This window comes from Fringilla coelebs (genome assembly GCF_963513975.1).
Source record: "Fringilla coelebs genome assembly, chromosome: 7".
Classification (NCBI taxonomy): Eukaryota; Metazoa; Chordata; class Aves; order Passeriformes; family Fringillidae; genus Fringilla; species Fringilla coelebs.
This window is the reverse complement of record NC_140035.1, coordinates 35,798,554-35,854,100: the sequence shown is the minus strand read 5'-3', so window position 1 is coordinate 35,854,100 and position 55,547 is coordinate 35,798,554. Positions and strand designations below refer to the sequence as shown.

General features: G+C 49.0%; 2 protein-coding genes across 3 annotated transcripts; one reads left to right on the top strand and one right to left on the bottom strand.

The window, feature by feature from the left end:
* Window positions 1-8,966: 8,966 nt before the first annotated feature.
* Window positions 8,967-16,456, bottom strand: LOC311155855 (putative methyltransferase). Of its 2 annotated transcripts, none has more exons than XM_084209305.1 (7): window positions 16,388-16,456; window positions 15,265-15,392; window positions 14,850-15,010; window positions 12,528-12,741; window positions 11,083-11,183; window positions 10,821-10,958; window positions 8,967-9,379 (listed from the first exon to the last, which is right to left on the bottom strand). In XM_084209305.1, the coding sequence occupies exons 2-7, from the start codon at window positions 15,373-15,375 to the stop codon at window positions 9,289-9,291; spliced, it is 816 nt and encodes a 271-aa protein (XP_084065431.1). In that variant the 5' UTR covers window positions 15,376-15,392; window positions 16,388-16,456; the 3' UTR covers window positions 8,967-9,288. The 2 variants fall into 2 exon arrangements, with proteins under 2 accessions (XP_084065431.1, XP_084065432.1); XM_084209306.1 differs by lacking the exon at window positions 16,388-16,456 and adding an exon at window positions 15,880-15,962.
* A 4,100-nt stretch (window positions 16,457-20,556) lies between these two features.
* Window positions 20,557-35,543, top strand: MREG (melanoregulin; the record flags this gene model as incomplete). The annotated part of the gene is made up of 5 exons (XM_084209365.1): window positions 20,557-20,684; window positions 23,589-23,748; window positions 31,751-31,841; window positions 33,369-33,532; window positions 35,412-35,543. Exons 1-5 carry the CDS (start codon window positions 20,596-20,598, stop codon window positions 35,541-35,543), a joined length of 636 nt encoding a protein of 211 aa, XP_084065491.1. The 5' UTR covers window positions 20,557-20,595.
* Between the last annotated feature and the right edge of the window lie 20,004 nt (window positions 35,544-55,547).

Genomic DNA, 55,547 nt, shown 5'->3' with positions numbered 1-55,547 from the left:
TTCAGCCGCGATATAAATGAATGCTGAGTTTACGGCAAATAGGAAGACGCCAAGAGGGAGAAAAAGCAGTGATTGCCGGAGCGGAGCTTAGCCAGGCTGCAGCGTCTGCCTTGGTTAAGGCAAATCTACGATTAATTAAATCTACTAATCTACCTGAATTAATCTTCTATTTCTACATTCCAGTAGCAGAAGAGTGGAAGACTAGTGAATCAGATGGAATAGTCAATCAATATGTCAATAATATCAATATGCAACAGTCAATTGTGAGAAACATGACTCACTATTTAAATTTTTTATAAAAGTTTATTAAGGGATAAAAGGGATAAAATCCAGTGCTAGGGTGCTTGCCTATTTGCCAAAATAAAATAAAAAAAAATAAAAACTTCAACCATGTTCTCTATAAACTCTCACATTACAGGGGGTACATGCATATTCATAAGAGTTTATACATATTCAAACATTCCTTTGAGTTTAGATGTTCTTTTGCTTGGTTTTAACCTTTGACTTTTCTTCATCAAGATTGTAGATTAAGCTATCTTGTAGATTAAACTAATATAGTTTGTTTCTTCTTGTGGTTCCATCCTGTTGTATTTTCACTCCCTGATAATGAGGGTTAATAAATTCTTTTACTTCATGCTCCGGTTTCTGTTTCTGTTATCTTGTCTTTCAGATAAGATAGTCCTTAATGTGGGAAATCACTTAATTATTTTACACCATTTTCTGAGTTAGTTACATGGAAAAGCATTTTAACATTTCACAGTCTATTATGCTACAGTCTAAGATAGTATATATTACACTACTATTTATAAAGACTATACATAAACTGACAGATTATACTACATCAGAAGCAGTAATTACTAATTGTAGTAATTACAAAATTACAAATTACAAATTTTTGTGATCAATAATAACTTGCAAAAGCTAATACATAAATGCAAAGGCCAATAACTATATTTGTTATTTATAACATCAATCAAATAGAAATATCAATCATAGAGAAGCACAAGTCCACCAGAATCTGTGTAAAAAATGATCATAAGAGTGCATTTAGTAACAGAGAGTGAATACTTGGTATCAAAATTAGACTACCCCAAAACTTCAGACATTTTCACAGTTCTGTTAAAGCTGTAAAATAGGTGCATAAACTTAAGTTTTTCCACTAAATAAGGGAACCAAAACTTAGCCACGAAAGCAGCACCCAGGTCAGAAGGCAGAGCTGGAAACATGGGAATTTTGGCAGACAGCTAATGAAATAAATACTCACTGCATCCTAAACATTCACTGCAGTGAAACCACCGCCCCTTCCCCAAACCAAACGGCAACAGAGCTGACTGAAATCTGGTTAAACCAGCGCAGAACTGCTGCTCAGAGCCCTTGGGCTTTTCGTTTGGAGAACACAGCACAGCAGCTTTGGACAGAAACATCCTAGAGACATCCTCCTCCCACGGATGCTGGCTGTAGGTAGGGAATCCCAGAGAGGGATTTCTCGCAAGCCTTCAGAAGCCAGGGGTGACATCGGGAGCAGGACCAGGAGGTTGTGGCCACATTTCTCTTCACAGAGAAAAGCGAGACACAACTTGTGTGTGTGTGTGTGTGTCGGGACTGTCGGCTGAGTCCCGATATTCTGGGCAGTTGAGTGCTTGGCAGATTCAGTTTAGATGTAATGTAATACAGAATAACATAGTAAAATAAAGTAATTAATTACCCTTCTGATATCAGTGGAGTCCTCCTCATAATTTCTCCCCTCGTCGGGGGTTGCCCTACTGGTGGCATCTGCCTGCTGGGAGCCTGAGCTGTCAGAGCAGAGCATTCCTGCAGCCCGGCTTTGGGGAGAACGAGCTGCGCCCCGCCGCAGCCGTACCCCGCATTCCATGGGGAATTCCAGCCGCGCCTTCGGGGCTCTCCCCGCCTTGGAGGTGTTGGCCCAAGGGCGTTTCCCTCTGGATGTGTTTTCATTGCCCCGGGCGCTGCTCCTGGCATTAGGTGGCAGCACACGGGCAGCGCCTGGGGCGCGGCCGAGGGACAGTATCTGTGAAAGCTCCCCAGAACACCCAACATCCAGGCTTTTTTCCTCTCCCCGCCCCCAGATCAAACGCAACGAGATTCCTTTTGGGCAACGTCCTTGCATGGATGTGCGGGCGATACCTGTGTGCTGGGGTATCGCAGAAAAGCATACTAAAAATACGTGGTGGCAGCTAATCTGCTAATGGTAGTTTAGTTTAACTAATTCAGTTTTCATAATAAATAGCTCCTGAGAAAATAACTTATACACAGGCAAGTATGCAGAATATACTCTTTAATAAATAGCAGGTAAAAAAATAGATCTCCTTAAAAACATTTTAAGAACCAGAAAAAGGTACCTTATAAATACTCATATTCACGTTCTTTCGGGAAAGGCATTACTTTGCCTTATCCCGAGCCAATAATTTAAAAGACCGTAAAAAAAAAAAAAAAAAAAAGAAAAAGAAATGTTTCCTCAGCTCGCATAAGTGAGAAGAAGGGTTAAATAGATTAAATAGGAAGTAACAGCGCAGCGCAGTCGTTTTTCCCCGGTTCTCGGGGCGTCCCTGAGAGGCGGTGCCGCGGGCTGGGGTGCGAGGGCACTTCAGCACTCGGGCAGTTCCGCACTGCAGCACTTGTCCCGGAGGGCAGCGCAGCGCAGGTTGTCCAGCACCTGCAGGACGTGCCGGATGGTGGTGGCCCTGAGGCACGCCGTGCTCTCCTGCGGGGGAGATGGGCTGGGTCAGCTCTGCAGAGGCGGCTTTTGACGCCCCAAAAGCCCGCAGAACGCCGCCGGCCTGACTTACCGTCCGCATGGCCTTCTGCATCTTGTCCAGCCAGTGCCTCAGCCTGCCCGAGGGCTGGTGCGAAGGATCCACCTGCAACGAGAGCGGCCGGCTCAGCTGCGGCCCCGCAGCGCGGCGCGGAGCCGGCCCGGCACGGCTCGGGGGAGGCACTCACACAGCCTCGCACGGCCTCCCGGGCGGTCGTGAAGAAGTCCAGGGGTCCCCGGGACACCTCGGCAAAGCTGGGGGCAGCGGGCAGCCCCAGCATGGCAGTGGTGAGGTTCAGCTCGGCCGCCACCAGCAGCACTCGGTCGGACATCTGTGGGGAGAGTGTCCTGGTTAGGGACCCGGAGCGGGAGGGCTGGAGGATTGACCTGCCCGGGGGTGCGGGTGGGGGTGGAAGCGGCGGACGGGAGGGCTGTGCCCCCTTACAGCATCACCTCGCTCTTACCGGCAGGTTTACTGCGTTCCATTTCCGGTGGAAGAGCTTGGTGTTGCATTTGTGGGTGGTCTCCTGCAGGCATAAACCAAAAGAGAGACTGAAAAACTCTCATCGTGACTTCTGGCTATGTTGGACAACCCCGGCCAGCCTTAAGAGCTCTGAAACCAGGACAAAATTTGGCCGAGCATCTTTCATGTCCCCAAACACCCTTGGAAAACATCTTGCTCATCCCCAAACTGCTGCAGAAAACATGCACCTTGTCACTCAGGTCTTGAATTCAGCATCCCCTCTGCCTTGCCCCCTGCCAGCCCACAGCCCCCTGGTGCCAGCAGTACTCACAAACTCTTGTCTCATCCGGTCCACAGCCTTCTGCTGCTCGGGTTCAATGTCCCGGTACTGGGACAGCCTGCAGCCCTTCCCCAGGGTGTCATGGGGAAAGGCAGCCCCCAGGCTGACCCCCAGCACCAGCACGAGCAGCGAGGCGAGGCTGAGGCGCAACATTTTGGCAAGGAAAGCTTGACAGTCGGCGATGGAGTACGATGGGGTGAGGAGGCTGCGGTGCAGGATGCCAGAGAGGATGAACCGTAGGACTCCGGGCAGGATCCGCTGAATTCCAGATGCAGAGGTGCCTGACAGGTGCTACAGGTGGCTTGTTCAGACGTGGAGCTGCTGAGCTGTTGGCTGTCCCAGGGAGCTGCTTTGCCTTGCTCGCTGTGTCTGCCTTGCTGCTCCATCTCCAGCTTTTTATTCTGCCTGGTGCTTTCATCTTTTCAGGAAAGCCCAGGACTGGTGCAGTTGGAAAAAAGAAAATGAAAGTGGTGGAGGGAATCTCCTCTCCTCCCTGTTACCTGCCCTGCTGCCTCCAGCCCTGCTGCCTGCTCCACCTCAGCCTGGGATGCTGGGGGATGCTGGGGCTGGGGCTGGCAAGTGGGGGCACGCCAGCATGACCCAGCCCCACCCCGAGCTGAAAGCTGGGGGAGACACCTGGGGACAACAGGTTCAGGGGGACAGGAGGGTTTTGGTGCCTCCTGAGTGGCAGCAGGAGTTCAGGCCTCAGTTTCTCTGTGGGAATGGCCATGGTGGGTTGGGGCCGTAAGCAGCAGCCAGGAGTGGGCACTGCAGTGTCCAGGGTGCAGGCGTGAGATTTTATGGCTGTGTTATCTGAGGGACAAGGTTCACCACCTAAGCAGGGAAAAAGGTGAAAGCAGTAGCACTTCCACCTGAAGTTTTCTGGGTGGGACAGAGAGTTGTGGAGGGAGATGAAGATGAGCAGGGCTGCAACTGGAGCTAGCTGGGGTGTCCTCCCTGTTCAGCCTGGAGACAAAAATAGGGTGTATTGACATCCCTCTGCTGACAGCTGGAATCTACCTCTCAGCAAACTGTCCCTCCATCAAGGGAAACTCCTGTGGTCACTGCTGAGCTTTTAGTCTCATGCATTCATCAAGCATTAAATATAAAAAATTAGGGCAATGCCTGGATCTAAGAAGCAGGGACAGTAGAAAGTAAAAGGCATAAATGCACTTGGCAGGGCCTTGCACGATGACCACAGAACATTCCAGGAGGACCCGATTTTTAATGTTCGTATTTGGAACCAAAGTGCTGATTTCAAAGAATCCAAGGAAAGGAGAAAAGTTCTTGTGGAAGCATGTGGAAAGGTACACCTGTGGGTGAGCAGAGCAGCATGGATGTGCTCATGGAGGTGGGCTGGGACTTCTCAACATCATCCAGCCCAACCCTTGCTGTGGCAGGATCAGCTGGCACAGGCTGCCCAGGACAGTGGCCAAGGATGGAGCAGACACTTCACAGTCTCTGTTTTTCTTGTGTTCAAATGGACTTTCCCTGGTTCAGCTTGTGCTGTGCTCTCACACCACCATGAGCCCCTGAGCCTCCTCTTTCATCAGCCTTTTCTCATAGCAGAGATGTTCCTGTCCATCACCTTCATGACCTTGATTGGACACCTCCAGTCCCTGCCATGTCTCTTTCCCACTGAGGAGGAGCCCAAAACTGGACCCAGCACTTCAGGAGTGGCCTCACCAGTGCTGAGGAGAGGGGAGGAATCACCTTCCTCAGCCTTCTGGAAACACTCCTCCCAGTGCAGCCCTGGATACATTTGCCTTCTTTCCCACCAGGACGCTTTCCTGGCTTATGTTCAATTAGTGAAGAGGTCGAGCAGGACCAGCTATTGACTCACACCAGCCCTGCCTGAGCCCTTCCCCTGCTCCAGCAGCATCCCAGAGTGCTCAGATCTTTCCTGGAAAACCATGATGGAGATGAAGAATGGGAAGGGGCAGCATGGATTGGACAGTGGCTCGGATGCAGACACAGCTTGGAGAAGAGCCAGGACAGCAAAACATGGTGCTAAAGCCCCAGAGCGTGGTGGGCGCAGGTTTTCCAGTCATGGATGTGGCCACTGGACCAGGCTCTCTCACAGCAGCAGGTTAGTGGAGGTCAGGAATTAAAGCCTGAGTCCTGGTGTGGGCTGGTTTCCCTTGTCTGCCCTTCTGGTGAACAGAACAATGGCTGTCTTTCCTTTCTCTCCCATTAAAGAAACCCAGAGGAGATTAATTTTTATTCAACACAACAAAGTTCATGATCAGTGTAGTAGTGAAATACAAGTCCAAAACAGCATAAATAACACCACTTCTGTCATCCAAACAGGCACAGCTCAGCAGGAATAGAGGACACTTTGGCAGAAAATCCCAACAGATGTACGTAAAATAAATGTGGCCTCCAGTGAGAGAGGGGTGATCCACCACCAACCACGGTCCCACACCACCGATCTCTGCCGAGACACTTTCGGGTCATCCGTCAGGTCACAGAGCAGCATCACATCCTCGTGGGACAGCTTTGGCTCCTGTTTCCCATGGCTGTGGCTTTTCTCTCCCAGGTGTCATTTCTGTTTGGAGAAGTAAAGCGAAACCTCGTCTCTTCACACATGCTAAAGGAAATTCAGAGGCACCAAAGAGAAGCTAAAGCTGTGGGGTAAAGCCGGGCCATGAGCGCAGCCTCCGGCACCCGTGGTGGTGGGATGGAGGGATGAGGATCTCTCCTGGGCACCCTGCTCAGATATTTGTGCCACCCCAGCCACAGCTGAGCCCCCAGGGGCCTGGCTGAGCAGCACTGAGGCCTTTTTCTTCATGGGATGAAGCTCATCCTGGGCTTTGGTGCATGTCTTGCCCAGCAATGTCATGCTCCACCATAGCCCAGCCAAGCATGGCTGCATTCACCACAGCTCCTCCAAACCGTGCCAGGGCCAGCTCCTGCCCTGGAGTGGAGAGTTCCCCAAAGCCAGCACGGGCTGGGGACATCACACCATGCCCAACAGAGTCTGCAGGGCACTGGGGACCCTCCCCAGTCATTGTTTCAGTCCCAGTGATGCCCTGTGAAGGCTGACCTGGAACAGAGGCCAGACAGAGTTAAAGAATAAAGTAGGGATTTATTAAAAGGCCTCAATGGATCCACCTTGGGCAGCACAAGAGCTACACCCCAGATGAACCAAAATGATCACAAAATGGATGATGGGTCACAGAATCTCATACTTTTATAAGTTCTGGTCCATTTACATATCGGAATTTAATTGTCTAATTACAGCCTTAGCCCAAGAAGTCCCATCCTTCTTGTTTTTCTCTCTTCAGTCCACACTGTTCGTGCTCTTGGGCCTGAGATTTGGATCATTTGTCCTTGGTGCCCAGCTAGGGAAGGAATTGTTTTGTCTCCCTGCTCTGTGAAGAGAGCTCACCATGCCCTCATATGAAACTCAGAATGAAACACTGGAGCAGCACAGAATCTGAGAAATAGAAAAGCTAAACCTGAGGCACCACCAGCTGCCAGTGGTGCTGTTCCAGGAGAGCACCACAGATGGTGATGATGGAGCCCCTTCCCTTAGAGGCTGGAGCCACTCAAGCTTGCGTGGAGTGAGAAATCCCAGGTGTGGGATTTCCAGGTAGGAGAACAAAAGTGAAACCTGACTGGACTGGGCTGGCGTCAGCAGCGGGTGAGGCAATCGCTCCGTGGTGACTCACGGGTTCCTGCATGGCACCAGCCTGGGAAAGGTGCTCACCACAGGCCATGGCAGTGGTGTGGGTAAGGATGAGCCCAGATGGCTCCTGACCCCAGTGGGCCAGTCTGGGAGGAAGTGACTCCTGCTAAACTGAGTAGTCTGGGTAGAGAAGATAGAAAGAACAGAAAGTGTGCCCCAAACAAGCCAGGTTTAAAAATAACCCGTGGGTGAGGTGTGGGAGCCCTGCCCACGGCCCAACGGTGCCAGGACAGGGGCATCAGTGGGCTCTGCTCATCAGCCATCACCAGACCTGTGCCTGCCAGCCCAGGGTGGGATGCCACCAAAGTGCCTCCAGCCCCAGCACCCTTCAGCACCCCCCAGACGTGTGAGCTGCAGCAGCCCCTGCACTGGCTGGTGCTGCTCTGCTGATGCAATCCCTGCTATTACCTCATGGCTGGCACCCGCTGCACGATGATGCTGCTGCTGCAGGGAAGGAAGGGCTTTTAAATTAAATCACAGCTGTAATTAACAAGAAGACTTAAACTTGTTGTAAATTTAAAGTGAGGAAAAAACCCAAACACTTTTTCCCCAGAGCCTTTTTGCCAGCACTGTAGGGACACGGGATGTCACCTCCTGCGGGACCCCTCCCTGCCCTGGAATGTCTGCAGGGATGCAGCTCACAGGGACAAGCCCTGCCAGCAGAGCAGGCCCTGGGCATGGCAGCAGTGGTGCCAGCCAGTGCCAGCGTGGGCAGGAGAGACCCCTGGTGCTCACCCAGCAAGGGAGGCCTGAGAGCTGCTGCTGGCCCCAAGCCCAGCTGCACCTGGAGCAGCCCCTCAGGCAGTGACATCAGGGCCTGATCCAGTATTGCTGCTCCAGCACCTGGCTGTGCACACAGCCTCCCATCCATGACAGGCTTCCCACACCATAGCTATCCTCCCAAAACCCCATCCCCCTTCTATGGGACCAAGTGGGGTCAAAACCTTTGTCCCCCACCCTGGGCAAGCTGAGAGCAGCTCACTCAGAACCCTGGGAGTCCAGGACCTCAGCAGAAGCACCTCCAGCCCCTCTCAGCCCCCTCTAGGGCTGGGAGCAGAGGTGACACTTCACCTTTTTTAATAATGCACTGATGTAGAAGAGAGTGAGGGCACAGCCCTTCCCATGGTGTCAGGGAATCTTTCTTGCCAAGGGCAGCAGTTACAGGAAAGGGAAAGATCCCTGCAGAGGGTGGGTCTGGACTTGAAATATCCAGAAGGCAAACAGGAGGAGACCTGTGCCAGGATATGCCCAGCTTTGAGCCCTCATGTCTCTCCTTGCCCCTCCCGAAAAATGCAGCCTCTATTCTTCCCTTTGCAGCATGGGTGGGTGATAGGGCACAAACCTGCTCTGCTTCAGCAGTGATCCCATAAAGGCTCCTGAGCTGTTCTGAGGGGCCTCACTAGGGCCAAGGCACTCCTGGGGCTGGTAAGGTGCTGACACCTGCACCAGGGATAGGGGCACACTGTGGGTGAGAGCAGCCCCTTTCCAGGGCAGTCCCCAAACAGAGTGCACAGCTCCTAGCTCAGCCAAGGCAGGGAATGGCCCTTCCTTCCCAAAACCCACCCTCCCCACAGAGCAGAGGGGCACTGAGAGCACCAGAACACTCAGTGTCAATGTAGCACAGTTATTCCCACACCAGTGAGTGCTCCACAGCCTCTTTGTAAAACAGGAACCACAGGCAACATTTTCTCAGCTGGCTTTTTAATTAGTATCAATTGTGTAAGGAATGCTGTGAGTTTCTCAGCTGTTCCTGTCACTCTCTTCTCCGTGTGTTATTAAATTAGCAATCCACAATAGGACACTTCCAGTGCTGAGGGAGCAGCACTGGACAGGCAGCAGGACCAAGGTGGACAGGAAGCTGCAGGGCACAAACCCCATCTGCTTTCCACAGGAGACCAACATTTCAATCAGCAAAATCAGCAGTAATCCTCCCAAGGAGTAAGAGCAGTTACAAGCAGGGTTTTAGGAGACAATCCACCTTCCCCTTCCATTGTAGCAGCAGATCAGAAGGGTTTGCTCTCTCAGCACTCCTTGCACCCCAGCACGCAGACGTGCCTCACCAAGAACTCCAGCGGGGTCTCACGAGAGGAAACTCCCATTGTCTCCAGCATCCTGAAAGGACAAGCAGAGGAAGGGTCTCACCTGCCCAGACAGCTCCCACCTGATGTGGGGCAGCACCCACAGCCAGAGACAGACCCCTTCCACCCACAGCACACAGGGGGCATGGCAAACGCTTCCAGCTGTTGCACAAGGGTTGTTGTGGTCAGGGAATAAATGAGCAGGCACCCCTTGCCCTTGCTGGGGCTGAAACAGATGGGTGAATGCTGGAATGCAAGCCTGTGCTCCTCAGAGAGGGAGATGAGAGTAGGGGCTGGATTAAAGCCTTTAGAGAAATTAAGATATATTAAACCACATAGATATGAAGCAGAAGTGTAGGTTTAAGTTTTAAGTAAATAGAAGTGTGAGTTATAGTTTTAAGTAAGTTTAAGCTTTGGGTTTTAAGTAAGCAGAAATACATTTTAAGTGCCTTAAGAAACTGTATTAGCTAGCAAAGGCCCTAAGGCCTAGTTTAAAGCTCAGCAACTTAGCCCTAGACATAACAAAAACATAGCAGAACCTTGCCACTAGAATAGATAGATAAAACTACATATGAAAATAGACAGAACTCTTCACATAGATAAAGAAACTTTTAAGTAGGAAAACATAATACATTTGCATAAATAGATAATATTATATAGGCAGTTTTTTAAGAACTGACACTACTTTTGTACTACTACTGCACATTAGAATCAAGCTTAGATTGGTTTAGAAGAATGTTTTAGAATCGTGTTTTCAGCTGATTGGATGTTTTGTGAATAAAAAGTCCCTGTAAGGGGGTGCAAAAGACAACATCAACGACCACCACAACCATGATTATCAACAGCCACAACAGAAGAAGAAGAAGAAAACAGAAGAAGAAAAGAAGGAGAAAGAAGAAAGAAGGCTGTGGTCCCTGCTGCTGCTCAGGACATTGGACTCTGTGCCAGGGAACAACTGCTGCTGCTGCTGTTCCTGCACAGAAGCTGGGACTATTCCAGAGAGCAGCCTTGCAGCTGCTGCTCTGGCTTGGGACTCTGAACCAGAAAGCTTTTAGCACTGACTTTAACACCTTGACCTCTCTGCCTTCAAGACTGATGTATTCATGCAATAAAGAACCTTGGAGCAACCCACACTGCTCGTGTCTCTTTGAAGAGCCTAGACCCACTAAAACTCGATGGGTGAAGATGCAACCACCAATATTTTTCAAGCCCTTTGCCAATTAAAAGCAAGGCAAAGAAACTCAGGATAGTCTTGTGTCAGAGGTTTCATGGATACATCAGTGCAGGCACATCCTACTGCTACACAGGCTTAAAATCTAAGGATCTGCTGCTGAACCCCTGGCAAGTGTCCATCCCTGGGGGAACAGAGGGAGCACATCCCTGCACACTCCCCTGCAGCTCTGGAGGGGTCTGCACAACCTCCCTCAGCATGCACTGTAAAGGACAGGTCCTCCACACCCTGCTGGTTTTCTCACCTCTTTTCAGTCTCTTGGAGGAGGGTTGTTGCAGCTGTAGGGTCCTTCTTCTTAAAGGTTTGATATGAAGAGGTGGACTCCATGTAACCAACCACACCCTCAACAGTCATGGGAATTGGGTCATAGATATCAGTGATTCTGCAGGAGACATGGGCAAGAAAGGAGCACTGCAAGTTAAATCTCAAAGGCAGGGGAACACGAACCACAGGTTGACATGGTGGTGGATAAAATACCTGACACCATCAAAGGTGGTTCTGCTTACCTCTTCTTGTCTGAGAATGGCAAGGCCTCAAAGATCTCTTTGTAGTCATCCAAGACATATTTTACTTTATCATTTGAGTATTTTAAAATCTCATCCCAGCACTGTAACGACAGTGTATTAAAAACAAACACAAAATCACTTGAAGTTCTCAGATGTCACTTCATTCAGGTTTGGGCCTGCATGTGATACATTCATATATGTCCTTTTTTTTAAAGACTTGTTGCATTAAAATACAGCAAAATCTTGCTTAATGTCAAGAATACTATTCTAGAAACAAGGCTCCTGTCCTCCCTACACAGCTCTTACTCATAGTAGAAAGTCTCCTTTTATCCAATTGTTAAAACACCCTTTGTCCAGAAAGATTCCTAAAAAAAAAGCCTTCTTCCCAACACTTTCTACTTCCCATTCTTTTCACTGTGATCAGGGCAACAGGAAAAGTCTTCTGGACGATATCAGCTCCCAGATCTGCCCTGGCACCCTTCTCAGCCCCACCAGAGTCTGCCCTATCAGTCCTCATGTCCCTCTCCTCATGATCCAGCCAGCCCAGTACAGAAGCCTCTAAGTCCCTGCATTTACCCCATTCTGCATTAGGATTCCTCTTGCCACACCCCCTCAATCCCACACCTCCCTCTCTGCTGTGGGATTCACGTTCCCTGAACCTGACAGAAGCAGTGAAAGAAGCAGAGAAAAGAGCAATCAAAGTAATTCTTATCTCATTTCCTGTGCCTGTGTTGTGCCAAAGCAGAATGCAATATGGAGATTGTTTACCCAGAGTGATGGTGTTTTGTTTCCTTGGCCTATCAGGGCCAAAAAGGACTGGGGGACTGTCACAGGCATATTTTATGAAAAATCCTTTTGTTAGGATCTTTTCTCTTAAGAAGCTGAGTGGCCTCAGAAATGAAATGTAAACAATGATTATCTGCTACTGTGGAACGCAACAGGGGCATCTTTGATTGGTCTCATGTGGTTGTTTTTAATTAATGGCCAATCACATCCAGCTGTCTCAGACTCTCTGAGAAACACGAGCTTTTTTTATCATTCTACTTCACTCCTTGCTAGCCTTCTGATGAAATCCTTTCTTCTACTCTTTTAGTATAGTTTTAATATAATATATATAATAAAATAATAAATCAGCCTTCAGAAACATGGAGTCAAGATTCTTGTCTCTTCCCTCATCCTGGGACCCCTGTGAACACCAGCACAGGGGACCACTGGGACTGTGGGCTGACAGCTACGAGATTCTGTGCAGTGGAGTTGAGTGCTTTGTGCAGATTCAATTTAGATATAGTGTAATATAATATAAAATAATATGGCATAATAAAGTAATTAATCATCCTTCTGATATCAATGGGGTCACATGCATCTTTTCTCCCTGCCACGAGGGCCACCCTGTGTTTCCCATGCTCTGCACCCACTTCCCCCACCCCGAGGCTTTCCCAGCTGACCTCCCTGAAGACTCTGGTGAGCTGCTGGGAGCATTCCCCGTGGCGCAGGCTCATGTCCAGGGTGTAGGTGCTGATGGCCACGCAGCCGCCGGGCCGCAGCACGCGCCACGCTTCGCGCGCGAAGCGCTCGATGTGGAACCAGTGCGCGGCCGTGAACGAGGTCAGCACGTCCACTGAACCCTCCTGGAACGGCAGCTCCTCCGCCGGGCACACGCTGCAGGGAGAGGGGAAAAGCCAAGCGGTGTTGGGAAGGGTGAAAGCTTGACAAGAAAGTCTCACAGAGATGTATGGCTAGCAGAGAGATTTTTGAATGCAGAATCTGATGAAAGAATATGTGGTGATGTTCACAGGGGTCCCGGGACAAGGGAAGAGATGAGAATCGTGACTCCATGTTTCAGAAGGCTGATTCATTATTATATATATTAAAACTATACTAAAAGAATAAACACATTTTTCACACTGATAAAGTCCTACTTTATGATTGGCTTTTCACAAATATTGAAATGAATATTAAATATGTTGTGTTAGAAAGTGATGCTGTATTAATTCTCTCAAGTAGTGTGTTAAATATAGTTTTAGGTTATAACAAAATGTTAAAATAGAAACTATGCTATGTAGGATACTTTTTTTAAAGAAAGGACTTGCAACAAGATAGCAGCCACAGGACACCTCAATCTTTCAGAGATAGAGAATTTATTGCGCCATTATCAGAAGAAATGAACTTCTTCCCACCTCGAAGGCGCTGTTAAGATTCAGAGGAAGAAGCTGACACTGACCAAACAGAATCCTGTGTTTGAATGGAATTAATGCATCATGGATGAGGTGTATGAATATGCAACAGGTTATTGCTTTTAAGGTTTAATCCTCTGTTAACGTGGGCCCTTTTCCAGGTTTGTGCTGCCCAGAAAAAGGCATACCTGGACACTCAAAACTCTTTGTTTCTATTGTCTCATATTGTCCTAATCCAAATTGTCCAAATTATTATTACTCTAATTGTATCCCTATTTTTATATTGTCCAAATCATTATTACTCTAATTGTATCACTATTTTTATAACCATTTTATTACTATTAAACTTTTAAAATTTTATAAACAAGTGATTAGCATTTTTCACAATCAGAAGGCTAGCAAGGAGGGAAGTGGAATGATAACAAAAGCTCGTGTCTCTCAGAGAGTCCGAGACAGCTGGACTGTGATTGGCCATTAATTAAAAACAACCACATGAGACCAATCAAAGATGCCCCTGTCGCATTCCACAGCAGCAGATAATCATTGTTTACATTTTGTTTCTGAGGTTTCTCAGCTTCTCGGGAGAAAAATCCTAGCAAAAGGATTTTTCATAAAATATCATAGCTACAAGAATAGAGATGGAAGCAAGTTTTGATATAGAGGAAAAGAATTGCTGAGTCAGTCTTACTGGATAACCAATGAGGCAAAGAGTGTGTTAGTTAGAAGGGGTTTTTATGGCTTAGAACAAAAGATAAACACACCTCAAACAAAATGTTCTTACCAAGCAGAAGGATAGCACAAGCAAACAAGTCAGCAAATGTTGCAAGTAGATAAAAAGTCTCAGAATTTTCCACTGCAAGAAAACTGAAAAACAACTTCTAGCTTAAAGTGTCATGCACTGTTAGTGATTGGAGAGCAGTAACATGAATATGGTAATGATAGCAGTTATGATAGGCTACAGACAATAGTTAAGGGATAGATTGGTTCTACTGTATGAAGATGCTCAGCAAAGAAAAGTATATAATGCAGGACATGGAGCCAGAGAGTGGTTTTGGATGGTTTGGGATGCAAACCCACAAAGTCCAGGATAATGCTTGTTCACACCACAAACAAATTCACATCAAATGGAATCTCTGGTGCCAGCTGGCTCTTACAACAGTCATACTCATGTCACTATGATATTTTCTGAAAAATCCCTTTGCCAGGATTTCCTCTCCTGGGAAGCTTCAGCTTCTCCCTGTTTTGCTGCTTTGGAATGCGATTTGGAGATTGTTTATCCAGCATGTGAATTGTTTTAATTTAATGACCAATCATGGTCCAGCTGTGTCAAGGCTCTGAGGAATCACAGGTTTTTTCTTTATCATTCTTGCTAAGCCTTCTGATGTATCCTTTCTCTTTCTTTAGTATAGTTTTAGTATAGCATTCTTTAATATAATATCATAAAATAATAAATCAGCCTTCTGAGAACTGGCAGTCAGATTCTCATCTCTCACCTCGTTCTGGGGACCTCACAACACCACATACTCACAAACCACCACCTCCACGTGAGGACCTGAATTGTGCCTTTGGCTGAGCGCGCAGTCTGTCACTCACAGGTAGGAGATGTTTGGCATGCAGGGGGTGGCCTTGGCCTCCTGGATCTGTGCTTCGCTGATGTCCGTGCCCACCACCTTCTTGAAGTGCTCCCCAAGGAAGTGGGTGCCTTGTCCAGAGCCACAGCCAACATCCACCGCCAGCTCCGCAGGGATGGCCTTCTGCAGGGAGCAGTGCACGTGTCTCAGTGGGCAGCCACCCAATTCCTGTGCTTTCACCCCATTCCATCCCCCAGCACCCACTCAGGAACAGCCTTGGCGTGGCAGAACCCGTAGAAAGCCTCTTCTGTGCCCCCATCCGGCCGTGAGCCCTGCTGCTTTATCTTTCCCCGAGGCACCAACCAAAGCGACACTCCCAGCAAGGTAAACACTGCCACCCACAACTGAATACTCCTTGGATTTCTCCTCCCACTCACCTTTTCCCGCAGGTAGGAGAGGATGGTCTGCTGCAGCTCTTTGCCCGGTGCAAACCTGTATTTCTGGTAGACGGCCGCATGCCCTCTGCCCTCAAACATCTGGGTGGCCATGCTTGGTGACCTGGCACCTGGGAGGAGGCAGCGAGCCGGGGATGTCACACGGCACCAAACTCCTGCTGCTTCCCCAGCCCGGGACCGCAGGCACTGAAGCCTCCGGCTCCCGGCGGGGCCACGGGGAGGACTTTGCCCGGGAGGCTCCAGCAGGGCAGCGTGAACCTGCTCTCCAGGAATCCCTCCCACAGCCCGAAGCTCATCGCAGCGGCAAACCAGCGGCGGCCGACAGGAAAAGCTTTCCAGGTTTTTACACACCCCACAAGGAGAGTGTAACTCCTTTGTTTTCCCCACCCACCCGGCTGTTTCCTCAAATCATCCACTGAGCAGTGAAGCAGGAAAACTACCAGTAAAACACGGACTCTTTTGCTGGCTGGAATTTTTTTTAAAAGGAGATCCACTTTCTCCTATTAGCAACACAATCACAACTCCACCTTACGCTTTCCCAACCACCTGCCGCTTTTTGGCCCTTCCCAAGGGGAGCAGCCACCTAAAGTCTCTTACTTAGGGCACTCAACCTATCGCCACGCCTGGAGGGGAGCGGGGCCCTTCGGCCTGGCCGCGGTTCAGCCCCGGGGAGAGCCAGGGGAGCTGCCCACTGCCCATTCCCCGCTCAGCCCCATGCGAGCCCCGGTGGCCGCAGCCCCGGGCGCTGTCCCCGCGCAGCCCGGGCCCGTCGCGCCGCCCCGGAAGGCTCCCGGCCGTATCCTGTCGGTGGCGGTGGCCGAGCAGGCGCCGTCCGAGGCAGCGGCAGCTCCCGGGGCTCGGCACCGACCCCAGGCACTGCCAGGAGGGCTCCGTGCCCCCTTTCCCGGGGGAGGATATGCCCGCGGCGGGTTTATGGAGCGATGCGGAAACGCATCGGGAGATCGAGGGTTGTTCTGCCTCCATGCAGGAGGAGATGCTCCAGCAGCTCAGGGCTGGAGCTCCCGGCCGGGCACAGCAGCGCTGCCAAAGCGCTTTCTGCAGGGATCCTCCCGAGCCTGCTCCCCGCACCATTCCCGCTCCTTACCGAGCAGCCGCTCCCAGTCCGGAGCCGCGGGGCCGGGACCAGGGAAGGCGAGGGATGGCCCCGGCACCGCCCCCGGTACCGCCCACCCGGTGAAATCCTGGAGGCAGCTTCCAGAGGCTCGATGCCACCGAAATCCTGGAGCCCCTGACACGGCTCTGTGGTTGCTGATCACAGCAACCCCAGTTACAGCTTTCAAAATGCCCACGGATCCCGGGAATGCTCAAGCAGCCTCCACATCTCGGGAAGCAGATGCAGAGCCCAGAAGATGCTGCAAGGTAGCAGAACAGGATTCGAATGCTGCGGGCAGCCAAAGCCATACCTACAGAGCTCTGGCTGCACTGAAGTCCCCTCCTGGTGTCCAGCAGAAAGAGAAAATGCAGCAAGAGCCCCCAAGAGCAGCGCTTGACGAGCTTAGAATGTTGTGTTGGTATTTCAGGCCTAGGCAGTTTGCCCTGATTTGGGGCAGGATTTTACCCCTTCCTCAGGAGAGTAATGTTAATTCTGTGCAGCTGAGGCCAGCGGAGCCGTGGTTTGCTGGAAGCACAATCCCTTCAGTTTGTACTTTGCACAGCAGTCGTGGGTCCATGCTAATTAGCACAGCCTTTAAGCCACTCCTAATTTTAAGAGAAATCTGTGAACTTACTCAAGGGCTGAAGACAGAAGCTGGCTTGAAGCAGTTTGCTAAATCAAAGGATGGGTTGGAGTTCCTGGGCTTTATATTTTATTTGGGCCACCTGCTGCTTAATCATGCAGGGGTGGTACCTGCAGCAAGAGAAAACAGCACACAATCACCAAAGGGCCCTGTGTTTTCACAACCTGCCTCCCTGGGGTTTGGACACCCCATTTTGCCTGGATTTTGCTGAGAGCACCACTGCAGACAGGAGGGGGTGATGTCCCTGAGGCACCTGCCCATTTCCAAATTCCACAGTTCCTGGGCAATGCACAGGTGATGTTTAACTGGGCTACAGCTGACACCAAACACCTGCAGGAAAACAAAACACCAGCCAGGCATGGGCTGCAAATGGCACCAGGCCTTTCCTGAGCTCTCCTAAATTTGGCACACGGGATTCTGCTGCCTTTGGCTCTCTCCTCCATCCCTGTTGTGCTCCCCAAGGGACTGCTACTCTCTGATGGCCCTGCACCATGCAGAAATAAATTGGTCTCCTCAAGGTTTGGGTTGCTCAGCCTTAGGCCAAATGTGGGTTTAAACACCAGGCACAGAGAAGCAGACACTGTCCATCATCCCTGCCTGCCCACTTATTAAATCTGAATAATGGAATGCCAAAGTGCCCTGGGGTCTTCCCAACTTGTTCCCCAAACCTTCAGACCCCGTGGATTTTAATTATAAAGCAGGGACCTGGATTAATAGGCCTTCATTGAGAATGTGTCTCACTCTAACATTTATGAAAACCGAAAAAGTGAATCAATCTATTTTAGGGGACACAAAGGCCAAAGGATTCTCCTGTCAGTCCTCCTGTGTCCAGTGGTATTTTTTTCCAACAGGTTTACCTGTGGATGGATTGCTTGGAGCTAAGGGAAGAGGAGGCAAATGGCACCATTACCTTGCTGTGTTTAATTTACAAATCTAATTTTTTAAAATTTCATTTCAACTTTAATTGACTCAGAAGTTTTTTGCTGGACCACACAAGAGGGAGGATACCCCAGGCTGTGTGGGCTGGGGTCCATCTCCCCATCCCCAGGATCCTTTGAAGAAGTCCCTAAAATTTCTCCTACCTTGTGGAAAACTTGATTTGATTTTAAGATTTCAGTAAGGCTTCAGCTGTTGGGAGACTCTCCCCTGTTTATTTGTTCTCTGATGGAAAAGGAAAAAGAATTCTTATCACAACAAGGAATAAAGGGATTGGAAAATAGTTGCTATTTCTTCAAGGATCTTTTCAAACCTAGAGGGCTCAGACTTTAAGTTAGTGAAGAACATAATTCTCTTGTCTTAAAAGCAGTGGGGTATGGATAAAGTTCCTTGTAGGGAAGGGGTTTATCCACAAATCAGGGATGTTACTGTTGCTGTGTTAGAGCTGTGCCTCAAGCTGGCATTATGGCTATCCCTGCCTGCTCCCTGGCATTTGCAACCCAGGAAAAATCAGTGTTTGTGTCAAAAGAAAGCCCAGATGAACAAGAGACCCGAGAGGGGAGGGAGAAGGGAATTCTCACAGCAGTGACTGTTTTAGGGAAGCGCATCCCTGCCCCTGCAAGTCCCGGATCCTTGCAATGGCAGCGGCAGTGCCTGGTGATGTCCTGGTGATTGCTGTGCTCCAGCACACAAAGGGCTGGAGGGGAAATGAAGGCAGGCAGGGACAGGCTCAAGGGCAGAGGAGGAAGCCTGCAGAGGAGAGAGCCCTTGGATTTGCAATCCTGCCTCGCCCTCGGCTCATCCGGCCAGAAATCCTTCCTGGTGGAATGAGCAGCACTGGGGCTGAGAGCAAAGCCCAGCACTGGGGGCTTCCAGAAATAATAGCAGCAAGTCCTTCTCCCTCCACTTCACCTTTTAATTAAGGAAACTGGGAAATCTGGTGGTGGAGCCAGTGTATTAAATGAAATTTAGAAGTCACCTGAGGATCTGTGGCCCAGCAACCTGAGATCTCCCATTCCCCACACAGGGGCCGGATCCACTGCTGCTGAATTAACAATTCTGGAATAAAAGGAGGGAGAGAAATGTGAGCTCAAAATGATCTTATTTCACCTTTCCTTGCATGCACTCTGTGGGCACGAGGATGTAGTGGCTGATATTATTAAATCTGCTGGCACAAGCAAAAAGTCCAGTGGCGTCAGGAAGCTGCTGTACTAAAATTAAATAACTCTTGGGATGTGCTTGGCCAAACCAGATTCAGAGCAATTGCTCTGGGTCTGGCTGATGCCTGATGGGCTGCTCTGAAATTGCAAACAAATTTGTGGCAATTAAACAAGATTCAGGACCATCTTAATTCAGAGTTTAAGCTTTTCCTTCTTGGGGTCCCAGCCAGGCATGTGATAGAATGTGAGACAGTGAAAGGAATGAGAAGGAGGTGTCCTTACAAACTGTGGGTCTGATGGTAGGTAAGGCCAGACAGGGAGAGGGGAAAGAAGCAATGGGGGGAAAATATAAAAATAAACTCCATAGGAATTCCACTAATTGACCCAGAGACTGTTACTCAATCAAGACTCTGCTAAATGTCTGGATTTAGAGCAAAAGAACAGAGACACAAAGAAAAGTGGAGTATATGTTAGAAGGGGCCTTAGGGATGAGGCATTTCAGGAAGTCTGTACCTCTCAAGTACCTCAGCCAACGGGCAAAGAAAGAGGGAAATGTGGCTGGGAAATTAGCATAAAAAGGAGGCTGCATACTCTAAAAATTTGAGAGACCCCAGGGAAAATGCCCCATGGCCTCTCCTCTTATTTGAATAAAGTTACAGGATTCCTCTGTCTCCTTTTTGACATAAACTTCTGGTGTTTGGATTAATTTTCCTGACAATAGGAAGAAGAAAAGTAGAAGGCAACAATATTTTAGGCTCTTCGTCCTCAAAAGCCCCCATACCAGGAGACACCTGAGTCCATCCCTCCCTGCCCAATTTCCTGCAATTTCCCATTGCAGCTCCCAGGATCACAGCCCTGTGTCCCTGTGTGTTCCAGGTGGGAACAGGCCTGGAAGTGTAGTGGTGCAGAGGGTTGGAAAAGGGGAATTTTGGGTTCTGGCTATGCTGTGATGAGCAGTGATAATCTGTCCCAGTAGGGGCACGAGAGCCGGAGGCTGCAAATGCACCATGGCATTGAGGGGGGCGCAGGAGGGCACAGAAGGGTGCGAGACAGTGCAGCAGGGTGTGGGAGGATACAGCGGGATGGAGGAGGGTGTGTGAGGATGCAAAAGGGCAGGGAAAGATGCTGCAGAGGACAGGAGGGTACACGAGGGTTTGGAAGGGTGCAGAAGGGAGCTTCGGGATCCAGGGGAGTGCAGAAGGATGATGCAGGAGAGCGCAGGAGGAAAATGAGGGAGGGCGGTTCAAGGAGGATGCAGAAGGACGCAGCAGCTCCGTCCCTGAGCCGCTGCAGCGGCCGCCGCTCCGGCGGGGCCGTGCAGGACCGAGCCGAGCCGAGCGGGGCAGGGCAGGCAGCGGGGGCGGTGCGGAGCCCGGGCCGGCCCCGGCGGGGCGGGGGCAGGGGACGGCCGTGGGGCCGGCCCGCCCTGCCGTGCCCTGCCCGGCTCTCCGGCGGCGCCGATGGGGCTGCGGGCCTGGCTGCGATCGCTCGGCTGCTGCGGCTGCTGCGGCGGGGAAGCGGCGCCGCCCGAGAAGGAGCCCTTGCTCAGGTGAGACCCGGCCCGGCTCCCCGGCGGGGGATGCGCCCACCCGGCCAGTCGGAGCCTTTCCCCGGCTGTCCCCTGCCCGCTCCCCGCGCTGTCACCGCCGCTGGAGCGGGGCTCCATCCCCTGCCAGAGCGCTCGGGGCTCCGGAGGGATCTTCCCCGGCAGGATGGAGCCGCTGCCCGCTCTCTGTCCGCCCGGGCGGCTGCCACAGGGGCTGCAGGAGCCCTGCCCGCGCATCCCCTCGGGGTTCCCGGCCCTAGGGACGGTCCAGCGCTCGTCTTTCCGCGGTGGGATTTCAAAGGAGGAGCTGAGGCATTGAACGAAATGGGGGCCCTGCATCCCTGACCGGGGGTCAGGTCCCACTGCCGGCAGCTCTGGGTTGTGCAGAGCTCTGTTTGCAGGCTGGGCTCACAGAATCCCAGAACGGACTAGGATGGAAGGGGCATTAAAGCTCATCCAGTCCCACCCCCTGCCATTGTAGCGACGCCTTCCACTATCCGAGGCTGCTCCAAGCCCCGTCCAACCTGGCCTGGAACACCTCCAGGGATGGGGAAGCCTCAGCTTCTGTGGGCCCCCTGTGCCAGGGCATCACGACCTTCATAGGGAAGAATTTCTTCCTAACACCTAATCTAAATCTCTCCTGTTTTCGTTTAAGACCGTTCCCCCTTGTCCTATCACTACCTGCCCGGGTGAAAAGTCACTCTCCCCTTCAGGCACTGGAAGGGCTCTAAGGTCTCCTTGGAGCCTTCCCTTTTCCAGGTGAACACCCGCAGCTCTCCAGCCCGGCTCCATTCAGGGATGCCGGGGCGGAGATGGATGCTCAGCCGGAGCCGGCTCTAAGGAGGAGCTGCCCCCTGCATCGGTAACAGCAAGCTGGGCACACACCGCTTCAAACGCCCTGATTTCGCGCTGGTAAAGCAGTTACCTAAATAATGACCGGCTAATCCCAAGCATGGGGCCTCCGGCCCAGGAAATTGGCATTAACCTCCCGGGAGCCGGGCACACGTGCGGGGAGGCTCCTGCTGCTGCCCCGTGTCCCTCCCCTGGCACCTGGCTTTAGGAAGGGGCTGGCGATCCAATTAATGCCGGCCCCAAGGAGGAAACGCTCTGTAAATTCTGGGAATTGGAAAGGCACCTGCTCTTATACACGTGTGCCAGCATAATTAATCAGACAGCCTAATTGCTGTCTCTAACAGCATAATGCTTGCCCCTTCTCGGGGGCTGCGGGGTCTTATTTCATAGGGGGGACTTGCAATAGCTTGCTGGCTTTGTTTTTACTGCAGTGCTGTTTAAAGTGAATGAATTGCTTGAGGGTTCAGCTCTTTTTGCTGAGTTTTAGGTTTGGGAGCTGCTGTTGCAAAGCATCCAGGCTGCTTGGTTGTCTCTTGATGTGTGAAGGCTCGGATGGTACACTCAGGATGAAAATCAACTAAACATTTGGGCTCCAAATGCTAAAATTTAGTGTGAACTGAAAGCCCCCTGGAGCAGCAATCTGTTGATGAAGCATTGGTGCTCTCACCATTTTCTGGATAAAATCCACAGTGTGAAATGCTCCCTGTCCCTTCTGGTCCCACGGAGACTCCTTAACCTGCACAGCCACTGCTGTTCACGTGCTTCTTTTCTCCCTCCCATTTTTTCCTTTGCAATGTTGCTTGGAAGAGCTGTTGGCAGAGCTCTCCGTGCTAGTATGGATTGGCTGACTCCTGCACACTGCCTTACAGGATGCTCCATGCTGTGATTTGGAAATGGGAATGTGCTGGGAAGTGCCCTGCGAGCTGTGAGGGAGGGAGTGGCTTAGAAAAGCTCAGGTGTGGCAGCGTTATTGCTAAATGCTTGTGTTTTAAGTAATTCAAATGTTAAGCATACTTACAGGGATAAATGCCTGAGTGGGAAGAAGCTGTGGAAGGCAGGGTGGGAGTGAACTCCTGCTGATGGCACAGCTGGCTTCTGAGGGCTCCCTCCCTATCTGCTCCACCACTGAAAAACGGTTGTGCCCTTCCACACCCTCCAAGTTACCTTGGTTTGCTTGTCTTTAATGAGAGATTATCTTTCCCCTTATTACCTGTTGCTCAGGTTTTTGGTTTGTTGAAAGTCTAATTAACCTTCCTGCTGGAATGCTGATGGGAATTAGTTTTTTTCCTATTTCATCTATGTGCTGGAGCTCCTCTTAGCATCTTTTTATGGCTTGGTGCCGTGGGACCCACGGTGTTACCTGAAGTTTCTCTGGATGGGTTCCTTGGGAAAGGAAAGGGGTTTGGGTAGTAAACAAAATAAACAGTGGGTTGCTCTGACAAGAAGCGAGCAGGGATTGCCAGAGGGTGATAAGGCCAAAAATAGTTCTCCACTTGTATTGTTCTGCTGAAGCAGCTGGACATCTTGCTTAGATGCTTTATGGAAATCCCCAGCTAAAAGTTCTCTTGGCAGAAGTGTCCTTGTTAAAAATTTGCACATCCCCAGAGCAACATAAAGCCATAAAACACAGAACTGCCCCAGTGCAGGGAAAAGCTCCCCACCTCTGTGAGGACAGCCCTCCCAAAAGATGATGCCCAGCTTTGGTAAGCAAATAAAGCCTGGAGTTCATTAGAAGGCTGAGGACATTTCCATTGCCAAAGCAGATGGGGCTGAATATCCTTCCCATGCTTGTCTGTTGTTGCACAGCTCGGCTGCAGCTCTGAGGTGGGAGCTGTAGGGTGGGGCACCTGTGGGCATCACATGGCTTGGCTGCTCAGGATGGAAACAAAGGAAAAAGGAAAAAAAGAAAAAACCTCTGTTCCCCCATTCCCCCTGCTCTCTGGGAGACGGGAGGGCACAGCAGTGGGCACTGGGTGGGCAGCAGGGGTCAGCCCGGTGCTGAGCTGCCTGGCCCTGTGTCCCTGCGGTGACAGGAACCCCTGTGTGTCCCTGCAGCAACAACAACCCCTACGCGTCGTTCGGGGCCACGCTGGCGCGGGATGAGGAGCAGAACCTGTGGAGCACCCCCCACGACGTGACCCACACCGAGGCCGACGACGACCGCGTGCTCTACAACATGATCGTGGTCAGGAACCAGCTGGACAAGGACTCGGAGGTGAGGGCTGGGCTGGGGCAGGGTGTGCTGAGCCACAGAGTCACAGGAGGATTTGGGATGGAAGGGACCTTAAAGCTCATCCAGTCCTACCCACTACTGTGGGCACGGACACCTTCCACTGTTGTATTTGCTGGGAATGTCCTGAAGAAGGCAGGATGATGCATCTGACCCCATGTTCTCAGAAGGCTAATTTATTACTTTATAATACTATATTATATTAACTAATACTATAACTATACTAAAGAATACAGCAAGGATATATATATATAAAACTATACTAAAGAATACAGAAAGGACACTTACTGAATGCTAAAAAGCTAATAATGAAAACTCCTGACTCCTTCCAGAATCCCCACATAGCTTGGCCCTGATTGGCCAAAGAGTCAAAACCACTCACACCAGAATCCAATGAAACAATCACCTGTGGGTAAGCAATCTCCAAACACATTCCACACAGGAGAAGCAAATGAGATAAGAATGGTTTTCATTTTCTCTGAGGCTTCTCAGCATCCCAGGAGAGAAATCCTGGGCGAAGGGATTTTTTCAGAGAATGTGAATGCCACATTCCATTATCCCAGGTTCCTCCAAGCCCCATCCAACCTGGTCTTGGACACTTGCAGGGATGTGGCAGCCACGTCTTCTCTGGGCAACCTGTGCCCACCACCTTTCCTCACCACCCTCTCAAAAAGGATATTTTTCCTACCATCCTGTCCAAACCTACTCTCTGTCAGTTTGCAGCCATTCCCCCTTGTCCTGTCATCCCAGGCTTTTGTAAATAGTTTTGCCCCATCTTTCCTATAGGATTCCCTTCAGCCACTGCAAGGCTGCAATTAGGTCACCTCGTCTTCTCTTCTTTAGGCTGAACAATCCCAATTCTCTCAGCCTTTCCTCACAGCAGAGCTGCTCTGATCACCTTGGTGGGCTCCTCTGGACTCACACCAGCAGGTCAATGCCCTTCCTTCAATTCAGCTGCTGTGGAGACCCCAGAGTCCCCCAGTGTGGCTCATGTAGGCACCAGGTCCTCCCACCTGTTCCATCACCCTCCAGATTTTATCCTTCATCTGGTGTGGATGTCTCTGTGGCCATCTCATCCTGGGAAGCTCGGGGGTATCTCCAGCACCTGATCCAGGAGGAGCTGCCCTGAGCTGTGGTGTGTTTCTCACCTCCGTGGTACCCTTGGGTTCATGTCCCTCTGTGGTGAGAATCTCCATGTTCTCCTTGCCTTGGACACTTTCAGTGCCCTCCCAGGGCATGATCCCATTGAGCATAAATTGCCTCTGGAATCTTTTCTCCCCTCACTCCCCATCCCTTTGGAGATCTCTATTTCTGTACATCTTTGGTTAGTCCAAAGCAAAGCTTATGTGCTTTTTGGGGAGGAGTGAGGGAACACAGCAGCTGACACTTAAAAACCAAGGAAGTCAGGAGGTCAGTAATGGGCTGCTTCATGCAGGGATGTGGGAAAAGACACGAGGTAGGCTTGAGCTGGAGACCAGGATCAAATGGACTTCTCAGGGAAGAAAACTGAGAGGAGGAATAGAAGAGACAGAGAAAGGAAAAGAAAGTGACAGGGAGCGGGAAGAACATGAGGAAGATGCTTTACAGTGGCTAGGAAGCATTTGTTTCTCACATATCAGGAAGCAGGGAGATTCCAGGGAGGTTTCCAAGGTGTGCAAACCCAGGGCACTGGGAATATTTCTCTGTCTGCTCTGGGGTGCTCTGACCCCCAGGGGAGTGCTGGCTTTGACCCTCATTCATGGAGAAAGTTTCCTAGAGTTCAAGATAGACTGGAATCCACAAAAGTGTGCAATAGATTATAGAGAGTAGTGTGGGTGTGTCACTTGGTTAGAAATTTAGGTGTTGGGATTTTTAGGGTGTTGTGGATGGAAGCAAGATGGAGGGCACAGGGTGTGGTCCTGGGTTTCTTCTTCATGCTTCTTCTTCCTCCTCCATGGGTTTGGGTGGCATTTTGTAATTGGGCAGAAAAGTCTGCATTGTGGGCACTTTGGGATCAGTTATTGGGTTAAAAGGGAAAATAATCTAGGTATCAGTTCTTAATTGGATAATTTAGTCTCAAAAGACCTTGTGACAAGAGATTGTTGGCCATTTTGTGCCTTCTAATGAAAAGCTGCTGAACTCACAGTGATGAGACTGTTTTACTGATAAGAAATAATAAACACTTGAGTCTGAACACGAATTACTGTCTCAAGTGCCTTCAGTCCAGAGCCAGAGACACCAACAACTGGTACCACCACACCAAGGCATTCATGGCAGCCAGAACACGCTTGGGAACGATGCCCTGCACCCACCACCACCCACCAAGGTGTGCTGGGAGCTCTGGGGCCCAGCCTCATTCCCTGCCTCCCCAGGCTGTGGGTTTGGTTGGATGCTTCCCTGGTTTGTCCTTCCCATGGGCGGCCCCTGGCAGCACCCGGGGCTCGGGTTCGGTCCTGCTCCGGCGGGATGCGCCGCAATTATCGGGAGGCAGGGAACTGGCACGGCTCTAGTGGGAAGGGAAAAGTCATGGCTGTTACATAAAGGCTGCTCTGCAGCCCTGATTTCCTCTGCTAAGGCACTCAGTGCAAAGGAGATTGCAGTGGCCTGATTAGGAGCAGGCTGAAGCAAACAGTGACACATTTTTCCCCTCTCTCATTGCTTTCATGGTGCCAGAAGGCTTGCAGGGAAGCCTGGAGGCTTCGTGTTTAACTTCAACGTGATCCTGCTTCATCCAAGAGTCTGCAGGAGTGTAACTGTTTCTCCTGTGACAGTCTCAGCTCAGCTTTACAAGGAGCCTTAAACTCCAGAGAAATCAAAATTACAAGTTGTGATTAGCTAAAAGAGGTAATGGAATGCATGTATACAGCAGGCCAGAATCCCCACTTAAGGGGTTGGTTTTTGGTGAGTTTGATTTAATCATGGTGTTTACAATGGATGGTTTTGTAACAACATTTTCATGGTGGCATGTGACCTTTACAGCTGGAACTGGAGATCTTTTCCCTCCCCACTGCTGCTCTCTCTTGGGAGAGAGAGCAACCTTGCAACCTTGTGTGGCTTGTCTGAGAGAAGCCAGGCACCTTCCTCCATCCCAAAGGGGCTGAAGGAAGCAAGGACAGCTCCATTTAGGGGGCTGCACTGGTGCACAGCAGTGTTGTGTGTCACCCTCATTCAGGGGGCTGGGAAGAGCATCAGTTATGGCTGAGCAGGAAGGTGCTCCTGCATGTCCTAAACCCAGTGTGCCTGCCTGTCCTAAATCCTGCCCTAAATCCTACCCTCAGTGCATCTGCAGGGTTTTTAGCAGCTCTGAGCAGTCCCTGTGGAAAAAGAAAGCCCAAAACTCACAGGGCTTCCTCTCCATAGCAAAGGCAGGACCACATACTCTGCTTTTTCATGCAGTGCAATCAATAAAAAGCCTGGGGGGCACAACATCAGGACAACAGTGAGGAAAGCTTTGAGGAAAGCCAACACACTTTACACTTGCTTTGAATGTGGAGCTGTGCCCTGTGCAGCCCAGGATTGGCAGCAGCTCTGCTCTCCCCTCTCACAGCTGGGAAACTGAGGCACACAGGGAAGCCCAGCAGGCCCTTGCTGGGTGCCAGGACAGGGAGGGGCTGGGACAGCAAAGCCAGCACTCCTGCACTTGACCCCTGGTGCCAGAATCTCTCCTTACTCCAGCAAGCATTTTAAAACTAGGCCAGATTGCAGTGCCCTCCCCTCCTAATGAGACTTCAGCTCAGAGAGAGAGAAAAAAGTCTGATTGCAGAACAGCACTGGGCTGCAAAAGCCAGCATCTGCTTGGGGGGCTGCTCTGCTCCCCAAATGCCCAGGGAGAGCCTGTGGATGCTGCAGGACTGAGGATGGAGGAGCAGTTTCTTTGTGTGGTGCCCAAGTGTTACAAAACCATGGTTACTTCCTGTGGTTAAAACTGACTGAAAGGAGAACTTGCTGCATTTCTGCTCCTTCCTTTAACAAAGAAATCCTGGTGTGCAGGGCACTCACTGTGTGCTTTGCCATTCCCCACCTGTGTCTCAGGGATTTCCCAGCATAGGCCTTTGGAAGGATCCCAAAGAGCAGGCTGCTGTCCATTATGTGTTCCTGATCTGCATGGCACCATCCTGGCAGCATTGGTGCCCTCCCTTGGGGTCAGTTCTTTGTCCCCACCATGGAGCAGCACCCACACCTGATCCATGTGGAGCTGTGTCTTCCTCCTGTCCCTGCTGGCAGCTCCAGCCCAAACTCAGTGTGTCCTTAGCTTGCACAGGGAAAACCAGGAAAGCCATTGCTGAGGGGCTGGTCAAGCAGATGCAGCCTTTGAAGATCAGAGCTGTCATCACAGCTTTTGAAGATTGGGATCATGTTTCAAATATTGGAAAAATGGGAGGTTTTTTCCCCTAGTCTGGCTCTGCAGCTTCATGGAGCCTGTTGCAGGGGAAAATAAATGTGAGATCTGGTGGTGAGATGAGCAGCAGGGGCTGCACTGGGGCTGTTGCTGGGCTAATGAGTGTGCGGTGCAGAATCCCCTCCATGAAATCCCCTCTGGAGTGGCCCTGGTTTCTCCATGGCCTCTGCTGGGGTGTGTGGAGTTACCCAGCTGTGGGCAGGGAGCTGTGCACCAATCCTGGCTTCAGAGAAGGAGCCAGGGCAGCTGTGCCCCAGCTTTGGGAACAGAAACTAAAGGTGGCATTTTGCATGGTGACTGAGGAAAACCCCCTGTTCTCATGGCTTGCTGTAAATGCAGTGTTTCTCTCTTCTCTTGGCTTATTCCCTAGGGAAAGGTGGGATCATAAACCCCATAGCAAAGGCAGTTCCTCAGCCTGCATCCCTGCCAGGGGCCTGGCTGGCAGAGCAACACTGGCATGACCCCCCTGAAAAGCCCATTAATGAGCTGGCAAGGCCCATTTTTCTTTCTCCTCCTGCTCTCCTACAGGATTATTCTTTTCTAAACAGGTCACAGAGAAGGTCAGAATTGTGACCAGCTGTTATTGGGGCACAGAGAGGTGATGGGATTTATCCAGGGCTGGGGATGCTGGCTGGGGAGCCCAAACCCAACCCTCTTAATGTCTGCATGCTTCTTTTAAATTGAATCCAATTTAAGCTTCTTCTGAGATGTCAGTCTGTAGTTTATATTTGTGTTTTATGTTTGTTCAGCTGCTTCCAGTGGAGCCAGAGCAGGAGCATCCCTGGTACCTGCCTGCACTGATATTCTGCAGTCTTTCCCTGATAACTCTGTTTTGACCTCATTTCTAAAATAACTCTTGAACAGAACAGTGACCTCAATTGCTTTTAAGAGAATAAAGGCAATGGATTTGGTAGAGGATTGTTCTGGCAGCGTGAAGAAAGCTCCCTAGTAATTAGGAAACTTTCATATGATCAGGGATGAGAAGCTGGACAGTGTTGCCTGTTCTCTTGGCACATTTTTTCCCAGAGCTCTGAGTTATGTACCAGCCTGGCTTATTCCATGTCATTTGGCATTTGCAGCTTTAGTGTTTCACACTAGAGAGTCTGGGGAGGTTTTCCAGATAAATATTTGAAGGGCTGAGCATGTAGAGAAGGGAGGCAGCAGGGTTTCCCTGCTGCTCCTGGGATATTCTTGACTCACACACTCAGGGCTTTCTCAAGAAGATCCAGTGGTTTCTGAGACTGATGGAGAGCAGGGCACGAGTCCCTGTGAGAGCTCAGCCCGATCTCATCCTGATAATCTCTGCTTCTCTGGGTCTTTTTCCATGGCTGGGAGCATCCTCCTCCCAGTTTTCTCTACAGAAAGATAAACAGATGCAGCTTCATGCCCAGGCAAAATAAATCCCACCAGAACAAGAGGTCCCGCCCAGGCACCACAGTTAAGCATCATTTTGTGATTTAAGCATCAAAATCATTCTTTTGCACACTCCCCAAACTATCCATCAACAGGGCACTGTCAGAGGTCCCCTGGGACTGAACATTCACCATATTCACTTCCATAACACAGCTCAGACACTGTGATGTACAAGAAAGCCATAACCTAGATTCCTTTAAAACAAAAATAGACAAGGGAAAACACGCTGCTGTTAATCCAGAGAAAATCAGGAGCAGCTTCCCTGCATGATAAGCACTGCTCTCCATGCTTAGAGAGGAGTCTGGCTCCTACCACAGGGTAAATCCCCATGGCCCTCAAGCTGCTGCTGGCTGCCAGGAGGCCACATTTTGTGAGAGGAGCATCTTTCCCAGTGGCCCAGCTCCCTAATCCCACAGTGTGAAGCAGGCCTGGGATCACAGTGGCTGTCTGGAGGGATTGTCTGCACTAGAGGCCTTGTTTTTCCTCTGTGGGAGGGCAGAGACACAGAGCTATTCCCCACCAGCATGCCCAGACTGGCTCCCTCTCCTTTCTGCCTGTGCCAGGAGGTCACGAGAGGGCTGAGACGTTTCCAAGGAGCCCCTGCCAGCGGGGACCAAGGCATCGTGCAGCTTTTCAGCCTCTTTCTAAAAAATCTCCAGTTTTCAATAAACTTCCCACAAAGCTTTAACATAACAACCCCCCTCTTTTCTTTTCCACCCAGAGCAGCTCAGTTCCCAGCTCTGAGCTGGGAGAGGAGAGTCTTGCCCCTGACTCATTCCTCTGGTGAAAGGCTGTCCCGGTGCCTTGTGCTGGCAGCCAGGTGCTTTCCTGGGCAAACAGCAAAGCTGGGCTCAAGTGCCACTCCAGGAGAGAGGGAAATGTGCCTCTGGAAGGGGATTTTGTTTTCTGGGAGTGAGTGGCTGTGGCAGAGCTGGTTCCCCTGCTCTCCTGACCTGGAGTCACCACTGCCTTAACCCCGCTGGCTGCTTTTTCCAAAGTGTAATCTCCAGGGCTTCCTGCAGCTAGTGCTGATCAGCAGGAAAACAGGCTTGGCTTTAAATCTCTGCTGTTGTGCCATGTCAACCACAATCAGGGAAAAAAAGCTAAGAAATCTTCAAATCTTTATGGAATCAAGTCAGCTCTTGGACCAAGTACCAGAAAACAGTGGGATTTCTAACACACAGCTGACCTCTGTGGGTGCTGTTTTTCTGCTCTGAACCCAGCCTGGCCTGTAGGAAAATCTCAGGGTGACAGCACAGATTAACACCTGTTTATTCTTCAGGAGCCCATCTAGGTAATCCTCTGCTGAGAAATAAGATTAATTAAGGTTGTTACTGGAAGGAAGTTATCAGGTGATGTTGTCACCCTGCTGTTGGGCTGCTTCTAAAAATGCACCCTTTGCAGTGTGTGCATTGATTAAACTCAGCTAGGAAGAGCTGGGAAAAGTGCTCCTGGTTTTCTTGCATTTCCAAAGGAGTGCATGCCTGGGGAATCATGGAGTCATTTAGGTTGGAAAAGTCAGCTGAGATCATCAAGTCCAGCCATTAAGCCAGCACTGCCAAGGCCACCATGAGACTCGTGTTTAAATGTGCTGCTGTGACTTTAGTAGATGTCCCCAAAGCCTTCCCTCATGCCCAGTGTCCCATTATCCAGCTCTAAAGCTGGAGGTCCAGTGCAATATTTCAGCTGTGCAGTGAAGTGAGGCATTAACTGCAGCACCTGGCAGCCACTAAGGGTTATCATATCAGATGGCTCCAGTTCAGCCCTCATCCATCTGTGTGCACCTCTTTCAAAAGAGGATATCCTGATCTTTAAAAAAGTCTGGTTTTCTTGTTTTCTAGTACTTTGGAACGCCTGCCTGCTCCAGTTCATTCCAAACAGGGCTCCATGTCTGACTGAGGAGCAGTTGTCAGCAATACCTGAGCTAAATTCTGGATTTTCAGGGAAACTGAAAGCAGTTTGGAACAGAGAAGACACAGAAATGCTGAGCCAAGTGTCAAGCTAAATATTCTGTGTTGGTCAGTGTTATTTCTTCCAGGGGCAGCAGCAGCCTGGTCATCGGACCTTCACAGCCACCACCTCACACCTCAGTACCTACACCAACTCTGCACCTCTGGCTCCCTTCCTCAGAGCTGAAATTCCTTGGAAAGCAGCAGATTCCAATGACTGAGTGTCTCTCATCCCTTTGCTTTGCAGGAGTGGCAGAAGCTCAACTATGACATTTATACTTTACGGCAGACCCGGAAAGAAGTGAGGAGCAGGTGGAAACACATTTTGGAGGATTTAGGTAAGCTGGAGGCCAAAGGGATGTAACTGCAGTGGTACTGACTGCCAGATGCCACCATGGCTGAGGATGGGAACAGCTCCACAAAATCAAGCTGGAGAGGAGGGAAGCAAAAGGAGGTTGCTGAGCGATGCCCTCAGGTGTCCCACATGGTACCTGAGGCTCCCCAGGCGGGGAGGGGACAGGGACACCGTGTCTGCAGGCACATCAAAAGCCCATGAGCCATGATCACCTTCCAAGCCCATAATAACATGCACAGTCATCCATTTCAAGCTTCCTTGTGGAAACCTTGCAGTGGGAGTTCACCCCGGCTTTTTCCAAACAAGATAAGCAGGAAGGCATGAATATTCCTTTCAGATGGGAACACAGATACATCTATTTCGTTTCCTTAGCCAATGGCAGCTGATCAGAGCCAAGCCACTCACCTCATTTGCTCCCAAGTGGGTTTGAAATATTCTTTCACCAAGTGGAATTGCTCCACAGGAACCCTCCTACTGCTGTTTCCAAGTGCTGGTGGTGGGTGTGACGGGCTTTTCCCAACTGCCTGGCACACAGCATGTGACACTTAGGACGTGCCAGCACATCAGCTGGGTGACTTCCATCATGCTCTGGAGGTGGGTGGTGGCTGCTGAGAGGAGGATGAGTGAATCTATTCTGGGATACCCTCAATGGGAGCCAGAGATGGGTATCTCAGCCACTCCTGCCCTACCTGCTATTCTGGCATTTGGGTGGGAGGAACATCATAAATCCAGAACCAGGTGTCAACCCTCATCTCCACCCAGGTGCTCACAGCAGGCCAAGCTTGGGAGGGATCACTTGGCATCCTTCCATCTCTCACTGCAGGCTGACAGAGGCTCTCCCACATCTCTGTCACACCCACATTGATTCCAGAGATGTTCTGCAAAGGCTGGGGAAGCTTGAGGGCAGGGATCATTTGGCCTTAGTGAAGCTAAATGAGCAACCAGATGTGAAACCTGCTATGTTCTGTTATCTAGGCCTCTGCTTTAAGCAAAAGCCCACCACTCTCACCCCATAACTGTTTTCATGTGAGATGAATCACCACCAGCCCCCTGGAGCTGAACAAAGAGTTAATGGGAGCCATTGCATTTGAAGACCCCTGCACTTGCTCTCCTCCAGCTTTCCTCCCCTGGATACCCTTCCTGTAATAGATGCTGACTGCTACAGGAACAATTAGCCTGGTCCTCATCACTGCCACAGGTTTAATCCCTGTTAACTGATTTAGGGAGCCCCAGCAGCCCTGAAAGCTCTGGTAGCATCAGGAGCATGGAAGAGCTGAATCAGCATCCTGGACTGTGCATGTTCACACTCCTTTTCTCAGGAAAACCAGCAATGAACTCGCTGTGACTACTTTTGTGATTTATTTTCCCCAGCAAGTTTATACCTGTCCCACAGCCTGCCTGAGGGGGGGGTGCTGGTTTGTTTTAGGAACTAGGGATGAGGAACCTTCCAAGAGCCTGAAGGGCTCAGGGATGACCCTGCTCTCATGTTTCTGTAACATCTCTTTCCCAGGTTTCCAGAAGGAAGCAGATTCCCTCTTGTCAGTGACCAAACTCAGCATCATCAGCGACTCTCAGAACATGAGCAAAGCCCGGGACATCTTGTTAAAGCTCTCGGAGGAGACCAACATCTTCCCCACCAGCTGGGAGCTTTCTGAGCGCTACCTCTTCGTGGTGGTGAGTTCTCTGAGCACACCTTCCCCCACCATCCAGCTCTGCAGGGAGCTCACGTGAGGGGAAGTGAGCAGGTGAGCCAGGGGATGCTCAGATACGTGGTGGCATCTGGGGTGATCCCCTCAGATGTTGCACTTGGAGCTTGGTGTTCAGTTTCCTCAGAAATACCAGTGCTGCAGCACCATGAGTTCCACACCCCTCTGCAAGTTCCCTGCAGCTGGATGCTCCTGCATCCTGTACACGAGGTGGGAAAAGGATGGTGAGATGCTGGAGTGCATCCAGAGGAGGCAAGGAGGCTGGAGAGGAGCTTGGAACACAAGCCCTGTGAGGAGGGAGCTGGGGGTGTTCAGCCTGGAGAAAAGGAGACTCAGGGGTGACCTTATCACTCTACAACTTCCTAAAAGGTGGTTGTAGTTAGGTGCGGTTGGTCTCTTTCTCCAGGAACTGACAGAACCAGAGGACTCAGTCTTAAGCTGCACCAAGGGAAATATAGATTGGATATTAGGAAAAAGTTTTTCATGGAAAGAGTGATAAAGTTCTGGAGTGGCCTGCCTGGGAGGTGGTACAGTCCCCATCCCTGGATGTGTTTAACAAAGCCTGGATGTGGCACTGGGTGCCAGGGTTTGGTTGAGGTGTTGGGGCTGGGTTGGACTCGATGATCCTGAAGGTCTCTTCCAACCTTGTGGTTCTGTGAAAAGATGAGACCGAATGCCTGAGAGCAGCTGTGGAGGGAGGGCTGAGACAGAGTGGAAATTTTCCAGAGTAGAAATCCGTTTTGATTTAGGTGTAATCTACATCTTTGAATGAAGTCTGTAGCTTGCAAACATAGCTGTTTGGTCTGACTGCCTGTTCTCACAAAAAAACAATGCTTGAAGAAACTGCTTCAGCCAAAGGACAGAGATAAGGAAGGGCCCCTGGAACTCTGAAACAGACAGTGAGGCTGCTGTGGGAAGCAGGGCAGGATGACCCAGGAGTTCTTCCTGTATTTTCTGATTGAAAAAAACCCTAGCTGCAAGTATAACACGAAGTAAGTAAAATGAATATTTATGAACCTGTTGTGAAATTCATGCATATGGATCAGTAAGGGAGATAAAAAGGAATCTGGAGTTCCCAGAGGTACACATGTCCTTTTGAGGGGAGCGATCCCCACATGTGTCCAGCGCTGGAATAAACATACTGGCTTTACAACTTCCACAAAAGTTGTGGAGTTTGTTTGCTTTTCCGTCAGGGCCCTGGGCAGGGACGTGCCTGGAACAACCCAGAGTGACCACAATCCCGCTTTGTGAAAAATGCCAATCACTTGTAGTAATAAAATGGTTATAAAAATAGTGATACAATTAGAGTAATAATAATTTGGACAATTTGGATTAGGACAATACGAGACAATAGAAACAAAGAGTTATGGACATCCAGGTACCTTTTACTGGGCAGCACGAGCCTGAAAAAGGGCCCATGCTAACAGAGGATTAACCCTTAAAAGCAATAACCTGTTGCATATTCATACACCTCATACATGATGCATTAATTCCATTCAAACACAGGATTGTCTGGTCAGTGTCAGCTTCTTCCTCTTAATCTTAATGGTGCCTTTGAGGCAGGAAGAAGTTCATTTTTTCTGATAATGGGGCAATAAATTCTCTATCTCTGAAAGATTCAGGTGTCCTGTGGCTGCTATCTCACTGTGAGACCTTTCTTTAAAAAAACCATCCTATGTAGCATAGTTTCTATTTTAACATTTCGTTATAACCTAAAACTATATTTAACACACTACTTAAGAGAATTAATACAGCATCACTTTCTGACACAACACATACAATATTCATTGGAATGTTTGCGAAAAGCCAATCACAAAACACTCATTTTCCCCACCCTTCTTTGGCAGGACCGCCTGATCGCCCTGGATGCTGCGGACGAGTTCTTCAAGATGGCCAGCGCCGTGTACCCCAAGCGGCCCGGCGGGGACAGGCTGGACGAGGGCCCGCGGCCCCTGCAGAGCGTCCCCGCCGTGCCCTGAGGGACGTGCCCTGGCGGTGTGACACGGCCAGCGCTCCTGGACGGGCTGCAGGACAGCAGGACAGCAGGACAGTGCCCTCCTGGTGGCCCTGTGGAGAAGCGAGCGGGCGGAGCAGGGCGGGAGGCAGCGAGGTGTGCCCAGCAGGAGTGCGGGTGGGAAGGGATGCTGGCACCACGGGGCTCCAGGCAGCAGGGAGTGACAGCTGGGACACCTCTGGCCAGTAGTGTATGAGATAGGCACAGGGAGGATCTGCCGTGCAAGGCATTGCTGCCAGTGCCTCCAGTTCCGAGGGCTGTGAGGAAATGCACCTTTCCACCTGGCTGGCACCTGGCACTGTCCCCTCCCTCGAGCTGCCAGCCAGGAGGAGCAGGGAGACAGGAAAAACACTTCTGTGTCTACGGCTCTGTGACTGTGCACTGGTCCTCATCCTCACCCCAGCTCTCCAGGCAGGTCCCAGGGGATTTGGGAAAGGGGCAGGAGCCGTGCCAGGACAGGATTTCATTCCAGGCAGCAAAGCCTTGGAGCAGTGTTACAGCTGGGTTCTCCATCCCCAGCCATTCGTGGTTGAGGGATGTTTGGACATCTTAAAAGAAGGTAGAGGTTAGGAAGGTGCCAAGTTCAGAGCTGCTGAGAATTTGGCTCCTGGAACATTGGTTGCCCAGGATCTCAACCTATTTTGAAAAGTTTTGGTCTTAATTGCCTAAAAGAACCCAGAGCTAAGCTGCATGAACTGGCAATCTAAAAATCCTCATTACCAGCAGGGATGGTATAATGAACATTCTTTTAACCTTGGGGTTTTGTCTGATAATGAGCAATAATTTTTAAAACACTGGATTTGATAATTTAAAAACAAGTGGAAGTTCTTCACTGATGAACACACATGCTGCTAATTGGCCAGTTGAAAATGCTGGTTACACAGGGCCTCCCAAAGTAGCAAACCAGAGCTTTTATTTGTTTATACCTACAGCGTTTGAAAAAAAATATTTATGAGCTGTATTTGTTTGTCAGTCTTCCTAGGAAACATTTTTGTCAACTCAGAACAGCAGTGAAAACTGAGTTTAATAAAGAAAACATTACAAAACCAGCCTTTCTTACTCACTCTGTGAACCTATCCAGGTAACAATGTTTCTGTTGACTGCTGATAGCAAAAGGGTTGGGATATTTGTAGAGCCTCTGCAGCTTGTTCACTTTAAATTGCCTGTTGACTTAGGAGAGTTACATTTGCCAGTCTAAGACAAAAGTCTTTGTAGGAGATGATGGGGATCAAATTTAATTTCAGTGGGATTTGGCATTAGGTACCCATTTCCCACTGATTCATTTTTTTCTAGCAGGAGTTCAGCTGCCTTTTACAAAACCTCCTGTGTTTTTATAGAAAATAAACTTTGGTGCACGACAAACCCAGGCTTTGATTTGAACAAATTGTCGCGGAACAGAGAGATCCGTGCCAAGGCGCCTGATGCCGCCCAAAAGTCAGCCCTTGGCACGTTGTCACTTAGAGTGCTACCTGTTATTTAAAGCCACCTGATGAGTTTGGAAACCTCAGAGGCAAGAAGAGAAATCCTTTTAGCTGTGCTGGTTTTTTGAGCGCGGAGGTCAGCGTTCAGCAGTGCCTGTGCGGAGCTGCCCCTCGCTGTCACGGCTGTCAGACCGGTTCTGATGTCACCAAAATGCATTTTTTGGAATTTAATAGGGCAGGCTGCCCAAAGGGGACGGTAATCAGGATCTCTGAGTGAGTTTAGCTGCTGAAGTAAGATCCCATGCGGGGAAAGCGCTGAGTTTCTGAGTGCAGCCACAAGGAGGAGCTGGAATTTGTTGGATAAGAGCTGAGCCTCTCCTTTCCACACTCGGGGAGGAGTGACTGGGCTCAGAACTTCTGTTTATGGACCCATCACAACAGCAACACAGAAAAGTATCTGTCCCAGCACTCAGCTAAAACTGGTCATGGGGTATCCTGAAAATATTGCAGCCTTTGGTGAAGTAGAAGGATGCAGAGCTTTGGAAAATCTGCAGCTTGAAAAATGATAGGAACCAGCAGAAATTGTTTCCATATAGATCCAAGCTCAGCTTGGTCATTCTGTCCACCTCCATAGGAAATGTCCTTTCATGCACTCGGGATAGGAGACCAATAAACCATATTTCAATTAGCAAAATGCAGAGAGTAATTTGCCTTTTCTAAATTCCATAGAAAATACCAGGGAGATGCACAATGGTCTTGGAATTCCTGCCCTGATATAGCAATTCCATTCTTCACTAGAAGCAATTTGGGATTTGATGCACCACCACCACCCAGGCTTCAGCTGCCATTCAGATGGGCTTGAGCCCCCCACCTGATATTTGGGGACCCATCTTGAGCATCCTGCATGTCCCAGGTGCCACTGGGGAACCAGAACCTGTTGGATTTAGTTCTTTTCTAACTTAGAGATGGGATAACTGAGAAGTGTTTTAAAAAATTTTATCCTATTTTTAGTCTCATGAGAAGGGTGAGACAATACAGATGTTATAATTCACGCCATCACAATCAGAAGCTAACTATTTTTTAATTACAGTACATTATAAGTGTTTCTTGGCCTATCAGTTTTTGCCACACCATGCTGTAAATGACTTAAAGCCAATAATCTAAAACTACCCCTTGTGGGTCTTACTACAATGCACCTTTCATAGCTCTATTTCTCCCAGGGATCCAGTCTTATTTGCAAGGCCATCCTTTGAAACTTGTTTTTAGTTCCATTTCTCTCTCAACAATGTCTGTCCTATTCCAGGGCATTTCTAAGCCAGCATTCCTTATCTCAAAGTTTGCATACAGATATGTGAACCTTCTGTCAGGCTTGGAGAATTCTCTACAAATCAATTTCTCACAGGCATCCTGCATGTCCCAGGTGCCACTGGGGAGCAAAACCCTGCCCATGACCAGGGAATGTTCCAGCAGCTGCCTGGGAAGTGGAGGCTGTAGGAGAGCCCAGCGAACAGCAGATGCCACTGTTCCCTCAGCATGGGAAAAATCCTGTTTACCATGCAGGGGAAATATTCCCAACCTTTTCTTGCATGCATAGAGTCTCTGGAGCCTGCAAGAACTGGCTTGCTGTTAAAGGTTGGGGTTTAGCCATTCAATAATGACTCTGGCACTTTCCAGGAGATGGTGCCCAGCCCACCTCTCTTCCAGAGCCTCTGCTCCTGCTTGGAAGTGCCACTTGGCCTGAGGCTGGCTGCTGCAGGGATTAGCATCTTCACTAAGAACATTTATTTTTCCTCAGCAGAGGGTGATTTTGGTGTCCCTTCCTTCAATCACGAAAGGAAAAAGACCAAGAATTCTTTAAAAGGAGTGATATGAGAGGGTTTTGACAACATATTAGCTGAATGCAACTTGATATTGCATTTAGCTAATATGTCATTCTCTTCAGAAGAGAAAGAAAGAAAGAAAAAAGGGACTTTTCTTTGTAACCTAAGCCATGGTTATGCTTCACTTGGATTTCTTCTCCTAGAATCACAGGATGGTTTGGTTTAGAAGAGACCTTAAAGATGTTCCACCCCTTGCCATGGGCAGGGACACCTTCCACTATCCCAGGGTGCTCCAAGCCCTGTCCAACCTGGCCTGGAACACTTCCAGCAATGGGACAGCCACAACTCCTCTGGGCAAAATATTTTAATATTTTTGGGTCATGGGGAGCAGCACTGGAGAGTTCCCTTCCTCCAAATTAAAGCTAGGAAGTCAGCATAGTGCAATTAGAGACCAGCTAGGAAAAAAAAATCAGTTTACAGATTGTGCATATGCACATGTGGTTTCTTCTTTGTATTCCAAGTTCTCCTAGGACATATATCCTGAATTCAGCAGGATTAGCAAAAGAAATACTGAAGCGTGGTGGAAATTCAGCTGTGAGCTGTAAGGCAGGCAGAAGGTGGCAGTGCAGGTGTTTGGTAAAGGCTGGAGCAGCAGCAGGCACAGGAGATGGGATGCAGTGGCCTGGAAGGGGTCTGGCTTATCCATTTTACTTGTTAGGGATGTAAATCACAGCCTAAGTTCTGATAAATAATGAGAATGGACACGGGAAAGAAAACTGTCATCTTTTAAATTTCAGCTGTAGGAAAAATTACCATTTCAAACTGCTCAGTTTCAATCATTTCCAACGTTAGAAATTCCAACACTTACACACTCTTCCTGGAGGGAAAGCATGTACTTTTCTGGTCTAATGAGGATCACTACCGTTGAGTGACTGGCCACAAAGTAGCTCTCCAGAAGCATTCCTTTGAAGACAAGCAACCATTTTTTGTGTGGGAAGTCCTTGTTAAGCAAGTTGTGGATTATCAAAACCATTTCTTTGCCTTACAAATCACAGACCTTGAGGACACATGCATCAGGAAGCTGTCCTTGCACAGGGAAGACCATGGAGAAATCTCTTAGTAAAACCCTAAGGAAAGAGCAAAAGCTTGGCTGCTTTGCCTGTCTTGTTTGCTCTGATAAAATGTGCTACACCTCTCTGCAAGCCTTGTCCTTACTCTTGGGGAGAACAGAGGTTTTTCGGAGTGATAATAAATTTAAGTGGATATTTTGTTGGACTTGGATAGGAAAGGGAGACACCATGGAGGCTGTGGGTGCCCTCCTTAGGATCTCAGCAGCATTAGAATAAACAGATTTAGGCAGCCAAAGATATAAATAGATAAGACAGAGATAGAGATAGAGATGATAGAGACAAATATAGAGATAGAGATGATAGAGATGATAGAAATAGAGATAGAGATAGAGATAGAGATAGAGATAGAGATAGAGATAGATAGAGATAGAGATAGAGATAGAGATAGAGCCGATGGAGATGACAGAGATAAAGACAGACAGATAGAGATGAGATAGAGATATAGAGATAGAGATAGAGATAGAGATAGAGATAGAGATAGAGATGATAGAGACAGAGATAGAGCCACATGGCTGGATGGGGCTTGGAGCAACCTGGGCTAGTGGGAGGTGTCCCTGCCCATGGAAGGAGGTGGCCTTGGAGGCCCCTTCCACCCCAAACCATTCTGTGATCTCAAAGCAAAGGCAAGAGGGCAGCAAATGGAGGCACAGAGGCCCAGGAACTGCCCAAGGGGAGGGCAGAGCATTTATCTGGGGTGTGCAGAGGGTACAGCACTGGTGCCAGAATGTGTTGTGATGGTGCAGCATCATCTGGGTAGCAGCAACAGGATGAAATGTGTTTGTGCATGCCCCAACAGCCACCAGCAAAACTGCCTGAGGAGAGTCACCAGCACATCAGAAAGAAGGGAGATTTATGAAAGGATGTGTTACCAAAAGTTTCTCCTTCCCAGAGTGGCAGCTTTATATCTGCTAAACTACTGGGATTCTTTCCGCTGGCTTGAACTGGGTTTGAGTCAGACTTTGGAGACACAAACACCAGAGCAAGTCCAGACACCACTGGAGTCATAAACAAACCTCCTGCCAGCTGCCCATCTACTCTTCTTCTGCATCAAAGTCACAAAAATAACAAATATGGTTCCTGAGAAGACTTTTTACAAGGGATGAGAGGATCTACCTCTACTTCCCTAAAGAACAAAACCAAAGCCCAAACCATCTCTCCCAGCCAAGGGATCATAAGGAAAATTCAGTTTGGAGGAGACCTCAGGAGGTTCTCTCAGCCAACCTCCTCCTTGCTTGAAACCATCTTCTGTCCCCTTTTGAAAATGGCATGAGAAACTTGAATGGAAAACATTGTTGGCATGCACAGTGCTTCGTCTCTCCAAAGCAGTACTGGCTGGTACAAAGAGAATAAATTTCTTTTTTGTTTGGATTAAGAGAAATAGAAGATCTGTGAAACCCATCTGGAGGGCAGGTTTGGAATGGATTAATCCCCCCATGAAAGAACTGCTTTGACACCTGTAACTCAGGTGACCACAGGTAGCTTTAAATGTGCATTTTCCCATTCCTCCTCAGGTGAAGGAACTGGAGGGAGGAGTGATGGGAGCCTGGAGCCACCCAAGGCAGTTCAGCCAGCCTGGGACATGGCCAGAGGGGTGATGTGCTCAGCAGGGAGCCAGCAGCACCCACAGGGTCAGTGTGAAGGGGGAGGAAGGGAAGGGATGGGTGTTAGCTCAGTGATTGGGAGCTGGCCCAGGATTTGGAAACTCAGCTGCCATTCCCAGACATGCCCCATCTGCCTCTGCCCCTCAGGTCACCCAAAAGCAGATTGGAGATGTTGTGCCTCCTAGAACTGGTGGCAAAATGCTCTTCCTGTGCTGGAGGTATTGTCAAGGTCTTGAAATTTCTGCATCTGTCTTCAAGTAAAGCTTTGTATCTCTAAAATGTTCACAATGCTATTATCCAAAAGACTCTGCTATAATAATTTCAAGATGTTTTGCTTCAATTTTGACTTTTCTTTTTTTTTTTTTTTTTTTTGGTAATGCTCTCCAGCTTTTTAATATAAGCCAAATCAAGCATTGTTTCTATCCAGAAAATAACATTTCAAATTTATATCACAGCAGTGCTGAACCCAGTGTGTTCTTTCTAAATTCAGGGGAATACCTATTCCCCCAAATAATTTCAATTCTGATAAATCAGAATTTCCAGACAGAATACCACTTAGTTTAGTTTTAAGTCCTAACCCTGCCCAATATTTAATTCTTTTTGTGATCTGCTTGGGGATGCACTAACACAGTGTGCTGCACAGCTGTCAGGAACATCCCCATCATTTTTTTGAGGGAAAATTACATTTCAAAACAAAAGGGAAGGGCATCTTTTAATCATTTTGACTATGTTTAAATGAGATCACCAAGAGAGACTATAGCTCTGCACAGACATGTGCAGGCATGCCTAGGAATTTGGCTTGCCTGCAGTTTATCTGTCCCAATTAAAGGCAGATGCAGCCTTTTGCTTCCATGGACATTTATGAACTGGTAGATGTGCTAACAGGGAGAGAGCTCACACACAGCAACTGGTCCTGATCTAATCACACACATTCTTACAGCGCTGTTTGGCTCCAACTTGCCCAACTGAAGGAATATTTTCAGCTTTCCTTCCTACCTCCTTGGACAGGAATCACCCAAGTTTGGGTAATCAGGCAGTTTGCAGTTTGTCACTTCTCCCCAGTCTGTGGCTAAAGAGGGGAATTACAGGATGAGCAAAGTGGCTTAGGCTCCAATTCTACTTTGCAGATGAGAAGGAGCTTCCTTGGAATACCAGCACACCTACTGGGAATGCTGGTGAGTGGCTCAGGAAGCTTGGCAGGTAGTGAAATCTGTGCTCAGGTGTCCAAGGAGTTCACTGGAGCTGAACATCACCACTGTCACACTGAAGGGCTGGGGATGCCCTGCTGAGGAGCACTTCAGGTCCCTGCTGAAGCTGCCAGGCTGCAGCTCTGATGGAGAGGGGGCAGCAGGAGACAGCAAGACCTGACCAGCTCTCCTGTTGGAACCCTGGTTACTGAGAATTTCAGACTTTCTGTGCTGCCAGGCACTGACCCCCAAGAGAACACTGCATTGACCTGAGGCCGTGGAGAAGGCTCCCAAAATTCAATGACAGAACAGGGATTGTGGGTGTGGAGTTTGAATAGAAGTGTAAAATTTCACATGGTAGAAAACTTAGAGTTTAGGGGTTTAGAATGTAATAATATACATAAAGCAAGATGGAGTTTTTAGAGCAGTGGCTGGTCCTTCTTCTTCACCTTCTTTTTCTCCATGGGTTTGGGTGGTTTTGTGTAATTGGATAAAAAAGTCTGCATTATGGACGTGGGTGGTTGGTTATTGGGTTAAAAGTAAAAAAATAATTTAGGTGCCATTTCTTAATTGGACAGTTTGTCCTTAAAAGGCCTTGTAGAGAGAGAGACAGGGCTCCATTTTTACTTTGTTAGAGGGAAGTACTGTAGGACTCACAGTTTGTGAGGCTGTAACACAGATAAGAACTAATAAACATCTGAGTCCCAACAAGAATATCATCTCAAGTATTTAATCCCAACCCTGGCAAAAAAGAAGCAAAGACTCTGCCCTCCCCTGCAGCCCTGGTGTCACCCATGAGCCAAATTTGACCCAGACACATGTCAGAGCTCACTGTCAGCTCCTCTCAGCAGTTCTTGCTCTGAAGAAGAAGGACTAGCATCTACTTTAAAACTTCTATCTTGCTCTCTATATATTACTATATCCTAAAACCCCAAACTCCAAGTGTTCTACCTTGTGATATTACACACTTCTAATCAAACAACACACTCGTAATCTCAGTGCTATCAATCAGTGTTGGAAGTTTTCTCTGTGGTTTCAGGTTAAATGTAGTGCTCTCCTGGGGGTCAGAGTCTGTGAGTACAGAAAGTCTAAAATTCCCAGCACACAGAGCTCCCACACTTGAACAGCAGCAGTGCACAGAAAGCTCTGTTTCCAGAGGCAAACCCAGCTCATGGATCCAGCCCCCTGGATGGGAGCCAGCACAAACCCCTCAGGCAGGCCTGGCAGACAAGCAGGATGTCTCAAGGTAAGCTTGGTGCAGTTTTTGTTCCTGTGCTCATAAATACTCCTTGCTAATGCTGATTTCTCTATGAGCTACATATCATCAAGAGTTTCAAGAAGTCTCACAGCAATGCCCGTGCTTCACACCACTGCAGAGCATATGCAGGACCAGAGGGTCCTTTTCATCCTGCCCAACCCTTATTTTTCTTAACAATGACAATTTACATCACTTCCCACCACCTTTTTTCAGATTCTTTCCTTATCTATATTATGCTTATTTCATGTTATGTTTATCTTTATGTGTTTTTTACCTTTGAGCCTTCCCTTCCCCACCTCCCCATTTCCCAGTTTGCAATACTGTAAATCTGCATGGTTTAAAAGCTGATGAGGTGGTAGGGGCTGACTGGGAACATGATCCACTGATGGCAGTGGTTACCAGGCTTTTCCTCTATTTAGGAAAAGATGTAACCATGGAACTATGTGAGGTGACAGTCAGCAAACCTACAGCTCTGCTGTGAAATATGTGTACAGACGTAAGCACCAGCCTGTGATTGAGTCTCCCACACATCACCCTGTGCTGGAGAACTTGCTGGACACAATAAAACTCCTCCCTTTCTTAATGATTCATGCAAATACAGGCACTGACTTGAGGGGAGAGAGCTCAAGGTTTGAATCTTTGGGGGCTGGTAGTCACTGAGCAGTTTCTAGATAAAAATAAACATATTTCTCAACACTGAAAAAGGACCATCCAGAAGAGGTGAGTGGCCACTCCACCCAGCTTTTCATTCCTGTGTTTGTAGCTACTTTTGGAGATGCTATTCTCCATTTTTTTTTCATTTCTTTTAGATTAGAAACCAGTTGAACTTGGTAAACTGGATAAAAAGGTAGGGGGAAAATGAAGATGAGCAAGGAGAGGGATGGCTGTGAAGTCCTGAGCATTTTGACATTGGATTTTCCCTTGCTAAGCAAAAACTCGGAGAACCAGCACTGCAGAGTGATCCCTCCAAAGACACAAAAGGCCATAATGCACCCATTTATTCTTACAGCCTTGCACAAAAGGGGTTTTATGTGCAGGGAGGATAATTGTGGGTAAGGAAGAGGTCAGTGTGGATAATGGGACTAAGCTGTAAACACACCTGATTGAGGTAGTTTATCTTCCTGCTTTAAGTGCACCAAACACTATTTTTCACTTGGATTCCTTTGTCCAACACCTCCCTGGTTCAGCAGGATGTGAGCCCACATGCCCCAGGCAAACAGAGCACCATCACTCATGGCAAGTGCACCCTTGAGAGGTTTCTGCAGCTCCAAAGGTGGGTGAGCAGCAGCAGGTGGAAGGATGCCCAAACCTCCACGTGCCAGGGCTCCTAGGGTGCCATCCCATCCAGCTCCTTCCTGTCCTGCAGTGAGGATGGATAAGGTCAGGACACAGCCCTCAGTGGCTCGGGGAAGCTCTCCTGGTGACATCAACTCCCTGACAGAGCAGAGCAGAGGGTCTGTGCCCTGGAGCTCCCCACATAAATCACCACAGCTCTGCTGAGCCCAGGTGTCCTGGGGCCTTGTCCCAAACACTGGGCTTGTACAACTTCTCCTGGCTGTCTTGGGAAGATTTGTGCCTTTTGAAGATGCAGAAGTGGCTCCATCCTGAGCCAGAGCCATGACCTGTTACTGGGGTTGGTATGTGATGAATGACAGCGAGGAGCCAAGGGCAGCTGCTCTGACTTTCACATATGTCTCCAGTAAAAAAGGGGTGGAGGCAAACACACATTCTGCTATTTTAACCTGCTATAAACTTTTCAGTTTGAATTTCCAGCACTTGTTACAGCCTTCTTTTGGAATGATTTCGACCCCAGGAAGAGGCAGATGTGTTGTTTTCACAGGCTGCAGGTACTTTGTGCTTGCTTTGCCCTGCATGGGTCAGCCCCTTGCTCAGCTTGTCTTAGTTTGAAAAGCCAGGTGTCTGCTGAGGAGAGCAGGAACCTCTCTTGAAATGGGAAATGTAAACCCCCTCCCTCCAAACTGTTATAATTTTGAAATTAAGGGGCTCTCAGGCAAAGATATGGGAGTAGGAATAACAGTTCTTTGTTAGGAAAAATAAAAATGCAGTGATACAAAAGAATAGTGCCAGAGTCAGAACAGGAGCTGACCCCTGTGGGTCAGGGTGGTGGCACAGTCCATGGTGGCTCAGCCCTCCTGCAGTGCCAGCTGTGGTTCTGCTGGAGCAGGATCCTGCACAGGGGGGGAGTTTTCCTCTGAAGGGCCAGGGCTGGTAGAGATGGGCTTGGTCTCCCTCTGGGAATGCAGGGCAGAAGAAAGCTGCTCCTCTGGGAATGCAGTGGGCAAAGGCTGCTGCGCTGTTCCCAGGTCAGATTGTATCCAGGTAGGAATGCTTGGCTCCTCCCCTAGGCAGAGCATCTCCCTATGGGATGATGGAATTTTATCAGCCCTGCAGGGACACTCACTGGCCATGGACAGCAGAGATCTCCTGCAGGGAGGATGGGTTGTGGGAGAGATAAACAAAACTGCCCAGAGTGCAGAAGAGAACTGCCCCAGCTCTGACAGATGGCAACAGAGTACACAGCTAGAGACCATCCATGGGTATAACCAGAGCAACTATTCCAGCTGAGGATTTTCCTTAGTTGTAGTCTTTGTTAGGATTTTAGTTTTAGGAGTGAAGGATGCCTTGCCAGGCAGAGGTGGGCATTTAGGCAACACAGTTTGATGGGAGAGCTGAAAAAAAAAGTGTGACCTTGCATTTACCCACTGTGGAGCACAGAAACCCCTCCAAAAAGGACTCTGGGAGGAGGAGGGGGTAGCAGGCACTGTCTCCTTCTACCCTTACCAGAGGCACTAACCCCTCCTGAGCTGATATTATTCTCTATGAAATAGCCTATAAAAGATTAAATTCAAGCTATCTGTTTCTATTTGTATTCCTCCTGTGTAGTCCTTTGAAGCATATTTTAATTCTCCCTGTTCCCCAGCCTCATTTCTGCTGGTGGTGGTGGAAGGTATTTAAAGTTACAGCCGTAATCCCATGGGCCACCATGAAAGAAATTAGAAAAAAAGAAGTAGGAAGAAACACAGAAAGAAACCCCAGGTCTGTCTGATGCACAGCAATGCTTATATTTCAATTACAGAGAGCGAGGGGCCAGACTCAACAGAGTCTGAGACAGGGAAAGGAAGAATTATGTTGGAAAACCAGACAGGGAATCCATAAAAGAGCAAATGGCTGTAAATGGCTAACCCAGGTAAGGCAGTGGGCAGGTGGTGACTGTGCTTCCCATCAGAACTGAGCACCCCACATCCAGCTTGTGAGAAACAACTGCTCATTTGAAAATTTAAAAAGGTGTTCTTAAACCTCAACAAAAATACAACAAAGGACTACATAACAAAAAGCTCTGGGAACTGCCCACATGGCTGGTTCATGTTCAAGACGGATGCTCAGCCTTTTATACCCCTGGGGGTTGAACCAGCCAGCCCTGGCCCCTCCCAAAGTCTGTCAGTCAGCTCTGTGCCATTTATCGGTGCAGACTGCTTTCTTGTGACTGGATTGGAGGTCAGGTGTTGCCATGCCCACCCCCTAAGCACCCCCAAGCTTTTCCATTCCCAACTGCCCCATGCAAGGGACACATGTGCAGCCTCCTTTGTACCTGTCCTGGACAGCCCAGGCTGTCTGATGGCAACAATACAGGGGGGAAAGGGAACTGTGGGGAGAGCAGAGCACATCTAAACTCCAACAACACAACTCAACATCACTAAAGCTTTGCTTAATATTCACACAATAGTTATCTTTTAATTGTGAGAGCCAGCTCTCATTATCCATCGATGACAGACTGACACTGCCTGAGGGTCTGCTCTGCAGGGCAGGAGTGGCCCTTGGGGCGCTGGCATCCAAAAAGCAGCACCAGCACTCTGGAAATGCAACTGCACAGAGCCGATGTGGGGCAGGCACCTTCCCAACACCATTTCCTTGCTCCAGACGTGGGCAGCAGGGGATTTCTGTCCTAGCACCGCTCTTTGCCTCCTGCACACGGCGTGCTGCTGCTGCCAAGCCCCGCACCCGGGGGGAGGCACAGCCTGCTCAGCCGGGCAGGGAGGGATGAAGGAGTGATGAAGGAGGGATGAAGGAGCTCTCTGTGCTGCACCCCTCCCCGGCACAGCCTCTCCGATAAGCGAACCATCTGAGTCCCAGGCTGACCTGGGCACGGCTCCCCGCACAAATACACAAATCCAGGCTCCTGTGGGAGTTCTGAATGGGGCTGGGCAGGGATTTGTGCCATGGCCGAGGTAGACACGGTCCAGCTGCCTTCCCCGGGGAGGCTGGGGGCAGATAAACAGCCCGACTGGCTCCTCGATTCTCTGATTAGCCAATGTTTTCCTCCGGCCTCTGTTCTCCACGTCTCATAAATCCCCTCGCTGCTTGGCCCCTGGGCAGCCCTGGGGGCTGTGAACACCCATCCGAGCGCTGCATCCTGTTCCCGGGCTAACAAGGGAGTGCTTCAAAAAGCTCTGAGCAGAGCGATGCCAAACCAGAAACCTCGCGGAGGATGTTGCAAGCCGAGCTTTGAAGGCAGGGTTTGTTTAGGGACGTCAGGTTTCAGCTGGATCCGCTGATACCGGACATGCCAACGAGAAATCCCAAGTACCAGGCAAAACTGAGTAAGATTTTCAGGATTTGGGTACCTTTGGCTGAGCAGCACATAAACATCCTGCCCTCTCCTCAGCAGGGAGGGGAGGAGAAACCACTCTGCCCTGGGGGCTCTGTCTGGGTTAAATCAGAGCTCCCAGACCTCCCCAAGAAACACAACCATCAGCACCTCTCCCTTCCCCGTGTGGCCAGCAATCACAAAGCAGGGCAGCAGAAATCCAGCAGGGGCTCAGGGTGGACTCTGTGTTTGGAGAGTGCAGAGCAGAGCCTAGAGCTGAGCTGTGTCAGGTTCCACTGTGCTCCTACAGAGATGTCAGTCAGGCTTACTGGAGTCACCAGGAGAGCTGTAAACACACAGTGCTGCTTCATCTTTACAGAGGAATTAAATAGTCAGAAATCCTGCTTGATAGCAAGGACAATGAGAGAATGGGATACAACCTCCTGAATCTCCAAACTCTGCCTTGGATCTGATCCTATTAAGAAGAGGGTTTCAAAAGGGGTTTAATTCTCTCTGTCCCTGCCTGCCTCTGGCCACGCTTTTCCACGAGGAGATGGGACCAGAAGCCACTCCAAGTGGGAAATGCTTTCTTTCTGGTGTGCTGCTCTCAGTCAGGTCACATCACAAGTCCTGGAAGCTGTATTGAACAGCTTGATGCTTTTAGGAGAAGCAGCAGATGCAGGCAGGCTTTTATCTTCCAGGGCCTCCAAATGGCTGGATCTGTATTTTATTTCAATGATCTCTCAATTGCTGGTGATTACACAGAGCAGGAGAACAGATCCATTTGGATAACTCCTGCTTGGTCAAAGCCTATATTTAACCTCAATTCCTGTCTCCCTTTCCAACACTCCATGATAAGGCTTATTTTCCAGCCAGCACCTGAACACCCAAAAGTCCTCAAGAAATGAACATTAGAGCTGGAAACAATCCAAGTCCCTGTGCCTGCCAGGAGCTGAGGGCAGCACTTGTAATTGCTGTGAGCTCCCTCTACCCAGTGAATCACCATCTCTAGGAGTGGAAGCAGAGCCCCAGCTCTGCCTGTGAAGGGTATCAGCTGCCAGTGGTCTCTGCAAACAGTTCCATTTAATCCCATCACTATCCATCTGCAGCTGTATTCCCCAAGTCACTCTTTGGGAGCTTGATGACCTTATAAAGCATGACTGGGTTTTGTTTAAAGAAACAAAACCAGCTGCCTGCAGGGTACTTTGATCCTCAACAGTATTTTTAAGTACTGGGGCTGGGTGAAGCTATGAAATAATCTGCTGGTGGGTCAAATCTCTTTTTGTAGGGATTCTCTCTGTCAAACAGCACACCTGACTTTCCTGCTCAGTGTCAAATATTTGCTGTCTGTCTGAGTAGAAAGGCTATTTCCCAGCAAGCCCAAATATCTGTCTTTGCAGTGGTGCATCCTTTCACTGCTCTCTATTCTCCCTCACACGTGTGTACACACACTCAGCTGTCCAGAGGAGCCAGACACAAAGCCAAGGTGAAAAAGTAGTAATCAAAGTTGCACACAAAGCAAAAAATGCCCCCAAATGCCATTAACTTCCAGGAAACAGTAAACCTTGAGATTCCAAATCACCCTCGGTGACAGCAAGCCCAGCTCCATTAGGTTCAACAGGCTCTGTTACACTTCACTGAAGCAGGTCTTTTGGGGTTTATTTGAGGTTAACTGCCCAAATCCCTGGCTTGCAGAGCTCTTTATGTCCAAGATAACAAATGCAAAGGCAAATAGGAGCTAAGAAAGAAGCTGTGCCAGTGCCTGGTTCCCTGCTCTGGCTGCCTGTGTTTGCTGACAGCACAACTATGCAAAGCATTTGGCTCCACACACAGTGTGGCCGTCCTGCTTTTATTCCAGCAGTGCCCAGAATGACCCATTTCTCTTCTGTTTGCTCTTGGGGGCTTTGCAGAGCAGCCAGGTAGGGATACCCACAGAGCAAACATGTCTTATCAGCACTTTTCCTCGACAAGGAGGTTGAATTATAAACAGGACCTGGCCACCTTGGGCACAAAAGCTGGGCTTTGTCTGCACCTGGAGGATGCTGCAGTGGGAAAAGCCAGGCCCTGGTCAAACTGGGACAAAGCCTAATGCTGCAAGAGGCCAGAGCTGCTGCCACAGAGCTGCCCCATAGGATGGATCCTGCCAGAGCAAGGACGGTGGCACAAGTGGCCATGTCACTGCTGCACCACGGGGGAATCTCACAGCACCACCCAGCTCCAGGCACAGTAAATCCAGAAACAGATCAGCATCAGGCAAATGCCTGGCACCCCTCACCACCTCTGTGTCCTGCTGTTTTCTCATGCATGAGCAAGTCTGGTCTCCATTTGCAAGTGCAGCAATTAAGCTCATGTTCAAGTGTCTGTGTGATCCAGGACCCAGAGCCATGAACCTCACAGTGAAACATCAAACCAGTCTCTCTTTAACACATACTTATCTCATAGATTAAAATGGCCAGATGAAGTGGAGGGAGGAAGAAGGAACTTGTCTTAAGGACTAGGAACTGGGAAGAAAGGATTTTATTAGTCATGTCCTCAGGGTTCAGCAGTGAAGCAGCTCTGATCTCAAAAGAATAAACATGTTGGGTGCGAGCTGTTGGGAAGCAGAAAGGGGGAGTTTGTTGGAGAGGAATGTCAGCACACAGGGGATCTGATCAGTTTGTTTTGCTATGGGACAGCTTCTCCTGGGCTGGCACTCAGGCATCCCCTCCCTCCTGGGAGCTCTGCTCCCCAGATCAGCCACCAGTACAGGAATAACACGGGAGCAGCTGCTCACACGCCCTGTCCTTCACTGCCATCTCCCAAGAGGCAAATTTCCATCCCACCCTGGGTAACCCCAGCCCTTCACTTTCACCCAGCAGTTCCACACCACAGGCTGTCATTTCACATCAAAGAGGAAGCTGGGAACTTGGTGACTGCTCCCAGGAAGCAGGATGGGAATTAACTGGAGAAAGTCCAAGAGGGATCAGTGAGAAGAGTAAGAAGACATGATTTATGTGGAAAGAGTGAAAGAATGAGGATTGTTTAGTCTAGAAGATGGATGAGCACGACCTTCAGTTTCACTCAGGACAGAGGAATGGATTTATCCTTTCCCAGAGGTTGTGGTGGATAGTAGAAGTAGTAAGAGAGAGGCTTAAGCTGCATCAAGGAGGAGTTGGTTATACATTAAGCAATACTTTCATGCTTTCCTATGCTTGCTCTCCAGACTTACCTTTGGAGTCTTCCTCCATGGGTTTTTAAGAATGGGATTAGTTGGTTATATATAACACATATTGATATATCTATCTATATATAAAACCCATATATATATGTGTGTATGTATCTATAAAAATACATCAAATAATATATAATTTATTTAAAATTATATTATTTATAATTTTATATATATTTTATATACATAACGGTCATATATATATAAATATAGATAACCAAGAAATTATTTATAACCATTACTGGTTATAAATATTGATTTATTACCCATAATTATTGGTTTATTAACCAATAAATTATTAATAACCAAGAAATTATTTATAACCATTTATTGGTTGATTTTCCCCTAGTAGGGCCTAAGTCTCAGCCCCTCCCCCCACCCATTTTTTAAAATTAATAGCACCAGTGCAACCCTCTCTTACCAATCTGGTTCTTGTTATGGAAGGAGTCCCCATGTGGGAAGGGGTTTGGGGATCAGAGCCCATTGTTATCTTGGGGCAAAACAGGGTCTTTTATGAGAAGAAAAAACACTCCCAATTCCCACTTGTCTCCAGGTGCCTCAGGGGAGATGATCTGGTGCCTCTCCCAAAGAGAGAGCACAAAGCCACACCTGACACTTCAGGAACATCAACATCTCCCTGCAGAGCTCCAGGGAGGATCTGAGCAGTGCTGCTTGTACCTGGGATTCCCAGCATTTTCCTTCTTTCTCTCTGTTTTGGGATCACCTGCCTTCCCTGCCCTTGAGGCCTCTCCCATCTATTTACACTTCCAAGAGAAGCAGCTGCTCAGTGAGGATGGGGCAGGGAGCACCATCCCATTTACTGACTCCAAACAAACTCTCCTTCCCTGTCATCCCCAGAACCATGGGGGATGCAGAGCCACACTTGCTGGTCCTGCCCCTGCCAAAATTGCCTGAGTGATTACAGTTAGCCAAGGGCCCTCCTGGATTTTTTTTTTTTTAATCTGGTAAATATCAATTTATGATCACATCTACACTCCACATGCCACACTAGCATTTCTTAGGACTCTGAGGACCCTGCCACCTCTTCTTCTTCTCCTAGCAGGCAAGGTCCAGTGGTTTGGGATAGCTTTTTCTTTTGGCAAAGAGATTTTCCAACCCCTGCCACACCAGACACCCTCATTTCCTGCTCCTCCCGTTTTAACCTCAGGTCACAACAGCTGAGGAGCACAAATTCTGCCCATGTCCCTGAGGCCTGGGAAGAGATCTGTTCCAGCAGGGACTACATAAAATTAGCTCCTGATGGGAAACCCTGAAAAGATAAAACTTTTGCAGGGTAAGCTCATGAGATCCTATATAAGTGTAAAACAGGGGAGTTCACCATCCCTTATTCCCCAGGGCACGCAGATCTAACCCAGGCTGCATTGGTTACTCATGGGCTGCAGAGGCCCTGGAAGCCACAAACCAACATTTTTCTGACTTGGGGCTGGTTTCTGGAGCCATGGACACAGAGGGAAAGACATAATGAGTGCTGCCCTTGTGCCTCAGCAGGAGATGTGCTATCTGAGGACTGCACAGGGACAGAGGAGGCTCTGTCCTCATCTGGGACAGAAGAGTTCCCAAGGGACACTCTCATGGAAGGAAGGCAGCTGAGGAGATGGTGGGAAGGGAAGGAGGCAGGGGGGAGGGCAGAACAATAGTTATTTGATTTGAAAACCCAAAATTTCTAGTTTGTTTATCCTGCACTCTGTGGAGGGAGAACAGATTCCCAGAAAAAGTGTCTGGGAAAAAGAGGCTCCCATGTCCTTCAACTGTTCAAAGAATAGGACTACTGTGTTTATTTGAATTAAAAAAAAAAACCAACCCCAAACCAAAACAACTAAACAAAAAAAACAAAAAAAAAACCAAAACACAAAACCCACCCCAACACCCAAAACCTCCAAAAAACCCTAACAAAAACCCCAAAGACAAAAAAACCCAAAACAAAACAAAGCCAAGCAGCAGTTCCAGTCCTCATCCACACTTGGATGCTGGCACTGCTTGTCTGGATAACAGAATCACAGATGGGTTTGGGTTGGAAGGACCTTAGAGCCCATCCCATCCCACCCCCTGCCATGGGCAGGGACACCTTCCACCATCCTAGGGTGCTCCAAGCCCTTTCCAACCTGGCCTTGGACACTTCCAGGGATCCAGGGGCAGCCACAGCTGCTCTGAGCCTCACCACCCTCACAATAAACTCTTCAAGTCTCCCCTGGTCCCAGGGCAGGTCTGGGTCCCTCCATCTTTTATTCACCACCACAAGATTTTGGAGGGAGGATGGAAATCAATGAACAAGTACCTTAAGTGACAATCTCAGGGGTTCAATTCACAAAAATCCACAATTTCAGTGTTAAAGAGGGAATCTCTCCTCAGCCCCTCAGTCACTTGCACGAATCCTTTCCCTTTTCAGAGGAGCCACCAGTCTGGATTAACAGCCCAACACCTCCTGCCATTAGATCCATCACAGAAGTCCAGAGACAGCAGAATTAAATTTATTGCATTTTTCCTGGGTAAGTTTTAGCCAAAGCAACAGCTTAACTCTTTGGTGTCCTGTAGCAGGCACCATGGAATATTGTACATCATTCTGATGTGGGAGCTAAATGAAAAAGAACATTTTTTTGGCTTAAACCTCAGAATGGAGAGGTTTGATCTGTCACTGCTTTTCAGTAGGACAGAGCTCACCCTTGGCAGGAAAACACCTTTAATCAGACTTATTGCAAGTGGAGAAGGAGCCTCGCCTGCCATCCTTCATGAGCAGTTGTCTGGTACACCAAGCTCTCCTGGGGACAGCAGTATTTGGTCAAATTTTGGTTCTCAGCAGGGGCTAAGGGAAGGTTGGGAAATCACACACCAAGTGGTACCAAAGACTATTTTTACCCTGTCTGGGTTTACACCCACCCCTGTGGCTTTGTTGGTTTGGTGCATGAGCCAGTTCTCAGCTGGTTTGCTGACAAAAGCAAGGAACAGCTCATTCTGAATGGAAACACCCTGATTTAAGACCATGAGTGATCTGGTCTCTGAGATCTATTGCAAGAATAAAAGTGGGCATTTCTTGCTTTGTGAAGAAAATACATTGACAACAAACTTATTTCAGTCTTAATGTCTTTATATATTTGGCTTCATAAATGAAAGCTATTGAAAGAATTTCTGGAATGGAAAATGTTGTCAAGAAGAAAAGGAACATACTAGAATTTATCTCGTTGCCATCTCAGAGGAGACTAAAGTGGACCAAAGATGCAGACACAGCCTTTGGGGCTTTGGAGGCTCCCAGGCTGGGCTGGGGAATGTTGGTGGGGCAAGCCTTGGGTGCTTCCCCTCTGCAACCAACACTGATCAATTGAAGAGGAAGGATGCTGGGCAAAATGAACCATTGCTCTGGACCACTTAGAGATGTGCCTACATTTGGTAAACAATGATGATTAGGCTGAGCTTTTATTCTCTTCTGCTAAATTTTCCTGTTTCCTTTCTAATAAAGTAACCATTATGGAAATAGCCTTAGGAAATAAACCACAAGGAGCAGCCTTGTCTTGTTTTCCAGCAGTAAAACATGGAACAAAGCACAAGAAAATTCTCTTGCTTTGCAATTCTGTGCATCTTTCAAAATGTTTCTCCCACTGCAAGGAGTCCTGAGATTGACCACCAGTGCTTCCCAGCCCATGGAAGAGCTGCAACAAGCAGGATGTACCCCATGACCTTCCCTTTCTTCCTACCTGCTCTCCCTGATAGACCTACCACTGATTA

What these genes read in the sequence shown, in the direction of transcription:
- LOC311155855 (XM_084209305.1), bottom strand. Translation starts at nt 15,375, where the DNA reads ATGGCCACCCAGATGTTTGAGGGCAGAGGGCATGCGGCCGTCTACCAG. An exon ending in TCTCCTACCTGCGGGAAAAG is followed by an intron (nt 15,011 to 15,264) that starts GTGAGTGGGAGG and finishes TGCTCCCTGCAG; the next exon opens with AAGGCCATCCCTGCGGAGCT. An exon ending in CTCCAAGAGACTGAAAAGAG is followed by an intron (nt 9,380 to 10,820) that starts GTGAGAAAACCA and finishes TTGTCCTTTCAG; the next exon opens with GATGCTGGAGACAATGGGAG.